Below are 60948 nucleotides of genomic sequence, written 5' to 3' on the forward strand. Positions count from 1 at the left end.
TTTGATTCTCCCACTTTTTTTTACAATGACAATCATCTTCCCCAAGAATAAATAAATACCATCCTAATGATTTTATACTTTCACTTCCCTATTTTGAGTTTCAAACTTTCCCTGATTTTCTCATTAACATTCGCGGTTATGTTTAGCTGTATATTAGTGCTCATTATATATTTTTTATTTTAACTAAATATTTCAGTACGCTTAGTTGGTTCAAATCGTGTGCAATCTATTTTTTATACCACTTTCCTCAATATATATAATATTTGCCACTGGATGCTAAGAAACCAACAATCAATCAATATATATAAATATATATGTCTCAAAAATATAATATATGTACATTTCATTTTTTTTGTATAAATTTTGTTTAAACAAAAACTGCTTATGCTCAATGTTTGAACTGCCTTAAAGAAAAACTTGTCAAATAATTTGTTATCATTGCTAAGGGTTGTGAAGGGGAATACAGAAGAACAAAAAAATACTTTTTCAATAAGAAAAGAAAAATATTTATGTCCAAATCATATCTTTTCTACCTTTTTGCAAAAAACAAATTAAAAATAAAACAACAGTTCATTACAAATTGAAAAAATGAGATATAAAAAAACAACCTTTTGCATAAAATGATCCTTCACAACTCTCAATTAAATTTTAAACACCACAGAGGAGAGAAACAAAAAGACAGGTTTTAAAAGTAAAAAAATGTTTTCCATCTTATGGTAAGAATTTTAGTATGAATGACAAAGATCAGTTAAAATCATTACTTTAATTATGTCACAAAAACATGAAAAAACCAGTGTTACTGAGATATGAATTTAAAGCAAATATGTGCCAAAGTATTATTAAGTGTCCAAAATTTTAGCACTGCACAATGTGCTATTCCGTATTAACCCCAATTAAATAATTATTTATATAATGTATTTTCAAATAAATGTGTATACCACAATATCTTAATTTACAAATGTCACAAGTTTTCTCAAAAAGTTGATCTTTTTTTATTTTCATTTGTATTATTTTTTTCCATTTATTTTTTTCACACAAAAAAAAACCTCCTCTGTCTGGCATTTAAAACGATATAGAGGTATACTTATAAAATGGCACAAGTAGTCAGCAGTCTAAAAGGAAGATGTTCACATCTCTGTAGTTTCATCTCTTTTCAATACATGTACACATGCATGCATCAAGCAAGGCACCATTCTTGTTAAAACTTTGCATCTACATCAATAGCTTTCACGTAATCACGGGCATTAAATCAACAAAATACAAATAGCACATCTTATCACTTCAAATTACCTTTTTGAATTGCAATGTTCACAAGGGGCGGGAACACTTTTATACCATGAGATCACATGACCAGAGAATGGAGATCCGAACAGTAAAATGCATACTTCATTGGCACTCATACCACATCTTCATATATCTATTCACTATATATAATAAAGAGTTAAAATTTCCCAAATATATATCTAACAAATCATCATGATAAATAGAAATTATAATCAAAATGTTTAAAGCTTCTTAGGAAGAGAGATAAGAAGTTAGCAATATCCTTTAACTCTACGTTCCGCTATATAGATGATGTTCTCTCACTAAATAATACAAAATTTGGTGACTATGTTGAACGAATCTATCCCATCGAACTAGAGATAAAGGATACTACAGATACAGTTAGGTCTGCCTCATATCTTGACTTACATCTAGAAATTGACAATGAGGGTCGGTTGAAAACAAAACTTTACGACAAAAGAGATGAATTCAGCTTCCCAATTGTGAACTTTCCATTTCTATGTAGCAACATTCCAGCAGCGCCTGCATACGGAGTATATATCTCCCAATTGATACGATATTCCCGGGCTTGTGTTTCCTATCATGATTTCCTTGATAGAGGATTGCTGCTCACAAGGAAGCTATTAAACCAAGAGTTCCAAATGGTGAAGTTGAAGTCATCCCTTCGTAAATTTTACGGACGCCATCACGAGTTGGTTGACCGTTATGGAATAACCGTTTCACAGATGATATCGGATATGTTCCTTATGTCGTAACTACAATACCCTTCCCTTTTCACGAATGTGACTTACCGAATTAGACTATTTACCGGATTTGTAATAACATAAGCAACTCGACGGGTGCCACATGTGGAGCAGGATCTGCTTACCCTTCCGGAGCACCTGAGATCACCCCATGTTTTTGGTGGGGTTCGTGTTGCTTAGTCTTTAGTTTTCTATGTTGTGTCATCTGTACTATTATTTGTCTGTTTGTCTTTTTATTTTTGGCCATGACGTTGTCAGTTTGTTTTCGATCTATGAGTTTGACTGTCCCTCTGGTATCTTTCGTCCCTCTTTTTTTCCACCTTTTTGCAGATAATAAGCAAATGGGTTGCCTGAATCGCCAATGACCTTGAACTTTGTTGGATAACACAGAAACTACAGGAGTACATGTACTGAGATTTTACAAGTTTCGACAGTCCTTGCTTAATCTATTTTCTTACGGATGTGGAGGATGAATATCATTTTCTATTCCATTGTGTTAAATTCAATGATGACCGCATTCATCTATTTCAAGAGATAACTAAAAGTTGCCTCAACTTTTTAACTCTTAACGCAAGAGATAAACTGATATGGCTTATGAACACAGAAGACAAGTCAATTCTCACTGCTGCATGTAAATTTATTTCGAAAAATTGTCAATTATGTGGCTTTCTTGTCTGCTTCAGACATGAGGAGGACTGTGTAAATAACACAGCTCCTTGAGTACCGCCCCTTGGTGTCTGTTGCAGTAGGGAAACCTACACTATTCTCAATACCTATTACTGCAGTATACTTTATTTGCTGTAAATACACATGAACTTTTTTTTTGCATTTGTGTTTGTTTTTCTGCATCAGATACGAGGAGGATTGTTAGAGCTTTTAAGTTGTAACAATTATATATGTTATGTGTATATGCCCCCCCTGGGGACCTAATTTGGAAAATAAAACTTATCTTATCTTATCTTATCTTATCTGTTTACAAACATCCAAACAAACATAGCAAGCAAGTTGATCAAAGGTTTGCTTTGCATGTTTTTATAGAAGAGCTGTAAAAGTATAAGTATAATTTTAGGACTTCCTTATTTCAACAACTGACTGTAAATCAGTCAGAGATTAGACTGTTTCCAACGTCTTTGAAATGCCTCGGTGGTCCTGTGGTAGCATGTTTGCCTCTAGTGCGGGAGGTCATGGGTTCAAACCCCGGCTGGGTCAAACCAAAGACGTTAAAATTGGTATTTCCTGCTTCTCAGCTAAGCATATGGCATTAAGGAGTAAGAGCAAAGACTGGTCGACTCGGGGTCAGAATAATGTGTCCGGGTAGGGTGATATGTCTTCCTTTGGACTGTTACCTTGTGAACTATCATGTTAAAAATCCAGCTCAGCGTGTCAGTCTAGTACAAAGCAGGGTTAATATTCATATTACATTAACATGTTCGTCCTGAATATGCATATTAATTTGACGCTGGACGTTAGGCATCCGTCCATCATCATACAACGTCTTTGTATACGAGAGTTTGAATAATTCAACATTGGTAACATTTTGATTCAGGTCATTTATTTTTTGTTCAACATTAATTGACTTCGAAGTAAAAAAATAAAAAAATAAAGGGAGACAATCTTTGAAACCTTATTTTTTAGTCAAAGTCTGAGGTCTTGTAGTTACTGTTTGTGGGTTCCTATTTTTTATTTTGAAAATCATATTTGGATGAAGCCATCAACAATATATATATCCATCATCTTTTCTTCCAGGAACAAAATTGAAGCTTAATTATTTTTGGCCTATTCAGACATCAAGGAATATAATGGCCATCTTTTCCTCCAGAGGTACTAAGCTCTGATTATTTGTTTCTGTTCACCTGAGAATAACTATTGGACGCAAATTACCAGTGAATATTTCGTTTTTTTCCCATTGGGGAATTTATTTTGTACCTTTGAAAAATACCACATACCATACATGGCACTCCTTTCAGCTTTTTCACAATAAATGTGTAACTAGGGGAGCACCTGTTGGTCATTGCACACATTTTTCTTGGTTTTCTATGAAGTATTTGTTGGCAGACACAGAGTATTGGGTCACACCATTGTTAATTTGGACAATGAACAAGATGAGATTGTAAAATAATATAACTTACCGTGGTGCAACTGGAGGTAGTCCGTTTCTCTCAACTACTGCTACTACTACTTCTACTGCGTGCATTGCCATGTCGTTTTGATAATCGCTGTGTATTCTCAATGAATTCACTATATGAGCTGAAACAAAAATTGAAACCAATGGTGAAAATTTGTTCACGAAAAAATACAAATAAACAAATATGAAACAACCCTTAAACTACCACGTACTGTTAAATTATAACTTTTTTACTTTTTTTTTAACAAATCTATTTACTGTATTGTTTATCCCATTGGCAAAAAAAAACTGTTATAAGAAAACTGTTCATCCCAACCAAAAACAAAATTTGATAAATAACTAATCTTTTGAATAAAAAAAAAGATAAATAACTAATCTTCCCAACCAAAAAAAAAACCAATTTGATAAAAAAAAAAACTATGACTGTAATGAAGCAAAACTAAAAAAGATAAAAATGTTTTAAATACAAAGTTGACAATTTAAGGATTGCTTCAAAATACTCGACCACCTGACCACTGCTCTCTACCACCAATCTGACGATCCATCCATTTTTCGTTCGTCACCAAAAACCAGTGACTGAAGGAAGGACGAGAGCAATTCTGTTTACACAACAAAATGTAATTTTCTCAGAAAAAATATAAATCTTACAATAATTCTATTGACCAAATTGAGTGACCTTTCACTCATAGTTACTGAAAAGATTGTGGAATAAATTTTCAAAATAATTTTTCATGCAGTCAATGCACAAATATAAAAAAAGGATTAAATGTTTTTGTAGATATGTGCAGATTGTTTAAAATATTAATATGATGCATTAATTCCAAATAAAAAAAATAATAACTTTCTTTTAGAAGATTGAATTTTTACTATTTCTGTTTTCATTTTCAAGCACAGTATAGAAAAAAGAATTTAAATTATAAAAGAAATTTATGAATAAGATATTCCTCCTTCTAAAACTGTATCATTATTTCTTTGACAAATATGTAATCCCTGGAGGACAGACTTCAGCAAAGTTCTCAAAACAGCAGTGCATCAACTACCATTCATATAGCTTGTCAGAGCATGTCTCCAAACTTTCTACAACAGCTTGAAACATCTCCAGACACTGGTAGTTGTTATCTAACCTCTTTCAATTGTTCTTCTGCTAATATTCAATATTCAAAAGATTATATAAGACACAGCAAAAATTACATATATATTTAATACTAATATTCTGCTTTTATGTATATTTTATTTAACCGTTTTTTTTTGTGGGATTCCTTTTGCATATTTTTAAGTTTGTTAATGTAATGCTTTGACGTTTCCGGGAATTTGCTATTATTTTGTCCGTCTCTCTTCAACTTCTGGAGTTCGTTTTGGGGAATTTGCCATTATTTTGTCCGTCTCTCTTCGACTTCTGAAGTTTTGATTCTCCCATTTTTTTTTTAAAATGACAGTTATCTCCCCTTTTGTATCATCTTCCCCAAGAATAAATAAATACCATCCTAATTATTTTATACTTTCACTTCCTTATTTTGAGTTTCAAACTTTCCCTGATTTTCTCATTAACATTCGCGGTTATGTTTAGCTGTATATTAGTGCTCATTATATATTTTTTATTTTAACTAAATATTTCAGTACGCTTAGTTTGTTCAATTACAAGTGCAATCTATTTTTTATACCACTTTCTTCAATATATATAATATTTGCCACTGGATGCTAAAAAACCAACAATCAATCAATATATATATATATATCTTTTCCGCAAGTTTATTGTTTTCTGTTTGGTATTTAATTAATAAATTAAGATCCATTTTTACATCTGGTGATCTGTTTATTTGGCAATCGCCATGGCAGTCAGCAGGGTTTAAGAACATCCGTTGTTCGACCTGCTAGTCAAATGCGTTTTGTTAAAATATACTTTTTCACTTTTTTGGTCTTTTGGAAAATGTTGTTTGTGCTGTATTTAGACCACTCTACCAAGAAATTTGTTTTGCATGCACACGTATAAAAATTGCGGTTTTTATCCAACGCAATCATAGGTTTGAACGTTGTTTTCAATTTAGACTTGTTTCTATATATATATATATATATAGATATATATGTCTTAACAATATAGTATATGTACATTTCATTTTTTTTTTGTATAAATTTTGTTTAAACAAAAACTGCTTATGCTCAATGTTTGAACTGCCTTAAAGAATAACTTGTCAAATAATTTGTTATCATTGCTAAGGGTTGTGAAGGGGAATACAGAAGAACAAAAAAATACTTTTTCAATAATAAAAGAAAAATATTTATGTCCAAATCACATTTTTTCTACCTTTTTGCAAAAAACAAATTAAAAATAAAACAACAGTTCATTACAAATTGAAAAAATGAGATATAAAGAAACAACCTTTTGCATAAAATGATCATTCACAACTCTCAATTAAATTTTAAACACCACAGAGGAGAGAAACAAAAAGACAGGTTTTAAAAGTAAAAAATGTTTTCTATCTTATGGTAAGAATTTTAGTATGAATGACAAAGAACTGATCTTTGTTTAATTAAAATCATTACTTTAATTATGTCACAAAAACATGAAAAAACCAGTGTTACTGAGATATGAATTTAAAGCAAATATGTGCCAAAGTATTATTAAGTGTCCAAAATTTTAGCACTGCACAATGTGCTATTCCGTATTAACCCCAATTAAATAATTATTTATATAATGTATTTTCAAATAAATGTGTATACCACAATATCTTAATTTACAAATGTCACAAGTTTTCTCAAAGAGTTGATCTTTTTTTATTTTCATTTGTATTATTTTTTTCCATTTATTGTTTTTCACACAAAAAAAAACCTCCTCTGTCTGGCATTTAAAACGTTATAGAGCTATACTTATAAAATGGCACAAGTAGTCAGCAGTCTAAAAGGAAGATGTCCACATCTCTGTAGTTTCATCTATTTTCAATACATGTACACATGCATGCATCAAGCAAGGCACCATTCTTGTTAAAACTTTGCATCTACATCAATAGCTTTCACGTAATCACGGGCATTAAATCAACAAAATACAAATAGCACATCTTATCACTTCAAATTACCTTTTTGAATTGCAATGTTCACAAGGGGCGGGAACACTTTTATACCATGAGATCACATGACCAGAGAATGGAGATCCGAACAGTGAAATGCATACTTCATTGGCACTCATTCCACATCTTCCTATATCTATTCACTATATATAATAAAGAGTTAAAATTTCCCAAATATATATCTAACAAATCATCATGATAAATAGAAATTATAATCAAAATGTTAATTTCCACCTTTTTGCGGATAATAAGCAAATGGGTTGCCTGAATCGCCAATGACCTTGAACTTTGTTGGATAACACAGAAACTACAGGAGTACATGTACTGAGATTTTGGTCCGTGTATATTTGCGTCCATTCGTTTTTCATTTTGAAATATCAAAAACAAAAAACAAAAAACGAGAGTGTTTTCATTTTTCGTTTTTGATTTCTCAAAAACCAAAACGAAAAACAAAAGTGTTTTCATTTTTCGTTTGTGATTTCTCTAAAACCAAAACAAAAAACGAAAGTGTTTTCATTTTTTGTTTTTGATTTCTCTAAAACCAAAATGAAAATCTAAAGTGTTTCCGTTTTTCGTTTTTGATTTCACTAAACAAGAATTTTGTATTTAATTTTAATTATTTCTCGTTTTATAATGTACAATGTTTTCCTTTCTTGTTTCACAGTCATTGATAGTAAATAATGCCAATGTAAACATCCCGGTGTTCTTTCAACATAATGTAGACAAAATAGACCGCCTGACTTATGAATTGAACTACGGTGATAAATGAATCAAAGCCTTTCAAATTACCTTGTTTATATCTTAAATAAAGAATGAATTATTATATTTAAATATTAAACGAATCATAAATTTAAATTGTACAATACAATATTATATAAAGATGGTACAAATAAATAGATTGATTACAACATCACATTAACAAGGGAGGTTAAAGAAAACTACCCCGGTCGTTAAAGTATACATGCACAGTCACTGTGGTTATCAGATCTTTAATCGAAGATACTGTCGACGGATGCAAAAGACTGTATCAATCTGAACAATAAGGGTGCGTGATCTTTACTTTTAAATTTAGAAAGGTTGATCTCAGATGATTAGAATTCATGACCAAGGTCCATTATACGAACATTCAGGACGATAATGTGTTTTGCTTGATCAATTGATTGAAAAACAAATTTCCCCAATTTCACAATTCAAACCGGGATTAGCATTCAATCATTTTGCCATTCGGAGCCTACTCGGTATTAGTTTTGCTTATTTTTGAAAGCTATATGGTGAACTTAACTAGAGCGATGGGGGTTTACGGAATAGAGAATAGTGGGCAAAAAATATGAATAAAAGAGACAATGGACCAAGAAATAATAAAAAATTGAATAATGAGGTGTTAAGATATAAAGAGAACAGAATAATTGGCAAAAAGTATAAAGAAATAAAGAATAGAGAAAAATTGCCTGAAACACTGATTAAAGAATAGAGAAAATCGGCATAAAATATCAAAGAATACAGAAATGATGAACCCCGTATCCAGACCATCATACTAGTTGCCTAAACCAACGTTATTTTGTCTCTGGTAGATTGTTATTGGTTATCATACGTTTTCTTTTTATTTCTATGCCTGTCAATTAAGACGTGAGCTTTCATAATTTGCCAGCTTATTACATTATAAAAAAAGACTAAGCCGAACATCACTCTGGATTTTTTCTCAAGTGGACCTCAGCTACCTACCCTATCACACCATTACCGAAAAGCTTATAAAAAAAATCTACGGCAATACTAGGTGCAAAGGGAAGTTGGGTAGCTGATTTTAAGTAGGTCCAAAGTTGGGGTCCGCGGACACCCAACCCCACCCTTACCGAAAATTTAATAAAAAAAAATTCTAAGGCAATACTTTTGTAAGCACTAAGACAACGGGAAGCTTAGTAGCTGAGGTCTACAGTAGAAAAAACACAGGGTATTTTTCGGCTTAAATTTTTTTTCTAAACTAGGTCCAAAGTTGAGGTCAGATACCCTACCCAACCCTTACCGAAAAGTTAACAAACAAAAATTCAATGCAATACTTTTTTCCTCACTAGGTGCAAACGTAAGCTGCAGACCTAGCGCCTACTTGATCAAAATTCCCAGTTTGGGTATAGCACGGATTATTTTTTGAAGCTAATAAATAATTTCCTTGGCCACCATACTTTGAGTACAAAAAATAAACCTGTCGTCCAATCATAAGTAAGCGAAATCCACTGTTTCAGAAGTAGAATGTTTTGTCAAAACAGTTTAGTGTGGCAAAAAAAAAAGTTTAAGCACGAGTGCAACTTTTTTTCTTCTAATGCAGAACAATTATTACTTTTCATGAACTATTTGACAGGATGCCGAGAATATGGAAAGCTATTTCAGACAATAGTGCAATTTTGCCAACATTTAAATAATTTCATGATTATTTACGATTCTATATACACTCAAAAGTGTTGACTATTTGAAATGTAAAGCGTGCAGCACGCTGTGTGGTGTATCGAAAGCGATTTCTATTGTATTTTTATAATTAATGAACAAGAAATGAAATTTCGAAATTCATTGAATAGTGTCTTTGACTGCTTAATTATATATTAAAAACTGATAATATAGTGGTTATATATTAATAAAAACATTTGAAGTACGTTTGAATCTTATGCAACATTTGGGTTTATATAAACATCTGAAAACTGGCTGCTAGCGAAGTGGCTGCTAGCGAGTGGCTGCTTGCTTGAACCTGGTCTCACAAACTCCGCATTTTCATTCACGTCTTCACATTACAGGTTTCAATAATCGTTTAGTAAATTATGTCAATGTGAAGAAAATGACCCGTATTATGCCAACAACTGGTTTTAGAATTAATTTATTTATTTCCGATGCAAAGACCTTATAAGTGAATCAATATTAATACAAAAATCTGTCATCTTTAATGATTCGTCATGGGTTTTTTTTATTATGTGATTACTTGGCCGTTTTTTTTTTTTAGTGATTATTTGATTACTAGACCAAATATTTCATGATTATTTGATTATCTAGGACTGTATTTTAAATTAATTGATTACCAAGTTTAAACAATAAATTTGTGTGTATAGCATACATATAAAATTTGGCTTGAAAGACGTTATTTTTTTTCGCCTCGCTCCGCTCGGTAAAATTGTTAAGATTTAAGTCCGAAGATTGAACGCGTTTGTCCAGGAATCTTATTAAAATTCATGCAAAAAAGTTATATAAGTATAACGAAATCAGAGATATATCTTTTAATTAGATTGGTTCGTCTAATTAATATTTTTATCTGAAGTAAATTTACTAACTTCTTTAATAAAGGATTTGAACAAGAATGTGTCCATAGTACATGAATGCCCCACTCGCACTATCATTTTCGATGTCCAGTGGACCGTAAATTGCGGTCAGAACTCTAATTTGGCATTAAAATTAGAAAGATCATATCATATGGAACATGTGTACTGAGTTTCAAGTTGATTGGACTTAAACTTCATCAAAAACTACTTTGACCAAAAACATTAACCTGAAGCGGATGAACGGAAGAACAAACGGACGCAATGACCGAAAAACATAATGCCTATAAATGGGACATACATTCACAAAATGTGCTGAAATTGAATGAAGGTCTTGTAAATCTCAAGTAGACCATAACAGGCATATCCAAATAAAGTTCCCTGAAGTCACAAACAACTTCCCTCACTTGTAGATCTATTTCCACTACTTCTGCAATATTGTATTTATCAATAATAAAAGAAATAGAAATTGTATGCATGTAAATTAAAAACGATCAGGGTAAACTTATCAATCCTTTAAATAAACTTATTTTAAAAGGTTACCAATTGAACACTGTAAATAGATCTTTGAATATTGTTTTTATTGGTATAAATAAAATATTAATTTTGTTATCAGTAACTTAAAATTATACAACATATTATTGTTATACACATCAAGTTACTACAATCTGTTGATACCTATGATTTGGCATTGCACAAGGTCATGTCTTTCTCTGACTGTTAATGACGTCTTTACACTAAATCCATTGGATGTTGGATGTGTATTGATTGATATTTAAGTCTTAGATACATAATTTTTGTATTAGTTGTTATTGGATTTAAACTAGCTGTCAGTACTGCGATTACTCTCAGATCTGTACTTTGTGTCCTTTTTTGTTTGTTAAGGATGTATAAATACCCTGCCACGTCCGGTTTGTGCTTTTGTTAGATGTTTTTTTCTGTTTTGTATCGATCTGATATGTTAAGCCCTTTTCAACTGATTTTTATAGTTTGTTCTTATGTTGTTCTGTAACAAAACTCGTTCCAGGTTAACGGGAGGGTTGAGCGCTCACTTGCATGTTTAACCCCGCCACATACTGTATGTGCCTGTCCCAAGTTAGGAGCCTGTAGTTCAATGGTTGTCATATTTGTTTTTCGTTTTATTGTGTTATAAATAAGGCCGTTTTTTCTCAACTGAACTGTTTCATATTTTTCATGTCAGAGCCTTTCATAGCCGACTATACCCTACTGGTTTTTTTCTCATTGTTGAAGGTGGTACGGTTGCCTATGTATAATTGCTTACATCCACTTCATTTGAACTTTGGGGATAGTTGTCACATTGGCAATCATACCACATCTCCTTATTAAAATATTGAGGGGGGAGGGGGTGAAATTTGTACTTCTTAGGAAAGTTCCAATGTTTTCCTCCCAGGTCACCCAGTTTTAATTGGATATTTTCTCATTTTGCTGTGCCCTTGGATTTGTGTTTAAGGCCAACCAGAGCTTTACTGCCTGTTGGTGGGTAGTTGAAGACCATATGGTAAGCTCTTGATGTCTTTTTGTGTATTGTTTATGGTGATTTGGTGATGTCTTCATGCCATTGTCCCATTACTTTATATAGACAGCTTATCAGTCAACCATATCTATCAAAGACGACAAATGATGGCCAAAGCTCTCCTGGCCTTTTGTATAGTCAGGCGAGAAACAAGATATAAACGGACTTGGCTTGGTATAAACATGTATATTTAGTAAATTCGTATAAATTCAAGTCAAATTAATATTTCAAAACAACATAAAAATATAAAAGTGTAAAAAAAAATGTGTTTAATAAATCTTGAAAATATTATTGTGTTTGTGTGTGGCCATGGATAAAGGCATGTTTTTCAGTCTGGGTTAAAAAAAAATTATTGACTTCGGGTACAAATCCCTGCCCCACCCCAGAGAATCAAATGGTTGCTTCCTTGGGAACAATAGAGATTGAAGATGTTGAGAATGAAGATCAGGTAATAATTTTATGTTCTGCGGCGACGTTAAAGGAACACCAATCAGTCAATCGATCTTTATGACTATGGCTTCAGTTGTGTAATATTCCTTGTTGTAAAAGTTCCTTTTCTGCTTTGTGTAGACTTATTAAGACGTGGAATAGATCTACGATGACTAATGAACGGTCGTGTATGGTTTGGCAATTTTACATGCCTACCGATAATAAAATTGACAATGGAAATGGGGAATATGTCAAAGAGACAACAATCCGACCAAAGAGCAGACAACAGCCGATGTCCAGATATGATACGATGCTAACGGACATAGAAAAAACTGTCCTTTTTTCATGGAAAATTAAACTGTTACAGTATATTAAAGAATACAAAACTAGCTCTCTTTTCTGTAAATACAAATAAAAAGCTGACATGGGTGAGAATAAAGCTAGAAATCCCAATCTCCCAATTCACTTAAAAAGACCATATATAGATATAAGAAGATGTGGTATGAGTGCCAATGAGACATTTCTCCATCCAAGTCACAATTTGTAAAAGAAAAACCATTATAGGTCAAAGTACGATCTTCAACACGGAGCCTTGGCTCACACCGAACAGCAAGCTACAAAGGGCCCCAAAATGACCAGTGCAAAACCATTCAAACGGGAAAACTATGCAAAGGTATAATCTATATAATAAACAAGAAACGAGAACACTTATGAACCACATCAACAAACGGCAACTACTGAACATTAGGTTCCTGACTTAGAACAGGTGCAAACAAATGCAGCGGGTTTAAACGTTTTAATAGGTACCAAATTCACTCTTATCCGAAACAATAATGTAACATATGACCTTTAATATTGAAGGGCTAAACTTGCATTGAGCCGTGTTTAGGCCCTAAAATAGAAAATAAAGAGATGTGCATTGGACAAAATCGCACACAATACATAGAAAAAATACAAAATTATCAATGAACAGGGCTTTTATTCCTGTTCTTTATCTTGAAAGTAGCTGGAGGGTCTTCAACGAGGACAAGAACCATTCATACCCTGAAAACAACAGCCACACACTTGGCTATGTGGATTACAATGTTTTGCTTTATCCTACACTCTGGGTTTTGTTCCCCAGAAGACCTCAGGTACCCAGCTTCACTTTGCACCTCGTGCGGACAGAAGTATTGCCGTAGATTTTTTTTATTAACTTTTCGGTAATGTTGTGGTAGGGTGGGTAGCTGAGGTCTACTTGAGAAAAAATCCAGAGTGATGTTCGGCTTAGTCTTTTTTTATAATGTAATAAGCTGGCAAATTATGAAAGCTCATGTCTTAATTGATAGGCATAGAAATAAAAAGAAAACGTATGAAAACCAATAACATTCTACCGGAGACAAAATAACGTTGGTTTAGGCAACTAGTATGATGGTCTGGATGCGTATTTCTTCATTTCTGTATTCTTTGATATTCTATTCTATTTTTCTCTATTCTTTAATCAGTGTTTCAGGCCATTTTTCTCTATTCTTTATCATGTTTATTACTTTATACTTTTTGCCAATTATTCTATTCTTTTTATATTTTAACACCTCATTATTCTATTTTTTTTTTTTTATTTCTTGGTCCATTGTCTCTATTATTTATATTTTTTGCCCACTATTCTCTATTCCGTAAACCCCCATCCACACCTAGGCTCTAGTTAAGGTCACCATATAGCTTTCAAAAATAAGCAAAACTAATACCGAGTAGGCTCCGAATGGCAAAATGATTGAATGCTAATCCCGGTTTGAATTGTGAAATTACGGAAATTTGTTTTTCAATCAATTGATCAAGCAAAACACATTATCGTCCTGAATGTTCGTATAATGGACCTTGGTTATGAATTCTAATCATCTTAGATCAACCTTTCTAAATCTAAAAGTAACATAGTAAAGATCACGCACCCTTATTGTTCAGATTGATAAAGTCTTTTGCATCCGTCGACATTATCTTCGATTAAAGATCTGATAACCACAGTGACTGTGCATGTATACTTTAACGACCGGGGTAGTTTTCTTATAAGTTTTTAAAGTAGTAACCTCCCTTGTTAATGTGATGTTGTAATCAATCTATTTATTTGTACCATCTTTATATAATATTGTATTGTACAATTTAAATTTATGATTTGTTTAATATTTAAATATAATAATTTATTTTTATTAAAGATATAAACAAGGTAATTTGAAAGGCTTTTGATTCATTTATCACCGTAGTTCAATTCATAAGTCAGGCGGTCTATTTTGTCTACATTATGTTGAAAGAACACCGGGGTGTTTACATTGGCATTATTTACTATCAATGACTGTGAAACAAGAAAGGAAAACATTGTACATTATAAAACGAGAAATAATTAAAATTAAATACAAAATTCTTGTTTAGTGAAATCAAAAACGAAAAATAGAAACACTTTTGATTTTCATTTTGGTTTTAGAGAAATCAAAAACAAAAAATGAAAACACTTTCGTTTTCCGTTTTGGTTTTAGAGAAATCAAAAACGAAAAATGAAAACACTTTTGTTTTTCGTTTTGGTTTTTGAGAAATCAAAAACGAAAAATGAAAACACTCTCGTTTTTTGGTTTTGTTTTTGATATTTCAAAATGAAAAACGAATGGACGCAAATATACACGGACCCGGAAACACTTTTGATTTTCATTTTGGTTTTAGAGAAATCAAAAACAAAAAACGAAAACACTTTCGTTTTCCGTTTTGGTTTTAGAGAAATCAAAAACGAAAAATGAAAACACTTTTGTTTTTCGTTTTGGTTTTTGGGAAATCAAAAACGAAAAATGAAAACACTCTCGTTTTTTGTTTTTTGTTTTTGATATTTCAAAACGAAAAACGAATGGACGCAAATATACACGGACCAGAAACATTAAGTTTTATGGAATTTCAAATTCTCAATAAAAAAAAAGTTATTTGACAGGAATGATTACAAGGAAGATATGTCTATAACCAATATGTTACAATGATGCACATTTTTGTTTTGTATTGATATTTTTGGTGTTTTTTTGGTGTTTTTTTTGTTGTTGTTTTTTTTTGGGGGGGGGGGTGTTATATTGTTGTCCGATTGAAGTGTATATCTTTTTTCGTTCATGAGTTAAGTATGTCAGGCTTTTTGTTCGTGAAAGGACCCATCTTGCAATGATGGGCATCCAATGCAACTTACAAGAGAGGGGAAAGATACCAAAGGATATTAATCAGACTCAAAGATTCATAGCCATCGCAAAGAAGAGAAACGACCTAAAGACAGCCTACAAAAACAAAAGACTGAGCAACATGAACCCCCCTCCCCCCAAAAAAAACAAACAAAAACAAGGTGATAATTATCAGGTGCTCCTTAAATTTGATTTTGGTTACAAATTTTACCTCGACCTATGCTATCTGATCGGTTCATGTGTCCTTATTATAAAGCCTTATCATTACGTTATGTTTAAAACAACTAGAACATGTTAGGTCATAGTATTTCATTGTTTTAAAATTGACTTTCTCAGGCGGGCGCACAAAGTGACACACAACACCCTCAAGGGATTGCTCTTGTGCGTCGTTAGACGAGTCCACTTGTGTTACATCAGTATCATACAAATAAAAATCAAGCAATTTAGATCAGAATCATATGTTTGATCCTTTGAAACGTCTAATTTATTCTTGGCTAAAACTACTGGATTTCCTACTAATTTTATTGACATGTATTGAAACAGATTGAAGTGGTACTGATGGTCTCAGTATATACATTTCTGGTCCAATGTTGTTTGTTTTAGTCAAATCCGTCTTTTGTAAAGAATTTCAGGCGATTTTGGTCCAATTTTGGATTTTTTTTCTGATGCTCTGTTATCCCTTATCGTTTGGAAGCTTTTGCATAACTTTAGCAATTTCGGAATGCGCGCGTAAAGTGTACAAGTTTTAAATAGAACTTCGGATTTTTCAAATTTTACAAAATATAAGCTTAATTTCACAGAAAAAGGTACTAATTCCGAAATCATATCAAATATATTTAAGCAATTATTCATACTAATTCCGAAATCATGTCAAATATCTTAAAGTAATTATTTAGTTTTAAAAGATTAGTGTCTTTTACTTGTAATAAAGATAAAAAAATAATTTATTATCGTGCATGTCTGTTAAATGTTATTGTGGATGTCTGTTGAAGGTTACTGTGTATGTCTGTTGAAGGTTATTGTGCATGTCTTTTGAAGGTTATTGTGCATGTCTGTTGAATGTTACTGTGCATGTCTGTTGACGGTTATAGTGCTTGTCTGTTGAATGTTACTGTGCATGTCTGTTGATAGTTATAGTGCATGTCTGTTGAAAGTTACTGTGTATGTCTGTTGATGGTTAAATTATTGTGCATGTCTGTTAAAGGTAAGGCCTCGGGTGGCCGAGTAGTCTAAGTAGTCAAACTACTGTATCACTAGCCTGTCAATACTGAGGTTGTGAGTTCGAATTCCGCACGTGGCAGGTGGGCTCGACTACAATATTCAGTGGCGGATCCAGGGGGACGTAGAGGACGTACTTGTAATAAAGATAAAAAATAATCTTTTGTCGTGCATGTCTGTTAAATGTTATTGTGGATGTCTGTTGAAGGTTACTGTGTATGTCTGTTGAAGGTTTTTGTGCATGTCTTTTGAAGGTTATTGTGCATGTCTGTTGAATGTTACTGTGCATGTCTGTTGACGGTTATAGTGCTTGTCTGTTGAATTTTACTGTGCATGTCTGTTGATAGTTATAGTGCATGTCTGTTGAAAGTTACTGTGCATGTCTGTTGATGGTTAAATTATTGTGCATGTCTGTTAAAGGTAAGGCCTCGGGTGGCCGAGTAGTCTAAGTAGTCAAACTACTGTATCACTAGCCTGTCAATACTGAGGTTGTGAGTTCGAATTCCGCACGTGGCAGGTGGACTCGACTTCAATATTCAGTGGCGGATCCAGGGGGACGTAGAGGGCGTACGACCCCCCTTTTGATCGCCGAAGAAAGTTATTATATCATTTTTTCACGATTTATATGATTTTTTTAGCATAAAGTCGTCCAAATTTGTTTCTTCGCTCGGCGGTATATAACCTCTTTATGGAATTACGCCAACTTTCAAAAATCCTTGACCCGCTCCTAATGTCTGTTGAAGATTATTCCAGACACATGTCGTTATCACGAACATCCATATCCGACCGTTTCATCTTTTGTTCGAATAGACCCTTCTCCGCCAGACACAGCCTTGGAATAGAAGATCACTCTGTTCGGAAAATAACCAGCAATTGAATTTTAAAGGTTAATCAAGTTTTTTGTTTAGACTTCTGTGGTTATGGCATTCAGCAATATTATTTGACTTTTAATCTGATAAAATTAATTACATAAGTGATACTTGTTTTCATCATAAAAATTAAGAGGGGCTGCAAATTTTGAAAGTGTCAAGGAAAAAAATAAAACCCAACGTTTTCTGTAGTCTTGTAGTCTAGAAGTACGTCAATTAGTGTTTCTTTATCAAAAAGTGGAAAGGGGGGACACAACTATGTTTGATTTAGAAATGATAACCAAATGTACAATTTTCGCCGTTGCAATAAACCGAATGTTTGAGTTAAAAAGCATCTAAGGAGGTTCTGTTTTTGTTTATATTGACAAACTTAAGGCCATAAGATTCAGAAATTTAACAAAAAGTATTTTGTATTAATTGTGTCAGTAGATATAGTTACTACATATATAAACTGCATGTGTGTCGAGTTTAAGTTGACCAACTTTTGGCCTCAATACATCTTCATATGGTGCACTAAATCTGTGAATTGTAACTACTTTCTTCCTGATATTGACAGCAATCACGCAAAATTGGTTTCATCCCACTAGTATCTAGCGAGGTAGGAGGATTTTTGCAAGTTTAGACAAGCTGGTTATCATCATCCTGGATTACAGTAGGAAGAAAACACTAAAGAGTTATCTATCCCCAAAAATCGAAAAAAAATCAGAAATTACTGACTCAAGTCAGAGACATATATACTGTCTCTACTCAATTTGAACAGGACGGGAAAAAAAACAGCACTCAACAATTTCAATACACTACATAGAAACTAACAATTAAGCTATACGAATTCCTGAAAAAAAACGAGACTACACTCAAGTGCTTATTGTGTTGGTAATTGAGTTGCATATTATTTTTTGCACAATTTTAATCTGCAATCATGCTAATTATACTAAAACGACTGCTGTATAATGTGTTTTAAGAGATTAAGTGAACTTGAGCTTGAGTTTACTTTTGATTTTGAAGCGTATCGGACATACGATAAGAAAATAGTAGTAATTTAATAATGAAAGAAATTCAATTTCTTAACAACAGGATCGAAACGTTACGATTTTCACATAGGCTAGACTAGCTAGGCTCGTCCCTTACTTCAATAACAAGTAGGGGAATGTAATTTTTGGATTAAAAATGTCTTACTTTTTCAAATATCAGCAATAAGATCTGATAACAAAAACATTCTACGTGCACTTTGAACATTAATACCAAACAAATAAAAAAATATCAAATACACCCAAACGCTCTCTTTGATGTCTCTTTGAGGTCTTTGTTTATTGTCTTTATCAGTACTAATGTTGGTTTTATTTGAATAGTTTTATACAAATCTATATATGCATTGTATCCAGTCCTGCACAGCACAAGGTAATTGCTTTTCTTAGATGTCTTATGTCTTTACAAATTATATGCGTTGAATGTGTACGAATTGGCATTTTTGTCTCGAAAAATATGGTTAATCTATTACTATTAGTTGAACTTGAAATTTGGCTCTGAACTACTTTTCAGTTACTAAGTACTCTCAGTAGATCGAAGCTTAGTGTCTTGCATTTTTGTGATCTGTTTTTATGCTTAGTACCCATCTAACGAGGCAAGCCATTTCCAACTGATATTTACAGTGTTGTACTTATGTTGCTACAACATTGTCCAATCAGGTTTGGGGGGGGTGCTCACCAACGTGCTGAACACTGCCACATTCTTAATGTGCCTGTATTAAGTCAGCAGCCTGCAATTAATCCAGTTGTCGTCTTTGGTGGTCGTCTGACATATTTGTTTGGTGTACATTGTTGTAGTATAATCAGACAGGTGGTTTAATCTTGAACAATTTACATTTTGTCATACCGGAATCTTTTATAGATTGTGTTGTTTTGCTTATTGTTGAAGGATAAAGAGCAACCTGTAATTTCTCACATCTTTCTTCCAAGTTTGGCCTTTATGGATAGTTGTCTCATTGGTAATCACGCCACATCTCCTTGTTGTTTTGTTCTAATCACGTAAAATTTGATGTTTACCAGTGGATCAAGGTCAGGTGAACCGTCAGACGGACTAGTACACCATGAGATTACTATAACGATTAAGTAATACCAGGTACACCTTACAACTATTTTAAAAACTTTGATATACTTTACCTATAACAACCATTACTAAAACCAAATATAGACGACCTTTCATTTAAATTTTATGAGAAACTGACTTTATAAAAAAAGGTCAGATGAGTCCTTTTTGGTAGACAGGTATATCATACAAGAATTTGCTTACAGAAAAAAAGAATGACATTAAATAACCCAAACTAAAATTACTATGAAATATTCAGTATTAATTAATTATAGATTTGATTAAGCAGAATTCTGTTCAAAAGTGAGGGGCCTGATGGGAGGGGGGGGGGGGGGGGGGTCTCATCACGATTCACGAGTTGATTTTTTTGTCAATCACGATTCACAGAAAATAAATTTCCATGATCACGGATCACGAAAATATAAAAAAAAATCTGTAGAAAAACGGATCACGATAGCGAAAATGCGCCGATCACGAAGAACGAAAATAACCCATCAGGCCCCTCAAAAGTAGATACAGATGTTCACCTGGTGGCAAGTCTACTAATGAAACCATTATTTTACATACTACTTATATTATGTAGTTTACACTTTTAACCTAGCTCCTTCCGTTTAAGAGATAACTACCCCAAAACAGTAACAAGAGTGCATACGCTGAAATGTTTCGCTTGCTTTACTGACCATGATTGATTTTACTTTGAAAGTCTTATGGATAAAGGTGAAATCAAAGGTATTACTGACATTACTACAAGTTTCCATAAACTTAACATTATCAATTATCCATGACAATGTAATCAAGGTTATAAACCCTGCCAGACAGACATGCACACCTTATAATCAATCCATACACCAACTATAGTTTACCTATTGCTTGTAGTATCAAAGAAAGAGACCCAACAACGAAAACTTAACATTGACCAATGAACCATGAAAATGAGGTCAATGACAGATGATTCCTGTCAGACATGCACACTTAACAATCATTACATTCACCAGATATAGTTGACCTATTGCTTATAATGTTTGAAAAACTGACCAAAACACAAAAAAATGTTGACCAATGAACCATGAAAATGAGGTCAGGGTGAGATAAAACCTGCAGGACTGACATGTACACCTTATACTCTCATTCCACACAACAAATAAAGTTGACCTACTGCTTACAATATATGACATACACCAAAAATAGTTGACTTACTGCTTACAGTATTTGAGAAACAGTCCTAATCATGCAACTTTAACCTTGATCACTGATCCATGAAATAAGGTCAACATCAAGATCAGACAAAAACTAAAAAAATGTTTAAGCTTTACATTTCAGGGGCAATTACTCTCTATATAATGTCTTCAAATTTTATTGAAAAGTTTCAGGTAGATAAAGCTTGCCATGGTGATCATTTTGCGATTTATCATTTAACATACCTCATTCTTCTTGAAACAAAAGCCAGGAACTGCCAAGAAAGATAAAAAAAAAAATTCCAAATTTCAAGGGCAATACCTCTTAAAACAGGTCAACAGATTTTTCTATTATTTCCAGGTTGAAAAACCTTATGTTACAACCATTTGTACCTTGTTAGTTTCTTATTGCTATACTGTGGATTCATAATTATTCATTGGATACCAATTTTCGTGGATTTCGTGGGTACATGTGAACCACGAATTCAAATGTTCAACGAATTACAAATTTTCTTTAGGCTTTGTATGCAGAGATCGGCAAAACCACGAAATCAAATATCCACGAAAATGCAAGTTTTCCTCAATCCACGAAAATTGATACCCACGAAAATAAATGAATCCACAGTAGTTTGAGATATTTGCCTAAAACTGCTGTTTGAACGCTGTTCTATTTTTAGCCTCAGTGGCCATGTTGGTTGATGAGTCTAGACAAAAATCACAAACTTCATAATAGACATTCTATGTATAAAGACACAGCCCTTTAACCAGGTGAGGTAACAATCATGTCTGATTTATACCTTGCAATAATTCTATATGCCAAATATGAAAATGATGTAAATCACAACTAACTGCCAGATGGAATCTTCAGACCATAAAGCATCTGTATGTCTTGCATTCTTCCAAATTTGTTGCAGGTGATACAAAAACTGATGAAGGATAAAAATAACGTCCAGTTTGTATTAAACAGAGTTGAAGGGTGTATATGTCTATGAAACAGCAAACTCAAAACAAAAAACAATAAATGTTTGTATCTATTTATTTTGAATGAGAACTGTACAAACAATCGATTCATGGATTTCAACAATATCAATAACAATAAAATTTCATCAACAAATCACATGTCAATGATTATAAAAATACTGAAATTTTCTTAAAAATATTTTTGTTTAAAAATACAACAATTTCTATCTCGAGAATAAAATATAATCACTTTTATATCACTCAAATTCTGATTTGTTACATCTGTTAAAATTTCTTGTCACATTTTCAATGTAATTACTATGGAAAGATATCTTTTCAGTAAAATTTGATTTTGCAACACCACTGAATTGTAAGTCATTCCAAGCAATTATGAATTAAATATTTAGGTTAATATGAATTTTAGTCTTGATCCAAACAACTTTAAATAGTTCATGTAATATTTGGAAACACGGATACAAGAAAATGACCACACAGATCCTTGCCCAATCTATATAATAATACTAGACAGATACAGACCTACAATGTATTAATCAGTAAAACATAGTTCGTTCCTCATTATGATATGATATACATGATATGTACAAATGTATATATATATATAACTTGTAAAAAAAATCTGGTTTGATGTGTTTAACAACTATAAAATTGTAGAAAGGAAATTATATACATATAAAAAGGTCATAAATTAAAGGAATGTCATGAAAGTGTGAACATCTTTATATCAAACTCATGCAGACATAATTATTAAGTACTCATAACCCTTGTTGTGTAAATTCTTTTTTTTTTGTTGTAAAAAATATACTTTTTGGATAATTCACTCAAAAGAACAAAAATTAAACCCAAGGGACCTGTTTACATAAATCCAAATTTAACTTATTATAATAAATCAAAAAGAAAATTTTGTTTGTTGCCTTCAAAATTTAAATCTAGGACTTTTGTATATCATAAATTTCTCAATTAAGGTCAATCTTGACTAACTTATATGTGCAACTAAAGTATATGATATGTAAATTTAACATTGAAAACATAGTTCATTCAAAAGAAGACAAAATCTTAATTACAATTAACATCACAAAGATATAAATTGGTTCTTATAACACAAATGAGGTATTTTTTGTATGCGACATATAAAATGTATCTTTTGTATGCGACATTTGAAATGTATCTTTTGTATGCAACATTTGAAATATATCTTTTGTATGCAACATTTGAAATACTAGCAAAATTGTTATTTTACTTTATAATGGAATCTGCTTTCAGAAGGTATGTCTTTTGATATTTAACTTCATATCACTTCTGACTAATCATTTCTTATTTTATCAGGTATGTTCATCTTATACCAAAAACAAATTAAAAATCATAAAAAATTTCAATTCATCACTTTTAAAAAATGAAGGTTTTAAGATAAAAAATAATGTCATATAGAATAAAAGAAATGTAATTTTTTGAACTTATAATTTTAAATTCACTTGTAAAGCATTCTATAAATCTTGTATTTAAAAAGTAAAAAATATAAAAATATGTACATTCAGCACTAAAATTATGTTGGAATCTATTTAAAATACTGAAAAAAGTCGAAGTAGATTAGACATATTTACAATATATCTGTGATGGGTTTCATTCACAAAATTCTCCTCTGAGTAAAAGTTAAAAATAGCTCTGCATTTCTGTGTTATTCTAGTACCCTGAAACTAAGTCTGATAAATTCATTTTGAAATATACTTCAAAGAAGAACAATTACTTATATATGATATCTTTGTCATTAAATCTAATGTTGCTATAGTTTTATTTATAATCGTGAAGCAGGGTTGTCATAAGCATAGGCTGCTTTTCCAATGTCTGTTAACTGTGAGTCAGCATTGATTAATTTTGTCTTGGTATTGGGTCCCCAATCAGCAGTTGGTGTAGTTAATGTTTTAAGTCTCTGTAAATATAAAATGTGGAAAAGTTGACATTTGGTGTAATAAGAACAATTTAAACTACAGTAGTGATAAACAGTGAGAAAGTTGACATTTGGTGTACTAAGACCATGTAAACTACAGTAGTGATTATCAGTGAGAAAGTTGACATTTGGTGTACTAAGACCATGTAAACTACAGTAGTGATTATCAGTGGGAAAATTGACATTTGGTGTACTAAGAACCATGTAAACTACAGTAGTGATTATCAGTGAGAAAGTTGACATTTTGTGTACTAAGAACAATGTAAACTACAGTAGTGATTATCAGTGGGAAAATTGACATTTGGTGTACTAAGAACCATGTAAACTACAGTAGTGATTATCAGTGAGAAAGTTGACATTTGGTGTACTAAGAACCATGTAAACTACAGTAGTGATTATCAGTGGGAAAGTTGACATTTTGTGTACTAAGAACAATGAGGGGAGGGTAGGAGGGGTCCTGATCACGAAATCCCGGGCTTAAAAACATGGAATCCAGAGGTCCCAAATTTAGAAAAATTTAAATCCCGACATCCCGAAATTTCGAAAAAAGAATTCCTGGATCCCCGAAAGGATCAATCCCGAAATCCCGAGCTTAAAAACACCCAATCCTGGAGTCCCGATAAAGGTCCTACCCCCCTCAACATTTGGTGTACTAAGAACAATGTAAACTACAGTAGTGATTATCAGTGAGAAAGTTGACATTTGGTGTACTAAGAACAATGTTAACTACAGTAGTGATTATCAGTGAGAAAGTTGACATTTGGTGTACTAAGAACAATGTAAACTACAGTAGTGATTATCAGTGAGAAAGTTGACATTTGGTGTACTAAGAACAATGTAAACTACAATGATTATCCGTGAGAAAGTTGACATTTGGTGTACTAAGAACCATGTAAACTACAGTAGTGATTATCAGTGAGAAAGTTGACATTTGGTGTACTAAGAACAATGTTAACTACAGTAGTGAGTATCAGTGAGAAAGTTGACATTTGGTGTACTAAGAACAATGTAAACTACAGTAGTGATTATCAGTGAGAAAGTTGACATTTGGTGTACTAAGAACCATGTAAACTACAGTAGTGATTATCAGTGGAAAAGTTGACATTTGGTGTACTAAGAACCATGTAAACTACAGTAGTGATTATCAGTGAGAAAGTTGACATTTGGTGTACTAAGAACCATGTAAACTACAGTAGTGATTATCAGTGGAAAAGTTGACATTTGGTGTACTAAGAACCATGTAAACTACAGTAATGATTATCAGTGAGAAAGTTGACATTTGGTGTACTAAGAACAATGTAAACTACAGTAGTGATTATCAGTGGAAAAGTTGACATTTGGTGTACTAAGAACCATGTTAACTACAGTAGTGAGTATCAGTGGAAAAGTTGACATTTGGTGTACTAAGAACCATGTAAACTACAGTAGTGATTATCAGTGGAAAAGTTGACATTTGGTGTACTAAGAACCATGTAAACTACAGTAGTGATTATCAGTGGAAAAGTTGACATTTGGTGTACTAAGAACCATGTAAACTACAGTAGTGATTATCAGTGGAAAAGTTGACATTTGGTGTACTAAGAACCATGTAAACTACAGTAGTGATTATCAGTGGAAAAGTTGACATTTGGTGTACTAAGAACCATGTAAACTACAGTAGTGAGTATCAGTGGAAAAGTTGACATTTGGTGTACTAAGAACAATGTAAACTACAGTAGTGATTATCAGTGAGAAAGTTGACATTTGGTGTACTAAGAACCGTGTAAACTACAGTAGTCATTATCAGTGGGAAAGTTGACATTTGGTGTACTAAGAACCGTGTAAACTACAGTAGTGATTATCAGTGGGAAAGTTTGACATTTGGTGTACTAAGAACCATGTAAACTACAGTAGTGATTATCAGTGGGAAAGTTGACATTTGGTGTACTAAGAACAATGTAAACTACAGTAGTGATTATCAGTGAGAAAGTTGACATTTGGTGTACTAAGAACCGTGTAAACTACAGTAGTCATTATCAGTGGGAAAGTTGACATTTGGTGTACTAAGAACCGTGTAAACTACAGTAGTGATTATCAGTGGGAAAGTTTGACATTTGGTGTACTAAGAACCATGTAAACTACAGTAGTGATTATCAGTGGGAAAGTTGACATTTGGTGTACTAAGAACAATTTAAACTACAGTATAGTGATAAACAGTGAGAAAGTTCACATTTGGTGTACTAAGAACAATGTAAACTACAATAATTATCAGAAATTTATACAACCTATGGATTCATTTTACTTGTAGAGTACTAACTTTCAAGGTGTTTGTATATAGATAGATAACAAAAAATTCATGTGTTCAACAAAGTACTAATTCCCTACATATGCCTTTGTGTAAACCTTGTTAAAACCTCAAATTACCGTTATGTATCAAAGAAGCACAATCTTTCCTCAATCCATGAAAATTGGTACCCACTAAATTTAATGAATCCACAGTATAAGAATTTGAGTGCCATGTGGATTATTGGATATTCTATCTACTCGGATAATATTTTCATTTTTGTATAGGTGTACAATTATATTGTAAACAAATACAAATGTATAGCACTATGGCAGTCACTATCCATCCAATTATATTGTTTGCATCGAGTACATTTTGTTATTAAAATGGTTTACCCTACCATTTCATTAAAAAGTGTGAATTTTTCATTGATTGTTGGTTGCTTAACATCCAGTGGCAAATATTTCATGCATGTTCAGGATGAGTGAATTTTCCAACAAAAGATACTATGTTCAAAGCCCTTATTTTGGCATCTGCCATTACCGTGTTTCAGGAGACGATTTTTGTAAAATTCAATTGTAACTTAAAGCATGTGTACCCAATGTTTTGTTGGAATAAGAAAATGGCTTTGTAAAAGAGAGCAATTTTAGAATTAAAAAGCAACACCTACAAAAAACAACAATGTCATATAGTTGACTGTATACTCACATCGGTGACTTTGCCAGGAGTTATGATGAATTTATAAACAAAATACAAAGGTATAGGACACAACACTATGGCAGTCACTATCCATCCAATAATCTGAGCAAATTCTGGGTAAAATACTCCATCTTTTACTTTAGGTGGTACATACTCAATAAGACGGTAACAAAACAGACCCTGTAATAAATAAAGTCAACATGATACATAAACTATGGTTAAAATATTACTTTATTTTAGGTACATTGTCAATCTTATAGTATACAAACAGACCATGCAACTTTTATAATGTTAATTGTCAAAATATCTGTTTATATATAGAATTCAGTTTTAGCAGTATAAAGAAGTTGTGCATGAAATATAGAATGATGTGTGAAAAGATTATTTTACATTACTGTAAATTCAGAAATTATTGAGGGATTTTATTAATGCGAATAATGCGACTTCGTGATAACGTAATAATAAGAAGTCACATTCTGATATCTGATACATATATCTGTATGCATATTTTCCTGATATTGCAAAAAATAATCTTGCATTTTTGTCCATTCTTCAAAAATCACAATAATTTTTGGGAGTCGGGGTTTATTGGTTGATGTGGTATTTTTTACTGGACAGTACTTTCAGTGATTTCTTTTGATGTGGTATTTTGTGCTGGACAGTTATTTCAGTGATTCCTTTTCATGTGGTTTTCAGTGCTAGACAGTACTTTTGGTAAAAAATTTTATGTGCTATTTTGTACTGGACAGTACTTTGGGCGATTCATTCACCTTTTATGTATAACAGTCTAAAAGGGAGAATTTTGCATTAGTTTGTATACAATATGGGCCTTAGAAGGTGCAGTTAAATCTCCACTGTTCACTCAGTCACTGTGTTTCCTTTTTTCAGCTTTCTACAGTGCATTTTAAAAATGGACAATTTTATGTTGTGAAGAGTATATTTTATAGAAAATGCAGACTTCAGGCAGCGAAATTTATAATACACATGCACAAATTTCCTGATACTGTGCATTCATTTATTTTCGTGGGTACTAATTTTCGTGGATTGAGAAAAACTGGTATTTCCGTGGATATTTGATTTCGTGGTTTTGCCAAAGTCTGCATACAACCTTATAGAAAATGTGTAATTCGTTGAACCTTTAAATTCACGGTTTATCTGTACCGACAAAATCCACGAAAATTGGTATCCCACGAATAATAATGAATCCACAGTATAGTGTCTATTAAGATCTAGTTGTTCATATATTGATTTGAAAATGACTCGTTAAGTATTATCTTACCCCAATAAGTAGTGGTGAAGCTAACACCCAACAAAACAACCAATATGTTGTTGGCCTTGGTGTTTTACCCAACATAAATTCAATATCATGTATAAATCTTGTCACTCCTGTAAAAAAAAGTTAAAAGATTTTAAATAATTATAGATAAAACATAATTGGTATGAATAACAATGACAAGAATCTGATGAAAAGTTGGTATATTAGGATAAAGGGCAGGTAACTCTGGCTGAAATTTTAAAACAATGGGCTATATAAGGTAGGGAAGAATTAAGAGTAACATCAGGATAACTTTGGACACACCAAGTGTGTTGTCACACTACTTCATGTAATTAGTATTGCATTCTCCAGACTGGACCATGGCCTAAACATTCCTACTTCGACCAGATATCACAAAATCTGTATTAAAGTAGCTTCATTAAAAATAAATCTCAACATTGTAAAAAAGTTCAAATTATGTCAAATTTAATTGGCCATTAATATTTTTATCGATTTAAAGGTTCTTTCATATGTGTTTCATAAAAAAAGAAGACATAATCCTTCATTTAAACCCTTTCTAATCTCTTGTTTAAAGAATATAAGATTAACTTACCATAAACCCATAGTACGGCTACACATTCACAAGTAGCTACACATAATACAGAGAAATCAGCGCCATAACTGTCCATCAATCCTACTATATAATCTCCTGTCTGTAAGAAAGTAAAACACTTTTTACAAACAAGTTCAGTGTGTGCAAACAACTTAAAATTAATTCATAATTCATATGAAAATTGGTCTTCATAAACTACTTTCATTAGAGATTTCTTCAAGCCAATTTGGTTTGGATTTTCACATACCTAAACTAAATATCTAATCTAAAAACACTCTGCACAAATAATGCAATACATTATTAAATTTATAAAAATATTGAATATCATTTTATATTTTTTCTAAATTCTATACCTTATTGAACAATTTTTTATACTATGCACTCTATACTTTTTTGTGTTCATATAAAAATTTAATAGTGATGATCACATTGGTGTCCTCTGCATCTTTTTAAATTAAACCAAGAAACATTTTGTACTCCTCTACTCTTCGGGAAAAACCCTTGACATCTCATATTGACCTTCTAAACCATTTCATAGGTTCACAACTTATTCAAATCTTCATTACATTTCTTTTATTCATAATTGTCTTGTTAAATAGTTTGTAAAGAATAAAACTTTTGTATATTATTAAAAATTTTAACAAGTACTGGAGTTATTTCCCTTACATCAAGACCATTGTTGTTTTTTTTAAATAATCTTCAATATATATCTTGTCAGAGATATATCTAGTATCAGTTTCAATGAAATCAAGAATAAGCAAGCACGTAATTTTTATATTTACTTGTGTAACAAATGGCAAAGCCAAGAAGAAAAACAACAACAAAACAAGACATATGTGACTTTTAATATAAACTGGTGGTACACATGTCAAAGCCAAGAAGAAACACACTCCCAAACCAATACACATATGACTTTTATACTTACTGGTGTAACACATGGTAAAGCAAAGAAGAAACACACCACCAATACAATACATATGTGACTTTTATACTTACTGGTGTAACACATGGTAAAGCAAAGAAGAAACACACCACCAAAACAATACATATGTGACATTTATACTTACTGGTGTAACACATGGTAAAGCCATAAAGAAACATATCACTCCCAAACCAATACACATGTGACTTTTATATTTTCTTAGTTTTGGGAACTCATCCTGTACACATGTCAAAACTGTCTCCAATAAAGCAAACTGAAAAATAAAAAAAAATGACACTACATATATGTATATCCAATTACTAAATACAAAAGCATAAAAGGTTGATTCTGTTTCATACTGATCTAAACTAGATTTTTACAATACTTTGGTTCCAGTGTTCAACAAAATACAAGTTTCCTAAAGGTTTGCATAGGAATAATCCACAACAATATGATTATTCATCAATCCATAAAGATAAATGAATCCACAATATTATAATCATTGCACACATTTGAAAATAATTTTATTCAACTATCCAAAATTCTTTTTTTAATTTCATTCCAGCAGCACATTACGTTGAAGAGAATTTATTTAAGAGTATAAAGATACAAAATCATCATCCATTATAGAGGGGCCTGATGGGTTATTTTCGTTCTTCGTGATTGGCGCATTTTCGCTATCGTGATCCGTTTTTCTACAGATTTTTTTTTTTTATATTTTCGTGATCCGTGATCATGGAAATTTATTTTCTGTGAATCGTGATTGACAAAAAAATCAACTCGTGAATCGTGATGAGACCCCCCCCCCCCCCCATCAGGCCCCTCATTATACAATCCAGAAGTTATTTCTAGTTAAAAATACTAATAAGCTTTGCTCAAGGCAAAATTTTACAAAAAAAATTCAAAGAAAAAGAAGCTCAAACACCATGACATCAGAAGAGCCAGTTTTCTGAAAATATGCTACAGATTCACATTTCCATTTCCGTGGTAACAGAAATGATTAAAATCAATCTATGGCAAGTGGAGTTTATTTAATAGTTGTGTTTTCAGAAAGACCTGCCTTTAAATTCAGTAGGACAACAAAATCTTTTAGACAATAACTGAAGAAGTACACCAATTTCCATTATAATCTCAAAAATATATAATTCAATTTTCATATGCAAAAAGTAACTTTTTAAACAAAATTGGTGTAAAATAATACTTTTGTATAGTTTTGATAATTTCCTAAAATGAATTTCTATACCGGGTAATTCACATTTGTCATCATGAAAACTATAAAAATAAATTGTTTTTAATGATTTTTCATGGTCACTTTTAATGTCCATTTAAATTTTAGAAATATCTGAACTCAAAATGGACACTTAATACTCCTGTGACCAGTTTCACAAAAAATCTTACGACTAAAGTTCATCGCAAGTCATTACCAACTCAGTATACTTACGATCAAATTTAGTCATAAGAATTTTTGTGAAACTGATCACTGGTCCTTTGCAAGAACTATCAGTTAAGAGCTGCTATAGTATAGGTTACCACTAACCAAGTAATTGGTTTGAAAGGGAGATAATCCTATTTCTATTACCAAATGTACAACTAACTATCTTACCTCACTGTCAAGTCCAAGTGTAAACAACATGAAGAAAAACAAAACTGACCATAACTGAGGTAGAGGTAGGTTAGACAATGCCTCAGGGTAGGCTACAAAGGCTAATCCATAACCTGTAACAGAAAAAATATAATTGATGAATTGTATTTTGGAATAAAGGATTTTTGTTTGCAAGTTACGAATCTGTCAAGAATCTTTAATAATAATTTAAGGTTTTTTTATTAGTATAGTATTGTTATTATTATTATAATAAAAAAATATTATAAATCAAAGAAAAATATCAAATTTAAATTTTGAAATAGCTTCACAAATAGAGACCATGCAGATTTTGTTACAAAAAAAATCAAAGTATATTATGAAAATCACATTCTTTATCTAAATCCATTTCAATAGCTCTACAATGTTTTGAAAAGTAACACTATAAAAGTACTCTCTTTAAAAGAGATTAAAAAAGTAAAAATCTTTGCTTACCTCCCCTGGCAACTTCTGAGACTTGAAGTCCTGTTTTCTTAGCTAATCCTCCAAATGTTGTAAAGATGACAAAACCTGCTATTATACTGGTAACTAGATCCATCACAGCAATTAACAAGGCATCACTATAAATACAAACCAGTGTTTAAAGGTACTGCAGATAAAACTAGCAACAAATGTGAACAGAGCAGACAAATGCATAATCTTCAATCATACTCTGGCCATTTATATAGATTTTTTCCAATCTTGTTTCCGAATCCCATATCTTAATTTTATGTAAAATTGTACTACTTCATTGTTATAATTTTTCATTGATAATACTGTTTAAACTTAAATGCCATTAGCAACTTGAGATTTTCTGAAATGTTCATTGAAATCCAGTGCTTAAAAATAATACAGCAATAAAACTTAAAAACTATAAATCACATTTCGGATTTTTTCAGTGGTTATAAGGATTCGCAATAATAAATGCATGCATTAATTTCTCTATCTACAGAAAATAAACACGCTGTAATGATTACTGTCAAGGAAAACAAATCTTACCCATATACATTGTTACTAAATTTGTTGTAACTTCCGAACATTATAATTCCACCAAACGATACACTGAGAGAGAAAAACATCTGTCCTGCTGCAGCAACCCATACCTATAATAAGTAAACCATAGATGTCTTAATACAGAATTTTGAGGGAAAAAAACATGTGAATTTCAAATTAAAGTAAAATTTTTCACATTCTCATTTTCAATGATTTTAAAGCGATGGAAGGTCCTAAAAACATGTTTTTGCTTTGTACTAGACTGCCATGTCAACCTCTTTGCAGTTTCCCCTCCAAGCTGAAATGTAAACTGCCCCCAGTATAGAAATGAATTTCAATTTAAAAGGATTTACAAATGACTTTTGAAGAGTTACAGATTAAATATAGGATTTGTCACATTTTAGGTACCCATGCTACCATGAGACCACTATAATTAATTTACCACTACAGGGAAATGAATTAAAACAAAATTCAGTACAAATGTCAATGAAACAATCTTTTTTTTTCTTTTTGTATATTTTACAATCATGGCCCATATATACCTTAAGATCTGCTAGTTTGGACCATTCTGGTATCAAAAAATATTTTACTCCATCAATAGCTCCATCTAGTGTGGCTCCTCTTATCAACAAAATCAACAATATAACGTACGGGAAAGTGGCAGTGAAATATACTACCTGAAAGGATAAAAAGTAATAAGTACCAGTCCAGCTAAAAATAAGATTTCTGGGTTTAAAGCCTACAAATAATTTGATATTTTGTTGAAAATGCAACGTTACATCAAAAGCTACCTATAATTTCTTCTTTAAAAATTGTTTATCGGAAATGTAAATTCCCCTGTATGGAATGCATTATGAAAATTCTATAAATGAAAATAACATTTATTAGTTTCATGTATCTGAAGAAGACAAAGGAAGATAACTCCCATGAACTGCAGGCATTATTCCTGTGATTCACTTTTTTTAAAAATTAAATATTTGTTAAATGGACCGATATCTAAATATTTGAAACTAAAAAAATATAAAACAGATGGTGTCATGCTTTACTCTTTACTTTGAAAATTTGGGGTTAGAACATCCAGGTTGAGTGCTTCTTACAGAAACCCAATAAGTTTTATCTCCAAATGTTACTTTCAATGGCAATGTTGTCAGTATTCATGGTCATCATGGAAAAATGGCTTAATTGGTGTTGGTAAAGTAAAATCTTAGAAAGTTTGTCTGGCAATTACAAAGTTAAAGAATTAATAAAACAAAATAAATCTTGTTAGCTTAGGAATGAGCAAATGTTTCTGCTGATCAACATATCCATTCATTTCAAAATGTATAATGTATAAATTTGTAAGGCTAACAATGGTTAAACAAATATTAATGAGATCACCCACCCCTCCATCTCCAAGGTGCACTATCAAATTGGATGTATTGTCTTACACACATAATATTTCATACATTATAGACTATTAAACTTACTTTTCCTGATGACTTAATTCCCCTTACTAAACAGAGAACAACAACAATCCATGATAATAGCAGACAGAGTGCAAGCTTCCATTGTGGATTTCCTGTATCTGGGTAGAAATCATCAGCCTTGTTTATTACTGTTTTACTGAAAAAGAAATTGTTCAAAATAAATCCATCCATATCTTTTTTTATAAAGGGGGGGGGGGGGGGGGGTAATTAATCTTAGATAACTTACTGTTTTATATCAAAACGATTTGAATTGTCGTAGTGGTACAAAAGACAACTGTTATTCAATTACAATAAAATGATTCACAGAGTGCAGCTTTGAAATCGGGTCCAAAATAAAAAATCTAAATACATGTTCAGATTCAGCATATCAAAGAACCCCAAGAATTCAATTTTTGTTGAAAGTTTAATTTTGGACCCTTTGGATTTTAATGTGCACCAATTTTAAAAGGGGCCAAAATTAAAAATCTACACTAAGATTCAGCATATTAAGAACCCCAATAATTCAAATTTTGATGAAATCAGAGTTTAATTTTGGATCCTTAGGACCTCAATGTGGACCAATTTAAAAAGGGGCCCAAAATCTAAAATCAAAATACTCAGTTAAGATTCAGCTTAGAATTCAAGACTTTGAATTAAGCCTCATTGAAATTGGTCAAGAAATAAGAAATTTATACAAAGTATAAGAAAAGTATTGTTTTTGGCCCCTTTTTCTCCAAACGGTTAGGGCCATTACCCATAAAATCAATCCCAACCTTTGTTTTTGGTATGGAACCTTGTGTTACAATTTCATAGAGATCCATAGACTTATACTCCAGTTATTGACCGGAAAAAATCTTGGTTTTTTGGCCCTAATTCCTAAACAGTTTGAACCATAACCCCCAAAATCAATCCCAACCTTCCTTTTGAGGTCTGGAACCTTGTGGTACAATTTCATAGAGATCCATACACTTATAAAAGGTTATTGTCCTGAAACAAGAAAAATGCTTGTTTTATGCCCCTTTCTGGCCCCTTATTTTTAACAGTTAGGACAATAATCCCCAAAATCAATCCCAACCTTCCTTTTGTGGTATGGAACCTTGTGGTACAATTTCTAGAGATCCATACACTAATACTCAAGTTATTGTCTGGAAACCAAATGTCTTAGGACTATGACAACGACGACGACGTCATAACATTATGACTGCAATAATTTTGTCAATTTTTTAACCTGTATTTGGTAAACTGTTGATTTCGTTTTTTTTTAAACAGCCTATTCAGACTGCTTAGTTACTGTTAAAATTATAAACTTGAAGGACTTTCTTCCATTATGACCTTGAATACTATGACCTACTCAAAATACAGCTGTGCTACAGGTACTGGAGTATCTCCTTGGTATGTTACATTGGAACAGTTAAATCCCTGGCTGGACAATAAAGTATCTGTCTCGTTCAAATAACATCTACAGGGCATGTTATCACTCAATAATTGTGTGATGTTCATAGAACAATAGTCTAATTTCTGTGTCGACTGCTCCACACATCCTAATGGTAACCATGCCTACAACACAAACATTGATGGGTTTACTACATCTAGGTCTTGTCACAAAAATGGTTATAAATATTAAAAGAATTGTGACGATGATGATGATGATTAGTGTTTAACATCGAGTGTTATATGAAAATATTACATGAAATCCAGAAGGAGAATACACCAATGTCTATGAATAAATAGTGATAAACCCTAAGTTAGTTTTCTAGATTCATTGCTTAATGTGTTTCATTGAGGGCCTTTTATAGCTGACAATACAGTATTTTTCTCATTTTTTAAGGCCATAGGGTGACCTATAATTGCTTATATCCACATTATATTCATTTATATGGTGGATAGTTGTTTCATTGGCAATAATTCCACATCTACTTATTTTTATATCAGTACTTAACTGATGAAACACTGGTTCACAATCCAGGCAGTTCTTAGTCATCTTCAGGCATTAATAATTTGGTCTTGCGTTCGATATGGGTCATAATGTTGCACAAGACTCATAGTGCACATTTGAAGGCTGTCACTGTGAACATGGTGAGTTTGAGAAAATATTTTATTACTTTACTTTAGTTATGGGTGTTTAACCTGACTTTAAACACCTCCAACTATCTAGAAATATTAATTCAGTGGAAACTGGTCCATTTTTTGTATAACGGTTCTCTCAAGAAATTTTTTAATGTTCATTTTCAAATGGTTCAATGTCATAACTGTACTTACATCTTCACAAACAGTCCATGGTAAAGTTTTCTGCATGGAGGAGAAGAAATAGATCAGTGTATAGGCCATGATCACGTTATAGTAGATTGCGACTACTAAGGATATTAGAGCCATAGATATACCAATACCTGTAAAGTTAATACATTTGCGTGACATTTATATTTAATATGAAACAAATTATTTTATTACATGAAGAAATTGAAAAAATTTTGTATTACGTAATAAATCATTGTACAAAACACCATTTACAAGACATTAAATCTGCATAAAATTCTTCACCAATAGTTTTCTTACATTTAGAAATACAAAACATCTAAGGTATTTTATATGTACTAAAATATTACAAGCCTACTTCTCTAGCCACCAGGTGTCGATCAATAATATAAGTGTATATCATAAGGCAAGGATCAAGAAGAAAAAATCATTCCAGGTTGCCGAAACCCACAATGAAAGGGTTTTAGTAGTTGGATTACAAATTATTTGTATTTCCTACAAACATCACATACTGTAAACCAACTTATTTTTGCCCATACTTAATTGTGAGTTTAGCGATTTATAGTCCATTTCGCAATTTTCAAATTTACTTGATGTACATGTAGTTAAATAAGAAAAGATCCAGTTTTACATATTCACGATGATTTATGTTTGCATTATTTTTCTACACGCTAAAAGTCTTGAAAATAAATTGTGTGATAAAATTAATTGGTTTACATGTACAGAACTCCTGTAATCTGTACATCACAAGTTCAATCAGCTCATTTAGGGTATTATTAAATATTTTGATTGTTGCCTAAAAGTAAGATGATATTATTCTTAAAAATGTGTATATTTGGTCTTCAACTAAACTATGATCATACTGATAAGGTATATTCATTTGTGGGGTGACAGTGTTGCAGGATTTCATGATCAATTAAAACAATAAAGTTTATCAAATAAAATTAATATATTCCTTCATGTTATTAGCACACTAAACACAATCTGTTTCTAGGGGATTATGAGGAAACACTTCAAATAAATAACTTGTCGATAGTTGCTTTGTTTTTATCCAAAAAATCTTTACGAATTATGTAGAATTTTGAAAATTTGGTTTTGTTAGTGCTTGGGTTTCTGAAAAGTGTCTCCCCACACTCCACCTTAAACTTGAATGATTGAAACGCTAATTATAAATTAAACAAATAATAAACCATGAATGATTTTCTTCAAAACCTGAAATATCAACTAACAAATACTACTACAAAAACACTATTTCTTACCTTTAGCACTTGGGTTCATCCTCCAAACACCTGTTGGTCCTAAACCAGAATACTGACCCATAACTAACTCCATGAAGTACATTGGTTTTCCTATCAGGAACTGTAGGACCAAATAAGCAATCAGGAAGGCAGCTGAAATCAAGAAAAAAATATGTCAATCATAAAATTCTCAACTATTTGAATAATATGTTTGTTTGTTGGTTAATCGGACTGAAAAAAAATGAGAACTTGATTCAGGTTTATTCGATTCCATGGCTATCAGTTTCATTAGTGGAGACATTCCTGGGCTAAACTTGACCCTCAGCAAGTAACTAACATATTAACTAACTAACATACTAACATCTAACTAAAGAATATGTTCTTGACCATTTCTGCTTATCATAACCCTCCCCCTTACAACTCCCTATTCACTATTAGCAGTCAGTTTTTCTAATTTGTCAAAATAAGCTCAAAAACTTTGCTGATACATTGTTGTCTTGCAAGACAATAATTTGATGCAAGACAAAAGTTTGATGCAGAGACCAAATGAGGTTGAAGGTTAGCAAATATAAGGTCCCTGTACAGCCTTCAACAATGAGCAAAACTATATTTCATAGCAAGCTATGAAAGGCCCAAAATGGCAATTGTCAAACCATTCAAACAAGAAAACTATTACCCTGATTTATGTACAAAACAATAAACGAAAAAACAAATATGATATACAGCAACAATCGACAACCACTGATTACAGGATCCTGACTTGGGGCAGACACAAACAGAATGTGGCGGGGTTAAACATGGTTGCAGGCGCACCAACCCTCCCCTAAACTGGGACAGTGGTGCAACAGCACAGCTAACATAAGAACAAACTAAAATAAATCAGATGAAAACAGGTTTAACTCATCAGATTGATACAAAGCACAAAAACACAAAGACACATGTTCAGATATTGAAACTCTGGCTACCAGTAAGAAGACTTATTTTGTTGATGGATTCAGCCGTCCAAAAATAACTCTTATAAAGGTTAAACAATTTACAATACTATTTTATCTTTGATATAAAATCCAAAACTAAAACTAGCTAAAATAGTGCATACGTTTTGTCTATTTGTATTTATGTCACATTCTCACCAGCAATCTTTGGGTGTCATGTGACTTGTGTTGATGGCTAATTAGACATTGTGTCAATGGTATACAATCCCACAATATGCATGAAATGTTGATACTTTATAATGATTCCAAGTATTGTTTCCTATAGAACCTGAACTTCAATAATAAATAAAATTTAGTGTCTGAGTCAATTTGGTTAGCATGAATCTGGCAGCTAATTACACTTTTATCATTTAGGTTCCTTACAGTTACTCTTCTCTTCCATTTATTTTGGCTTTGAGAAAAGGAAAAAAAAGAGCTAATGAACAAAGGTGATTTGCAATAAAAAAAATCAGAATGTTCAAAATTTTCATGTCAGACAGAATGAATTTATTCTAAACGAAAGTCTATGTACCTATTACAAGCTAGAAAATCAATAAAAACCTGCAGTGTAGGTGTTAATTTACATATACATGTATCTAGTCTACATGTTCTTACTGTTTTCTTGTTAAATACATTTAATATCATGCTAAGTTTCAGACTAAAATTAATCTTTACATTGGTACATGATATAATTTCAATACATGTTTGAATTTCAATCAGTTTTCACATTGGTAACACATGTACTTTAAAAACATGACATTAAGATGTCTACATTTAATTTACAAAACTTTCCAAAGAGTTCTTTCATACATGGTTTGTTAGTGAGTCATAACTATTCAATGTTCAAATATATATACACCTAGTTAAGATGCAAAAGGATTAAGATTTTTTCAAAAACATTTAGGTGGAATATGATTTTGTCTTTTGAAAAAAAAAAGTCCAATCAACTTTTTTGCTTAATTTAGTCAAATGAAAGATGTAATACCAGTACATTTATTCTTTAAAATATTTCCTAAAATGAGATAATGAATTATTTTTGATGTCACAATGCCTATAATATTACCTTTCAGTAAGAGTAGATTGTTCAATGAGATTATTTACAGATTGACCTTGAGTCAATTTATGGCATAATTGATTCGTCAAAATGTACTTAAAATTGGTCTATTGAGACATATCTTACCATCTAGAGATTATCAGCTTGTATTGTAAAAAATATTTGATCAGATATATTTCGATTAACTATATTATCTATGTTAATTTAAATCACCCATGAATAGTTCTATTCATCATTTAATCAAAGTACACATCAACAGCTATTAAACATGATTGACAGTAATACCTCCTCCGTTTTCATAGGCCAGGTAAGGGAAACGCCATACATTTCCCAATCCTACAGAAAGTCCAATACAAGACAGAATGAACTCCCATTTGGAGCCCCATTGTCCTCTATCTTCAGTATCTTCATCAACTTTTACATCAACATCTCCATTCTGTTCTTTTAAGCCATTTATGTTGTAGCTGTCTTTTGTGTCTATCTGCAATTGAAAAAGTAGAAAATGGCATTAATAAAACAAGAGTGCACACACTGAAATGTCTCGCCTTATTTACTAATCATTGATATTATGTTGATAGTCCTAAATATAAAGCTTTATTACAACTGTCACATAAACTTAACATTAACCAAGTAAACTAAACATTGACCAATGAACCATGAAAATGAGGTCAAGGTCAGATGAACCATGCTAGGCAGGCATGTACAGCTAACAATTCTTCCATACAACAAATATAATTGACCTATTGCTTATAGTTTAAGAAAAACAGACCAAAACACAAAAACTTAACACTGAGCAATGAACCTTGAAAATGATGTCAAGGTCAAATAAAACCTATGTGACTGACATATAGATCATAAAATATTTCCATACACCAAATATAGTTGAACTATTGCATATAGTATTAGAAAAAAAGACCAAAACACAAAAACTTAGCTTTGACCACTGAACCATGAAAATGAGGTCAAGGTCAGATGACACCTGCCAGCTAGACATGTACACCTTACAATCATTCCATACACCAAATATAGTAGACCTATTGCATACAGTATAAGAAAAACAGACCAAAACACAAAAACTTAACTATAACCACTGAACCATGAAAATGAGGTCAAGGTCAGATGACACCTGCCAGTTTGACATGTACACCTTACAGTCCTTCCATACACCGAATATACTAGACCTATTGCTTATAGTATCTGAGATATGGACTTGACTACCAAAACTAAACCTTGTTCACTGATCCATGAAATGAGGTCGAGGTCAGATGGCACCTGCCAGCTAGACATGTACACCTTACAATCATTCCATACACCAAATATAGTAGACCTATTGCATACAGTATAAGAAAAACAGACCAAAACACAAAAACTTAACTATAACCACTGAACCATGAAAATGAGGAAAAGGTCAGATGACACCTGCCAGTTGGACATGTACACCTTACAGTCCTTCCATACACCGAATATACTAGACCTATTGCTTATAGTATCTGAGATATGGACTTGACCACCAAAACTTAACCTTGTTCACTGTTCCATGAAATGAGGTCAAGGTCAGATGACACCTGCCAGCTAGACATGTACACCTTACAATCATTCCATACACCAAATATAGTAGACCTATTGCATACAGTATAAGAAAAACAGACCAAAACACAAAAACTTAACTATAACCACTGAACCATGAAAATGAGGTCAAGGTCAGATGACACCTGCCAGTTGGACATGTACACCTTACAATCATTCCATACACCAAATATAGTAGACCTATTGCATACAGTATAAGAAAAACAGACCAAAACACAAAAACTTAACTATAACCACTGAACCATGAAAATGAGGTCAAGGTCAGATGACACCTGCCAGCTTGACATGTACACCTTACAATCATTCCATACACCGAATATACTAGACCTATTGCTTATAGTATCTGAGATATGAACTTGACCACCAAAACTTAACCTTGTTCACTGATCCATGAAATGAGGTCGAGGTCAAGTGAAAACTGTCTGACGGGCATGAGGACCTTGCAAGGTACGCACATACTAAATATAGTTATCCTATTACTTATAATAAGAGAGAATTTAACATTACAAAAAATCTTAACTTTTTTTTCAAGTTGTCACTGAACCATGAAAATGAGGTCGAGGACATTGGACTGACGGAAACTTCGTAACATGAGGCATCCATATACAAAGTATGAAGCATCCAGATACTCTACCTTCTAAAATATAAAGCTTTCAAGAAGTTAGCTAACACCGCCGCCGCCGCCGTAGCCGCCGGATCACTATCCCTATGTCGAGCTTTCTGCGACAAAAGTTGCAGGCTTGACAAAAATCAGATTTTCCAAGTCTTGAAAAAATATTAACAACTAGTTCAATACCAAGATGTACCATCCATTCAGGTTAACATAAATGAATATACCATCCATTCAGGTTAACATAAATGAATATACCATCCATTGAGGGTTAACATAAATGAATATACCCTCTGTTCAGGGTTCACATAAATGAATATATCATCCATTCAGAATGCTTAGTGCTTTCTCCTACACATGCATCTAGGCATTGTAAGTCTTAGAAAATAAATATGTTGCATTTCTAGTTCAAAACCTGACAAGGTCAAATCAAAGTTACATTATTCCCCTCTTTACCTACCCTAAATTTTCATGCCTACCACAACAGATTTTGACATTAAAAGCATGTTTTTGTTTGTCTATAAATGGGTAGCAAATCTTTTTTTTTCATTTATCCAAACATTTTTTTCTAGGAGAAATATAGTGTTTAATATAAAGATATTGAACTTTCCAATGTATTTCCATTGAAGATAATCCTGTAATTAAAGTATGAGCCATCCATATAAAAATACAGATAATGTTTCATCATTGTCATTGAAAGTAATTCAAGTTTTTTTAATAATGATAGGTCAAAAACAGGGGAGATATTTAACTGGAAATACAACAAAATTAAACTACAAAAAAGTGGTTGGTCTGATTAATAGTAACTTCACTTTTTCCCTTAAAACTTAAAACAGACAATTCCAACAAACAAGAGTCTCCTAAGAGCCTGAATCGCACCCCTTACAAAACAAGAGTGCACACGCTGAAATGTCTCGCCTTCTTTCCTAACTATTGATTTTATGTTGATAGTCCTAAATATAAAGCTTTACTACAAGTAACAAATAATCTTAACATGATCCAAGAAAATGAGGTCAAGGTCAGATAAACCAAACGAGAAAAACATGTACACCTTATAATCATTCAATAAACCAACATAGTTGACCTATTGCTTATAGTTTCTAAGAAACAGTCTTAACCAAGAAAACTTAACATTGACCAATGAACCATGAAAATGAGGTCAAGGTCAGATGAACCATGCCAGATAGACATGTACACCTTACAATCAATGTATGCATTAAATATAGTTGACCTATTGCTTATAGTATCTAAGAAACAAACTTAACCATGAAAACTTAACATTGACCAATGAACCATGAAAATGAGGTCGAGGTCAGATGATACCTGCCAGACAGACATATACACCTTACAATCCTTCCATACAACAAATATAGTTGATCTATTGCTTATAGTTGAAGAAAAACAGACCGAAACACAAAAACTTAACAGTGAGAAATGAACTGCGAAAATGAGGTCAAGGTCAAATAAAACCTGCGAGACTGACATGTACATCATAAAATATTTCCATACACCAAATATAGTTGACCTATTGCATATAGTATTAGAAAAAAAGACCAAAACTAAAAAAAATAACTTTGACCACTGAACCATGAAAATGAGGTCAAGGTCAGATGACACCTACCAGTTGGACATGTACACCTTACAATCATACCATATACTAAATATAGTAGACCTACTGCTTATAGTATCTGATATATGGACTTGACCATGAAAACTTAACCTTGTTCACTGATCCATGAAATGAGGTTGAGGTCGAATGAAAATTGTCTGACGGACATGAGGACCTTACAAGGTACATGTACACACATACTAAATCTAGTTATCCTATTACTCATAATAAGAAAGAAATAAACATTACAAAAAATCTGAATTTTTTTTTCAAGTAGTCACTGAACCATGAAAATGAGGTCAAGGACAATGGACACATGATAGACGGAAACTTCATATCATAAGGCATCTATATACAAGGTATGAAGCATCCAGGTCTTCTAGCTTCTTAAATATAAAGCTTTTAAGAAGTTAGCTAACGCCGCCGCCGCCGTAGCCGCCGGATCACTATCCCTATGTTGAGCTTTCTGCGACAAAAGTCGCAGGCTCGACAAAAACCCTCATAAATTGATCAAAGAGAAACCAACAACGCCATCGCAAAAAACCTAAAGCTACACAAAGAAAAACAAAGTCCCCAAAACACTACATAATAAACTGCCAAATCACAGAATCCAATAAAATGCTCCGCTGGGGCGCAGCTTGATACGACCGCAGAGGTCAAACCCTGAACAGTTGGGGCAAGTATGGACACAACATTCAAGCTTGATACAGCACTGAATTTGGATTGTAATTAAATATTTGACACAGCATAGGTTTCTGACACAGAATGAAAGTGGTCTAAGAACTTATAATTTTTTAATTTACCTATTCATACATGTGATGGACTGTGAAACTCAGATCAGGAGATTGGGAAATTTTGGTCAGGAGATTAGGACTCAGATCAGGAGGTTTTTAATCGACATAAATTTTGTCGTAAATGTAACCGTGTGCTGTAAAAATGGTCTTTTAAAGTGTGTTTTCTTCAACTTTCCATCCAATTTATTATGTTTATAGTACCCTTGTACTTATAAAGTTTCTCCATCTTTATATTTTACATGTTCAATCTAACATTTTTTTTTTTCAGTATGTTCTTTAAATTTTTTACTTCATATTCTATAAAACATTTATTGCAACCAGAACATTTGTTTAACTATCTGCAAATAGCTTTTGTTTGCATACTCAGAAAATCATTCTAACTGTTAAACAAGGGTCATAGTTATTATATAAATTTCAATTTAAGCCTTGAAAGGAAGTATAGAATCCTCAAATAATTTTCAAATTATTATTTTTTTATTTGTCCTAAGACATTTAAAATCATTTATTTACCATCCTTTTATGATTATTTGTTCAATTTATATTTTATTTATATTCTTTTAAAAATTTTCATTATTAAAAGGAAAGTAACTTAAAACAGGATAAATCAAGGGAAGTAACCCAATAAATACACAGTTTTTGTTACACAACGGCAGTTAGCCTGAGGTAAAAAATCATTGATTACCAGTATGTTTGACACCCAAGCTGACAAGTGAAGCCATATAATTATGCATGTTAATTGATTTACAGGTAAAATATAACTTCAGGTAATGTGAGTTACACCAGATGCCTGAGATGATATGTTGGGCAGAAATTTTTCATTCATGAAAAATTTCATACACGGGATTATAATTTTCCTCTTCAACCGGAGGTCGGGAGGAGACTCCTGAAAACAGGATTATTGTACTCCTGTCGGGAGGTTCACATGTATGCTATTCAAACCATATCATTATTATTTGCTTTTATATATAAATCAGAAATAACCAATTTAAAATGGAAAATTTTAAAGAAAAAAAAGGAAAAAAAAATCCCCCCCCCAAATTTTTTGAACCCCCTTATGATTCATCGCCCCCACACTCAATCCCAGCTTTCCCTTTGTGGTATGGTACCTTGCAGTACAATTTTAGAGAGATCCATTCACTTGAACACAACTTATTGTCTGGAAACTAGAAAAATGCTTGTTTTTTTTGTCCCTTTTTGGCCCCTAATTCCTAAACGTTTAAGGCAATTACCCCCAAACTCCAACCCAGCTTTCCCTTTGTGATATGGAACCTTGCAGTACAATTTCATAAAGATCCATACACTTACAAACAAGTTATTGTCCTGAAACTAGAAAAATGCCTGTTTTTTGCCCCTTTTTGGCCCCTAATTCCCAAAATTTGGAGGAAATTACCCCGAAAAATCAATCCCAGTATTCCCTTTGTGATATGGAACCCTGTGATACAATGTCAGAGAGATCCATACACTTACACACAAGTTATTGTCATGAAACTAGAAAAATGCTTGTTTTTTGCCCCTTTTTGGCCCCTTATTCCTAAAATTTGGAGGCAATTACCCCCAAAATCAATCCCAGCATCTTTTTGTGATATGGAACCTTGTGGTACAATGTCAGAGAGATCCATATACCTACACACAAGTTATGTCTGGAAGTTACAAAAATGCTTATTTTTGGCCCCTTTTTGGCCCCTAATTCCTTAACTGTTAGTACCATAACCCCCAAAATCAATCCCCACCTTCCTTTTGTGGTATTGAACCTTATGGTAAAATTTCATTGAGATCCATTCACTTAAACTAAAGTTAGAGTGCGAAAACTAATGTGTATTCGGACGACGACGCCGGACGACGACGACGACGACGACGACGACGACGACGACGACGACGACGACGACGACGACGACGCCAACGTCATACCAATATACGACCACAAAAATTTTTTTGCGGTCGTATAAAAAGGGATTAATCACCTAACTTGTGATGGTGTCTTAGGGAATCAACCCATCTGCCCATGATTTGGTCATTTTGGCATTTTTGTAGATCTTATATGGCTCATCATTTTTCCTGTTTACAGTTTCCATATATCTATTACAGCTTGAGATAATTGGCAACATGGTAAAAATTAGTTACAATCATCATTTAAGGGTGACAACTCCTAATGGGTTTATCCAATTGTTTGGGTCGTATTGGCATTTTGGTGTCTTGACAGATCCTAATGCACTTGGCCTTTACAATTTTCAAAAATGAGTTATGTTTGAAATTTGCACATTATGATTTCAAAAATCTTGTTTTTTTTTTTCAGGGAAGTGATAATATATTATATCGTGTTCTAGCAATCTCGGATCAACTTTTATAAACTTTTTGAATGAGGATAAATTTACATCTCTTGTGAATAATATCATCTGGATAGAAGATGACATTTTTACACTCTTGATTTTGATCCAAAGTCTTATTTCCTTTTTGGGGTTTTGGTTCCACAGCAATTTTTTATTTAGTTGCCCAAATCGGAAAAGTAAGCAACTGTTAAAACTTTATTTGGATCATTATATTGACAAACAAATTAAGCATAAGCTCTAATGAGCTTTTCACCGAATATAAATATATACTGGAAAAACACTCCATGCAGACTCAGAATCCCTAAAATGGATTACCGAAGGCAGAGACATATATACCTCTGCCGAAGGCCTTGAAATATCTGCCACACGCACTCAGTGTTTCTATACATGGGAAGATCCACAATCAACGTATATTTACGAGCTCGTTTTTGTTGTTATTTTTTATTTTCATTATGTGTATATTTTTGGTGGTGGAACTGTTCAACATACGAAAGTATGGTTACCCTATAAAGTGTTTAAAGATCCAGAGGAGAAGAAGAAGTTGATAGTGGATCTTCCCTTGGATAGAAATAAGTGCCTGTGTTTTCTCTTATAGAAGATTATCACACATGAACTTAAATACTAATGTTATCCTTGACTTTTTTGTTAAGTATATTTTAACAGTCTCTTTGCTTTGCCAAAAATAAAAAATAAACAGTTTTGCAATATACAATCAATACCGGAAGTTAATTTTCTAAATAAAGAAACTGAAACGAGCAGCAATGAGTAAACATTTCCGGAAATGTTAAATTCGAACCTTATCTATCCTTTATGACTTCCTTTATTATAAGAAATATATATGAACAAATACATGCGTTCATGTAAGATCATGTAAAAAATAAACAACTGTAGCTAATAGATGAGTTTGAGTGAAGATGATCAGGGGGTACTATCCGCCTCTAAATACTGACAAAATCTCACAGTGACACTACGTCTTAACACGAGTAAACTGAAAGGTCGATATTTAGATTGAAGTGTAACAATTGATTGATTGCTTGTTGACCCTAAATACACCACATCCCAAGAGTTTTTGTCCAATGCAGTCGTCGTTTTTAGGATGCGGATTGGGAAAGAATTTGTGATAAAAAAAAAAGACAGAGCCAATGAAAATGTTATTTTAGCGGTTTCACTATTTGATTTGGTGGCCTTTTAAATGTTTTAACCGACTTTTCGAATTTAGGACTGAACAGGGGGACCAGCAAAGCACAACACACACATGAAAATGTGTGTTTGCGGAGAGGGTGCCAATTCTCTCTGTACATTAAGAACCCTTACAATAACTATTTAGGGGTCAGTAGGGGAGTTGTTGCAAGGCTAAATTTCTGTTCCTTTCCAATATACCCTCGTTTCCCAATGGCATTCCCGTCATCAACCGCGTCGATCCCCTATTACAGGACACCCTGTTGTATTTATAATTCCTTTGTTCTCGTCCAGATCATGTATGAAATATTGGCCAATGGATATATTTTACTTCGCAACTGGACACCTACGGATTAAATGTCCCCATTCTGACAGGGAATGACTGCAATTTTAAACATTCCACACAGCTAAAAGGATGCCCATTTCGACAAGGAATTATCATATTTCTATACCCAAGTCAACCCTTGGGGTCCGCCCCGAACATATAAATTATATACTAATACTATTCGGTTAAGCACATGTGTTTTCCAAATCGGGACGTAGGACGTCTGGATTGATTGGTTGCAGTTGTTTAACGATACTTTCAGCACTATTGGCTTTATCGTATAGGCCAGTTTTTATTAGTGGAGGAAGCCAGAGTGACCGGGGGAAACATCGAACTTCGACAGAAAACTGGCATTCCTAATCAATTAAGATTCGAACCCACAACCGCAGCAATCACTGTAGAGGTACTTCTTTGATCACTCTGCCACCGAGGCCCCACGTCGTCTGGATAATTCCATGTCTCATTAATGATTTGATGGATTTTACTGGATTTTAATGTACGGTTTTGGTTTGCTTGTTTCCACTTTTCTCCCATCAAAATTAGAGAGCCAATACCAAATCGAAATCGAAATTTAGTATAATCCCCACAAAGATCAAAACAAAAATAAACACACCGTAACTTTTTCACGCTACTTGGATATATAAATCTTCAGGTTTCTAAAGACCAGTATACTAGTATAAGTCATAAATATATATTTTGTACATTATTTTATTCAACCGTTGTATATGAAAGGTATATTTTTCAAGAGAAGAGTAATGATCTTCACTGCAGCTGTGGGAAGGAAAACACTTTCTGGTGGTTATTATTCACGGCCGAGAGAATGTATATGGTGTCATTTGGGCTAAGGCACAACAAATATAATTAAAGTTGTTTTCCTGCCTTCCTACATACCTTAGCCTATTTTTATGTATACCCTTTTTCCGTTAAGCAACGTGAAAGTCCAGACATTTTTGGTTAAGCACTGTTAAAGTCCATAACATCTCCCCAAATACTAGTAGTCTATGTAAAAATATAAAACCATTTTACCCATTTTTTTCCAAGAAACAAGCATGTACTAGTATACATTTTGGCCTTAATGAAATTACAATCAGTTTTTCAAATCTTATTTGAATACTGAATACATTTTCGTTGCACACGAGTTCTACACGAATAGACTCCATGATCAGACTATCTTGGTGAAATTTGGTTATAAAAGTAGTGGAAAATTCTTTAGGCATATCATGTGTGGCAAGTAAGAAACCCGAAACAATTTTACAAAAGGTATACTTCTCATTTAAAAGCGTCCAATTTCCGCAGTGTCATATGTCAGAAAAGCAGGTCATATAGTTTTAAATGAGTTTACTCAATGCGATGTGCTACATTGCATTTTTATATCTTTATAATAATTAACTCTTCGTGTGGATAAAATTGTAAAAATAAATTGAATCTGCTCCCGGCTTAAATTCTACATGTTGTTCGAACTTCATAAAACGGTCATCAAATACCTCCGTTAAAAGGAAGCCGCTATATAATTTACAGTTAAGGACGGTGTATAAATGGCATGAAATACATACATACCTATAATTTACAGTTAAGGACGGTGTATAAATGGCATGAAATACATACATACAATGAAACATTGTTAAAATTGTTTTCACTTGTTTAAACGAACATATAGAAAGCACACATACTTCAATACTATCAGACAATGCCAGTTTTAATTGAATATGATTGGACAATCCAAAGCCATTCAGTAAATATACATGTATAGGGAATTCGAAGTCTTAAAAATGTTTGAATTGAGAATAAAATTCTGCGACTGACCCATATTTTTTAGTCCAACAATATTACAGCGTTGTGTTTAGTTCGAAGTTTTTGTTTTTGTTTATGTTTTATGTTTGTTTTTTTGTTTTTTTGTTTTTTTTTTAATTTGATAGAGGGGGAAAGTTGTTTTATAATTAGTTAGTCAGATCTGTATGAGCAAATTTCAAGTGGACATTGTAAATCTGGTATCAGACTTTAATCTGTACATTTGTATTAGCCAGCTTGGGGACAATTTCCGCAAAGGAGCCTTTAATCAATCAAGTAATAACGGTTCCTATAGTTATACAGCGTTATTGTTGAATAATTACGCATGCTATTTTGGGGGATGAACATAATGTGTGGTTTTATTATTTATTATACCTGAATTTAGAGGTAATTAGTTACCTGAATTTTGTTGAACGATTATGTACTTTTCGTTTTTATAATAATCGTTAAGGACCTGTTTTAAGTTAGGGTTGATATCTCAAACAACGTGTTCCTGTGTTGAAAGGTTATAATTTACATAACTATTTCACAGATTAGAATGGTCGAATAATTATTTTATCCTATTTTCCCTTAATTTCAACATATCCAAAGTGAAGGCAAATTTACACAGAAACCCGACACGACCTTCTGTATTTTGACCTGGTAGAAAAATTTCTTTATGTTAGCATTTGACTTCAAGGCGTATTCAAATAAAACAAATGTTAACATAATACAATAGTTCATTTGATTTGAGTTAAATATACCCAAATTTTGTTCAACATGTCAGTTCAATCAATTTAATTTGACAAACTTTACATAATGAACAAAATATTTCCCTATAGAAACTGTTCAATGCCTGACTTTACATAATGAACAAAATATTTCCCTAGAAACTGTCCAATGCCTGCACACTTTTGACAGGCGATTGAATAAATTCATTTCAGGCGCTAAACGTTTAACAAATCTACTGTTCTGTCATAATCAGCAAAAATATTTTGGATTGATTGTTTGTTGTCCTGTTATAGCTTTCCGTCCAGTGGCAAATTGTTTGTGCATATTCGGGAGGGGATCTTTTTTGGCTATGCATCCGACCGTTATAAAGCCCAGGACAAATTAATAATAAATCCAATAGGTAGCCAGCTTTTGCAAATGTCGGGATGAACGGTGAGAATTTCGTCTGCCAACTGGAAAATTAGGACATGTTGGTTATATAATAGGGATGTATTTTGCCTTACAGCAGGCGATCTACGAATTAAACGAACCTTTCCAAAATAGAAGTTTCAAAAGTTCACGTGTCGAGTGTCCTACATGCACGAGGATCCGATTTATCTACCCCATAACGACTGAGAGTGGCTGTATTTATATATCAGACATTATGTCATAGTCAAAAGGACGCCATTCTTTAGTATGGGTTTCACTGCCGGTAGGGAGAAGTCCAGAAAACATGTTCTGCATTTTAATACCCCAGTCAATCCTTGGGGTTTACTATTGGACGAGGAGGGGTACAATTTAGTTGCACTGATAAACTGGAATGCGATCATTTTGTGCACGCTTCGTTACATACTTATAAGGTTATGTCCCCATCTACAATTGAAGTTTTTTGTTCAGCCTTTACGTCTATTTCATACAGCTTTGTTTTAATTATTTATCAGACATTTCAATCAAAGATCAAAATTATGTGTTATTGATTCTTTTAGTGTCCACCCACTTTTCACGCATTCTGAACAAATTTCTTCTTGGGTGAACTTTAATTTGAAAGTGAACTAAGATAAATTCACTAGATTCATTAAAACCTACATATATATGATATGAAATCAATTTCAACTAAATGTATCAACACTATCATCTTAAACAGGTAAATACAACTACAAAACACGTCATCGTTCATCTATTTACATATTTTATTTTACTCCTAAAAAGGTGTGTTACAACATTTATTTATTTCATTAACCTAAGTTGACATCCGGGAACAAAGTGCCACGGAAGTCATTGTAGCAATACTGTCCATCATCATAAGATCAGAGTTTACTTTTAGATTCTCAGGTACTTCCTATCTCAACTAGTTCTTTAGGTTACAGTACGTTTAAAAGAACCTATAAAAACCCAGTATATAGGATTTTCCAAGACAATTATACCCTTGTAACTTGTAGTAATTTCTATATTTCCATCTTGTTACTCGAGGACTTGCATATATTGATTGATAATTGGTTTTAACACCACTTTATTCAGCACTATAGGCTATATTGTGGCGGTCAGTTTTAGTGGGGGGGGGGGGGGGGGGGGTGGGGAGGGGGGAAGCCGGAATACCCGGCGATAACCATCGACCTTCGGCAAGAAAACTGACAATTGTTGTAATATGGGTGTTGAACGCACCTGCCCCTTGCGGGGTTCGAACTCACAACCCCAGTGTTGACAAGCTATAGTGATACAGTAGATGAACTACTTAGACTACTCGGCCACTGAGGCCCCGATGACTTGTATAAGCTAAGCTTTAAGGCAATACAGTTGGTTCTTAAATGGGTGCAAAAAAAACTTTTTTCCAAATTTAAAAAAAAAAAGTTCAGTCATGAAGCTTTCTGACGATGACAGTCAGTTCTGATATAAATTGACCAGGGTTTTAAATTCTTGCTGTTTAAATGAGGGTAAATAACCTCAATTCAACATCTTTCCAATATGTGATGATACAAGAAAATACCGCACATAGATAAATCCTTATTTCATATATAATAGCACTTATGAATATAATTTTATTTGGTTTAATCATAAGCAACCAAAAATTTAAATGTGTATCTTAATGTTAATAATTAAAATATTTCCTTGTCATAACTAATAACCTTTTATCAATTATCAATAATTGTTTACCATAAATCCTACATACCAGGACCTAAACGGCAGTACACTTGTCTTATTCTGTTTTTGTATCTTATTTTGTCCAAACATTCTATAGCGGTTAACGATTCTTGTAAAATCATGTAAAAGTTATCTCATGTTCATACAAATAAGATTCTGTATGAAGAAAAGTTATGTTTTGGTTATTTTTTTTCAATTTATGTCGTTGAGTTGCCGTTACATCGACATACACCCCACAAGGACGGATCCAGGATTTGTGATGGGGCGAAAATTTCAGAAAAAAAGAATGAATACAGCAGAGCGGACCGATGTTAATTTTAATATGACGATCTTGTGCTTAAAATTATAAGTTTTCCAATCAAAACGGGTGGGCGTACGCCATCTATGCCCACATCCCCGATTCCGCCACTGCCCCACAACTCCCGTTTAATCATTTTATTGTATCTATATTTTTATTCATTCGAAACACTAGTAACAGTGTTTTTTAGGGGGAGGATGTCTCATTGACATGTACTTGGCCCCTCCCTTTAGTCACAGAAATAAAACCATCATTAAGTATATTTCACAATATACAAATTTCCGGTTGGTAACATAATTATTCATGTTTTTTTCATGACAAATACAGTATGTCATAGATAGTAACAGATGTTAAAGATCCGTATCTGGTTTGTTAAAAAAATCAGATTTATTTAATTACACGATTTGGTTACTAATGTCACTCTTTTCGATTCGATATCTGGATACTGGATGTCGACATGCTAATTGGAACTAATTGTGCATTCTTGCTGTAATGTATACGCGGTATCAAAAGAAATTTTAAATAACTTAATTAATGCAAACAAATGGCCATTCATATATCTTGAAATATACTAATTATCATACATTGAAAGATATAAAACAGTATTTAAAGTTTCTGATTGTCTTAACGATCATTACAATTGACAAAATTACTGTTTTCACTTCGAAAATTATTCTTAGAACAGACAAAGCTGTGAAGCTGGAAAAAGTTTAAGGTCTAGCATTCACTCGATTATAAAAGTTAAATGCATTTAGAGTGTCAGAAAGACAAAATTTTTAAGCAGGATGGGACACTTTAGCCGAACGAGATATAGCTTAAAAAGTGCAAAAATATATCTTTAATGACAGCCATAATAATGAAACACAAATTTAGCATTTTTACCACTATAAACAAATGCCTGATTTGAGGTGTTATTCACATTATCTGGAACTAATACACAATACATTATGGAAATGAAAATTAGCTCTCAGCACCATTCAATCATCTTCATTGACATATGTTTTATCAATATCAATTTGGAATTTTGGACTTCTACGTCATTTGGTCTCTGATGGAGAGTTGTTTCATTGGAAATCATACCAAATCTTCTTATTTTACATGACAAATTGAAAACCAATGTTTAGACAGAGTTTGCCCCAAAAACAGACATTTACAGGTAAACTTTGCGTGACAATGAAATGCATGACCCTTTATAATAACTGAGCTGAGCAAAATTGGGAAGACCTGGAAAGAAACAAAACGAACAGCCATGGACAGGAAGAAATGGAGAAAAACTGTTGCCCTATATCCCCCTTGGGACGAAGTGGATTAAGTTAAGTAAGTCATGACCCTTTATCTATAAGCCCCAGACTAGGTCGGCTTGTCATTTAGATTTTATTCCCAAATAAAAGAGGTAAATTACATTAACTTATGTAACATGAAATAACACAATAACACAATTCTCAGGGTTATTGTGCCAGAGCGACTGAACTATCACATTACTTTGTTATCATGACAAAGATATACAATTAACACTTCTGGTAACATACAGGGTCTATTTGAATAGAACTACAGTCAGACTGTTGGAATTAATACTTTAAACTATACACCTATTGTAAAGCCGTAGAAAACGTATGCCAACTGCGAACTAAGAATAACTTTACAACTCCGAGTCATTTGAGCAAATTACTATTCAATTACCGTATACAGTAATCCTAGTAGGTAATTTACAATAAAAATGGCCACATACAACAAAAGTTCTAAATATAAAAAGTATTAAAATCTCCTGACCGTCAGTAATGCTTGTCATAATGCTATGAAGAGAAAAGACGAAGTTCATTGTCATGCAACATTAAATTCTTATATTTCAATAGGTTTCATGATTTAATGGCGTCCTACACACAATAGATTGGTATCATTTGAAAGAACATAAACCGAGGACATTCTGGCACTTTAAATAAATGTTGTTATTGTTTTTATTTCTTTAAGCAGACAGCATTTGAACAAGGATTTGTATAGTAAAATTCTTGATTTGAATAATACACCAGTAAAATAAGTCTAAAATGTAAGAAACAATTTAGAAAAAGGACTCTCAGAAGCATAGTCAATATAAAAATAGAGTGAATTGTCTTGTCCTGTCCTCGGGCACACATGTAAATCAGCAAAACGGTTTATATATTTGTAAACAACAAAAGTTTTTTTTGTTTCAATTAGCATAAAATACACTTAGAATGGAGAGTCTAAATACGAATTAACGAAACAACCTCTTTTTAGCAAAATATAATCTACTAACTATGTACAATCTAGTAACAACATGATGATTACCGGAGATATACTAAACATGGTATTATATATGAGTATTATTTTAACAATTAAGATATGGGATTACTGTCAACCAAGACAGCCTCTGTAAATATCCAGATAAAATTCATCCACCGTTCAAAAAAAAACTTCCAAAGTAAAGCTAGATATATATATATACTTGGTATCTTTTGATTCATTCGCCTCCCTTTGACTAATTTAAAATCAATAAGTTGAAATGTTTAAAATTTCAACCTGACTACTATAAACAAAGTCTTGCACGAACAAAAGAAAAATTAAAAACTATATCAAATTGTTTCTTACAAGTTGTTTTTCTTTTTTTTTTTGTAATAAGCTTTTAAAATGTGACTCACCGACATGATTCGACAGTGTTACGAAGTTTATCTCGTTCAATAGAATTGTATCTCCAAAAATCAATTATATGTGTGACTGCTTTCAGCAAGTTTCAGGTACAGAATGAAATAATTGAAATACAGGTATTCCTTAAATCATGACTAGCATGTGTAAATAATAGTGAATCAGTCGTCAAATCATTCAAGCATGGAAAATAACAGGTAATTTGTATGGGGGAATTAAGATGAGTTACTTATCACAGTGAAACAGAACAAAGGACTTAAATGACATTGTGTATATACTGATTGTAATTTAAAAACATAGGTATATCTATTTTAAACAAATATTGATCAAGTTAAGAAATATTGTTTTTTTTTACTTTAAATGCAACTTTTATGCCGGCCTCTGTCAATCAACGATTGTCTTTTAGTCTCGACCTTTCCTTAGAATACAATTTATTTCACTGATTGGTTATTATGTTTGTATGTCATAACACATATACGTCATGCACGGTTTACCTGAAATATTCATGTTCATTTGTTGGTAAATAAAAATGCACTGTAGCAGTACGTTAATCAACAGTTATTTACAAACACTCGTAGGCGGAACATGCATGAAAGGCTTGGCTAGCCACTCTCTACCGGTATCTAAAATTTTCCATCCGTGAACCAATGCATGTATATATATTAAACTAAGTCCTCTATACACGATTTTTTTACATCTATTACGAAACCATAACCTATAATCGATAAAAGATATTTCATTCAGTGAAAAAAATTGCCTACTAATCAACTTTCATGTCATAGTTTATTGCCGAAGTTTACTAAACGTGACCTTAATAAACAAACAAAAAGGTCATGGAACACGTGAAAATAAGTGAGATGATAGACATGCACCTGTTGGTGACCTTCTGCTGTTGTCTGTTCTATGGTCGGGTTGTTGTCTCTTTGACACATTCCCCATTTCCATTCTCAACTTTAATATAACGATGTTATTTTTCATGTTTTCCATGCGTTTGTATTTGTTAAGTAAACTTTGTCAGAACAGTTGTTAAATGATTTGATGTATTAAAATTTTTCTTTCAGACTCAATTAACACTCACTTCCACTTTTGTTTACCATCGCGGTTTTTTCCTCGCACTTGCGCTTTGGTGTTGCCGAAATACTAACGAGAGGTCTCATGGTTAAGGTCACTCGATGCGGAAAAGCTATAGGCAAGTTGTGAATACGGAAGACAATAATTCAATAGCAGTACATTTCTGAAGATTTTGAGAAGATAAAGGATTTTCGTTTAAAAGGAAGTCTATGTAAATGTGTTTTGTAGTAAAACTTAGCCACTCAAGTATATAAAACAATAAATAATATATAATAGCCATATCTACGGCAAAACCTTTTTTCATATGATTTTAACCGTGCAGCAACTACACTTTTTTCGACGCAGTAATTTTACTCGCTTTGGCCAGAATTGTTTTAACTGAATCATTATTATTTTATGGGGTGGATCTGCTGACTTTCTGTCAAAGGGACTTGTGTGTACACAGATACTCTGCACGTGTCCCTTTTTAGTACTAGATGATACGGATGATCATGTTAGTTAGTTAGGAAGTATGGTGCTCCATTCATTAAATAGTCATGGTCACTGAGGAGAGCCGGACTAGACAACTGCATGATTAGTACATATATGTATATTATGCCTTGTACTTTTTTTACTCTTATGATGTTTTGTGTACCGTGTTGTCATTACACAATATCTTGACAAATTTGCATCATGGGAAACTACGTCGAAATGCATTCATCCTGTAAGGTTATTTCAGTCACCAAACATTAAAAAACAATCACATTTAACTACAGTCTACACATTGCACAGTCACTCTCTAGAATACGTTACACTAGCAAAATATCTGGATTTACCCATCAACTCTATAACCTTAAAAGAGAAGTAAACATAAATAATATATGCAACAAAGCTAACAGCACTCTAGGCTTTCTAAGGAGGAACCTGAATATTAGCTCAACGCCAATTAAAGAGCAGGCTTACAAGTCCCAATAGTAAGACCATTACTAGGGTATGCTTGCTCTGTTTGGGACCCTTGATTACAACGAGACATAGACATCATTGAAAAAGTTCAAGGAAGACTGCCCGTTTTGTAACCAACAAAGACATGCAGAAACACCTCAAGCGTTGGTTACATGCATGTTCAATCATCTTGCTGATGGACATGAGCTCCTTATCACGAATGAACATACCACATTTTGTTGTGATACGGAGAAACATACTTATAATAGGTTTACATGTGTGAGCGTAAAGTTGAGGTAAAGGCAATATCATTTCAATATGACATGTGCCAGAATTCCATCATACTTCTTAAAATAATTTATGCCAAAATATTATTTGTAGCAGAGATTAAGACAAGTATGTGTCTGAGGAATCTAATTAAAATTAGTTCTCCGCTTTTTCCGAGTCCTCATTTTCGTTTGGTTGTTTTAATATGAGGATTGGGCGGGGGGGGTTCTTTCATTGCTGTATTTTTTAATTTTTTGGGTAATTTTTCTTTATCTTTAAAAGTAATGCTTATTCTGTAAAATTCTGATAATAATCATTTTACTATTAGATGTATCTGTTACCACATGATTTCTTTATTCTGTAAATGGTTCATTTCTGTAATCAGTACTTTATTGCCTAATTCTTTAAATGTTCACAGTTATTCTTTATTCCTTTGCACTGACCCCATTATTCTTTATTTTTATTTATTTTTTTTTTTTTTTTGCTCAATATTCTCTATTCATTTTTTTTGCCATCTCTTCTGTAAACCCCATCAATACCCTCTTATATGTTGCACTTTGTAGCTCACACGCTACATTTAAACACCCGAACGAAGACGAGGAGGAAGCTCGGAGAACTGATTTTTTTTAGATTGGGTTTCTGTGTATCTTTACAGTACATGTACACGGCTACACGCTTCAGGCTTAACCTATGAAAATTAAGATGACGTTAAATCCACACATACATGTAACGTAAGAAGAGCAAATACTCATATGACACCTCAGTCTCGCATCCATTACGTTGTTGAACTGTCTTGCGGCAGCTTTGAAAGACCAAATCCAGAATATATAGCGTAGCAACGACTGTCAGGGTACAATTTACCTTATCCTGATTTTAATACAGTTTATTGTTACTGATACTTTAAAGGACACGATCTGTTGAACACATTCATGTGCTCATTTTTAATGACATATATATACTGTTACACCAGGGTTTTCGATATCATAAACTAGTCAAAACATTTACTAAATTTTATCATCGGTATAAGGACATCATTCGTAAATATAACTCAACATGCAGACATCTTATACATTCGGGTATTTCACATCCAATCTTTTATGGTAATATTCTTTACAATGCACAAAAATGTCAGTATTCACCTCAAAAGCTAACAAAACCTTTAAATAGACTTATTAAGAAGGGATATAGTTACGATACTGTTGTCAGGTCATTAAAGATTGCATATTTTGGCTTTAATATTGATTCACTTATAGGGTCTTTGCATCGGAATTAAACATATTTATTCTAAAACCAGTTGTTGGCATGACACGGGTTATGTTCTTCTCATATATTTTATGACGGTATAATACTAAACCCCTAACAGGAGGGATTGTGCCTGATATTCATATGATGAAGACATAATCTTTCAATCAGTTTAATTGAGGTCTGGAGCTGGCATGTCAGTAACTGCTAGTAGTCTGTTGTTATTTATGTATTATTGTCATTTTGTTTATTTTCTTTTGTTTCCTATTCTGACATCGGACTCGGACTTCTCTTAAACTGAGTTTTACTGTGCGTACTGTTGTACGTTTGTTTTTTCTACATTGGCTAGAGGTATAGGGGGAGGGTTGAGATCTCAAAAAACACGTTTTACCCCGCCGCATTTTTGCGCCTGTCCCAAGTCAGGAGCCTCTGGCCTTTGTTAGTCTTGTATCATTTTTAATTTTAGTTTCTTGTGTATAATTTGGAGTTTAGTATGACGTCCATTATCACTGAACTAGTATGCATATTTGTTTAGGGGACAGCTGAAGGACGCCTCCGGGTGCGGGAGTTTCTCGCTGCATTGAAGACCCATTGGTGGCCTTCGGCTGTTGTCTGCTCTATGGTCGGCTTGTTGTCTCTTTGACACATTCCCCATTTCCATTCTCAATTTTAAGTACCTAAACTTCACAGTTTATGCACCCTGAATTAATACATTTAAATATTTGCAATAGAGTGAATGCGTGCCGATTTTTTTCTTTTCAATAGCACCTACACTCTTTTTTTTAATTTGTTTTTTTGCCATATTATGGTCATGCATTTGATTATCACAATAGTTATCAAAGGTACCAGGCTTATAATTTAATACGCCAGACGCGGGTTTCGTCTACATAAGACTCATCAGTGACTCTCAGATCAAAATAGTTAGAAAGCCAAACAAGTACAAAGTTGAAGAGCATTTATGACCTAAAATTCCAAAAAATTGCGCCAAATACGGTTTAGGATATCTATGCCTGGGATAAGAAAATCCTTAGTATTTCGAATAATTCATTCTTTTGCAAACAGTAAATTTATAAAAATGACCATATAATTGATATTCGTGTCAACACCGAAGTGCTGACTACTGGGCTGGTGATACCCTCGGGGACGAAACGTCCAACAGCAGTGGCATCGACCCAGTGGTGTAAATAGTTATCAAAGGTACCAGGCTTATCATTTAATACGCCAGACGAGCGTTTCGTCTACATAAGACTCATCAGTGACGCTCAGATCAAAATAGTTAGAAAGCCAAACAAGTACACACATCTTTAATTTTACATTCCTCAAAACACATCCCACTCTACACAGTAATTTGAGAAATTGGTTCAATTTCAATGCCTAATTCACGGCAAAGAGATTTGACACATGATTTCCGATAAGTTATTATTTTTTTATTTAAGTGAACACTTAAGAAAACATAATCATATTCCTACCGTGTGTTCTTGAATCCTCAATTATCGATTTAAAATTGATTAAAACGTTAAACATTCCTTTTAAATATTACAATTATTGTAAAAAAAACTATTTTTGGAATCTACGCCAAAACGTTTTTGTGAAATTGATATACCTTCATGCCCTTCATGTACTGAATATACAGTATGGTGTCGATAACAATGCATTGATATAAAATATCAAAAGAGACGGATAGGTGCAAGGCCAGAAACCTATGTTCTTGGTTAAAGGGTTCTGGTAAAAAGCAACTGGGTTTAATTTGTATGTTATTTGATGCAGAGGTTTTCAAAAATGGTGTCAATGATGTAAACGGGATTTTGTGAGTGATAAACACAATACAAGGAATGTTGTAGGTCAAATATGGCGACATATTTTACTTAAATTTGGAGAGTCATTTTAATTCTATTTTACGTCGATGGGAGAATGTAAATGCATACTAATGAGAAAACCAAACTCAATGAATTCTATTTTATTTGGTTGTAAAATCTGAAATTTAAACTGAATTAAATCCAGTTATTGAACACGATGATAAAACTTTATTAACATCAAAGTGAGTTATTTTAATGAGATATTCTCTGAAGCAAAAACTCGACATCGTCCTAAAGTTTCTATTTAACTTTAAATAAATATAATGTGTATATCATATCGTCTCGATTGATGCGCTTCTTTCAATTTTCACAAGCTGTTTCCTTCAACACCTATAAACAACTTTTAT

General features: G+C 32.7%; 1 protein-coding gene and 1 long non-coding RNA gene across 2 annotated transcripts; both read right to left on the minus strand.

Annotated features, from left to right (window-relative positions):
• Positions 1 to 22013: 22013 nt before the first annotated feature.
• LOC127719474 (sodium- and chloride-dependent glycine transporter 2-like) lies at positions 22014 to 55407 on the minus strand. The gene is made up of 15 exons (XM_052225623.1): positions 55241 to 55407; positions 39526 to 39721; positions 37237 to 37368; positions 35984 to 36111; positions 35076 to 35281; positions 33746 to 33881; positions 32822 to 32956; positions 32286 to 32389; positions 31743 to 31867; positions 31272 to 31384; positions 29814 to 29942; positions 28747 to 28846; positions 28158 to 28264; positions 26888 to 27058; positions 22014 to 23898 (listed from the first exon to the last, which is right to left on the minus strand). The coding sequence occupies exons 1-15, from the start codon at positions 55244 to 55246 to the stop codon at positions 23764 to 23766; spliced, it is 1923 nt and encodes a 640-aa protein (XP_052081583.1). The 5' UTR covers positions 55247 to 55407; the 3' UTR covers positions 22014 to 23763.
• LOC127719475 (uncharacterized) lies at positions 39772 to 41446 on the minus strand. Its single transcript, XR_007990323.1, has 2 exons — positions 41121 to 41446; positions 39772 to 40240 (listed from the first exon to the last, which is right to left on the minus strand). It is a non-coding gene; the product is annotated as an uncharacterized LOC127719475 (long non-coding RNA).
• Positions 55408 to 60948: the final 5541 nt, after the last annotated feature.

Source organism: Mytilus californianus, unplaced genomic scaffold, assembly GCF_021869535.1.
Source record: "Mytilus californianus isolate M0D057914Y unplaced genomic scaffold, xbMytCali1.0.p SCAF_11, whole genome shotgun sequence".
NCBI classification, from domain to species: domain Eukaryota; kingdom Metazoa; phylum Mollusca; class Bivalvia; order Mytilida; family Mytilidae; genus Mytilus; species Mytilus californianus.

Coding starts and splice junctions, on each gene's coding strand:
- LOC127719474 (XM_052225623.1), bottom strand. Junction 28,265..28,746: donor AGCCGTACTATGGGTTTATG/GTAAGTTAATCT, acceptor TTTTTTTTACAG/GAGTGACAAGATTTATACAT. Junction 27,059..28,157: donor CTTCACCACTACTTATTGGG/GTAAGATAATAC, acceptor TATTTATTACAG/GGTCTGTTTTGTTACCGTCT.